Source organism: Oryctolagus cuniculus, chromosome 13 (genome assembly GCF_051225735.1).
Source record: "Oryctolagus cuniculus isolate XC-2025 breed Fujian yellow rabbit chromosome 13, ASM5122573v1, whole genome shotgun sequence".
NCBI classification, from domain to species: domain Eukaryota; kingdom Metazoa; phylum Chordata; class Mammalia; order Lagomorpha; family Leporidae; genus Oryctolagus; species Oryctolagus cuniculus.
The window spans coordinates 88,448,302-88,520,390 of record NC_142879.1 but is presented as its reverse complement, the minus strand read 5'-3'; the positions used below and the strand labels follow the sequence as shown (position 1 = coordinate 88,520,390).

General features: G+C 41.1%; 1 long non-coding RNA gene and 1 pseudogene across 2 annotated transcripts; one reads left to right on the top strand and one right to left on the bottom strand.

Moving 5' to 3' along the window:
* Positions 1-15,996: 15,996 nt before the first annotated feature.
* Positions 15,997-42,141, top strand: LOC149122718 (uncharacterized). Of its 2 annotated transcripts, XR_016219816.1 has the most exons (4): positions 15,997-16,134; positions 16,619-16,751; positions 38,558-38,693; positions 41,745-42,141. It is a non-coding gene; the product is annotated as an uncharacterized LOC149122718 (long non-coding RNA). The 2 variants fall into 2 exon arrangements; XR_016219815.1 differs by lacking the exons at positions 38,558-38,693; positions 41,745-42,141 and adding an exon at positions 21,662-21,889.
* Positions 41,452-41,519, bottom strand: LOC149122719 (U6 spliceosomal RNA; annotated as a pseudogene).
* Positions 42,142-72,089: the final 29,948 nt, after the last annotated feature.

The window sequence follows — 72,089 nt, the reverse complement described above, 5'->3', positions numbered from 1 at the left end:
CAGAAGCATTTTCTAGAACATTCTGGAACATTCTAGAACATTATGGAATTTTTCTGGAACACTCTGGATGCTTCCCTAGGGCCTGCTAGAGTCTACTGGGACTGTCTGTAACATTCCGGAATGTTCTGTAATATTCTGGGGGAGAGATTCTAGAACATTCCAGAACATCCTAGAATTGTTAGAAACAAAATTGGATAGATTCTGGAACATTCTAGAACATTGTGGAATTGTCTGGATGTGTTCTAGAACATCCTGGAATATTCTGGAACATTCCAGTTGCTCCCGTAGGGCCTGCTAGAGAGTCTATTGCAATCATCTGGAACATTCTGGAACATTCTAGGACATTATGGAACATTGCACAAATGATGCGAGTGATTGATACCTGGGCACAGGCCACGCCCACCACAAGGGCAAGAATGAGAGCCTTCATCATCGTCTTTTCGTCGTCTGGAACCGGCTGCTACCAGGCATCTCTTTATAGCCAGGGCTTGGGAGAAGTGGGCAGGGCTGAGGTTGTGCAAACATCCAGGTTGGCACTGGGATGGGATGAGGTCCCGGGGCATTCCAGAATGTTCCAGGAGCTTCCAGGAGCTTCCATTATGGATTCTCTGGGGCTAGGGATTTTCCAGAATTTTCTAGAATGTTTCAAGGACACTAGGCGAGTGTTTCTCAGGTCTTAGAATATTCTAGAATTTTATGGAGTTTTTTTTTAGAACTTTCTAGAATGTTCTTAGAACTTTTTCTAGAATACCTGCTGAGTGTCTTCAGGGGTCATAGAATTTACTAAAACGTTCTAGAATACACTCAGAATTTTCAAGAATGCTCTCAGAAATTTTTCCAGAATGTTTCCAGAATGTTCTTGGAATTTTTCCTGAACACCAGGTAGGCATCATTGGGGTTTTAGAAATGTTCTAGAAACAATGGTGAATATTCTCAGAATTTTCTAGAATGTTCCCAGAACATGCAGTGAAAGTCTTTGGGGGTCCTGGAATTTTTTAGAATGTTCTCAGTATTTCTAGATTTTTGTAGAATGTCCTAGAACATTCCCGATTGCCCGGTGACCATCTTGGGGGGCCGAGGACCTCTTCTGATGGGCTGGAAATTACTACGGCCCCCAGAGATCAGCACAGGATGTCCTGGAGTGGCCACACCCCATTGACTCTCCTCCCATGTGTGCAGGTGCTTAGGCTATGTGTGCTGTGTAAATGTCAGCCGGGCTGGGCACAGCACCAGGACACCCGCCGCACCTGGCTGGGGAATTTCCACTCAGACCTGCATCCCAGAATAACCCTAGGATCACTAGGTGGCATTTTGGAACATTCTGGAACATCCTACAAAATCTCTAGGACATTCTGGGAAAATTCTAGAATATTCTAGAATGCTCCAGAAGATTCCAGAATCTGGATTTTTTTTTTCCAACTTTTTCCCTGCCAGGTGTCCAGGCATGGTCTTGTGAGCTCCGGGGAGGTCATTCTGGGTCTCTGTCTCTCAGTGAAAAAACTGGCTTGGAGCAGTTTTTCAGCATGAAATCCTTTAATCCCATTTCCTACTCCAATGACCCCAGGGTTCTGGCTGGCTCCAGCCAAAACAAACTGCCCAGGGGAACCACAGGAGTTTGTGGGGGCCCCCCTGAGAACAGGCAGTGCCGAATCTGGAAGATGCTATGGTGTTCTGGCTTGTACTCTCTTGTACAAAAGTGGTTAAAAGACATCCTCATACTTAAGAATGAGGTATGCCTCCTAAGTAGTGGTTTACCCTGCTGCACCACAATGCTCATCCTTGGCATTTTATCTGATGTTTCCCTGGCATTTGGACTTGATTACCTAAGTTCATTTGTTGGAGCCAGTGTTGTGATGCATTAGGATAATCTGTTGCCACTGATGCTGGCATCCCATATGGCCACTGTTTGTGTCTCAGCTGCTGTACTTCCCATCCAGCTCTCTGCCAATGCATCTGAGAAAGCAGCAGACAACCCAAGTTCTTGAGTCCCTGCCACCCATGAGGGAGACTTGGGTGGAGTTCCAGATCCTGGCTTTGATCTGACCCAGTCCCAGCCATTGTGAGTATTTGGTGGGTTGACCTGCAGATGGAAGATCTCTCTCTCCCCCTCCCTGTCTCTCCTTCTTTATAACTCCGTCTTCCAGATAAATAAATCCTTTTCACATATTTGCTTTTCAACATTTTTTCTCCTTACTTGCTAGTATAGCATTCTCCCTTGGTGCTGCTGCTCTCTGTGGACTTGTCCTCCTCAGCCTCTGACTAGAGCACAGCCACCTCTCCAATGCTGACATCCTCTGACACATGTTTCACTCTTCTGTTCTCTCTAAACTGCAGACTCTTGGGCAACCTAAGTAACTCTCATGCATAAACTTGCATAGACACACACACTTGAGGACTACTTAGTCTTGGATTTCAGGTTGTAATTAACTTTAATTTTCAGAGGACTGGTGAAAAAACAAGTCTGGAAGCCAGGGTGCAGCCTTATGGTTCAGATGTCTGTGTCCCACATTGGAGTTTTTGGGTTTGATTCCCTGACTCCAACTTTCAGATAATGTAGACCCTGGTAGCTAGCAAGTGATGGTTCAGATTATTAGGTTCCCTGCTCCTGGGCCAGCCCTGACTGCTGTGGACATTTCAGCAGTGAACTAGAGGGTGAATACCACTTCTCTGTCTCCTTGTTCATTTCTTTGCATCTCCAATTAAAAAACAAAACAAGTATGTTTGCATGATCCATTAAAATAACTTCCTCAATGGAAAAAAGTAGTGTCATTGTTATTTTTGGGGAAAAATAATGCTTCTTGGTTGTAAATGATATTTGAATAATGCATAAGTGTACATCAAACTTCCATTGTGGACAAGGAAGAGAAAGATGGAAGCAATAATTTTTACTTCTGGCTTTGGTACTTGTCATGTAACCTTGAAAAATTCATTTAAACTCATGGGGCCTGAGCGTCCTTAAAATTACAGGCTCATCTAGTTGAGGCAGGTGGTGTAAGGGGAGGTGGCAGGAAGCTGAGAGCTTTCCTTGTTTCTGTGCCAACAGAGCTAAGTGACATTAGCAAGTCATTTGACCCCTCTGGATCTTCCTCCCTTGTGAGATAAGATTGTCTTTGTAGTTAAAGGATTTATTCTACACAGTCCTATCTTATGGTAAGGTTCACATGACTGTGAAGTGTTTTATAAACTGGCAGTGTAAAAATCAAGTTGGCACCGAAGATGAAATGTTAAACAGCATAGAACTTCTAAGGCTTGTAGTTCTATGAGGAGCTACACAGAAACATTCAAGTTCAGGGGCATTTTTAAATTTAAAAACAGAAACATTGAATCACTGTTCAGAATCAGTATAGTTGCTAAAATTCTTATTTATAATCACTGAGATTGGTAGTGTAATTACTGATAGCATACTCCTAGTGTTGTATATTTTAGTTTATACAATACTTAGACTATATAAAATATAGGTAGCATGGGAAGTGCGATACACAGCAGTCTTGTAGAATGGCAGATGTCCTAAACAGCACTCTGGCCTCAGAATCAGCCCTTAAGGCACTCAGATCTGGCTGAAGAGCCCATGAGAGTATTTTACGTATGGAAAGCTGTGGGGAGCAACTCGGACTATACTGTTACTGGAATTAAGACTTATTCTATGCATCTGCTCTCCCACAATGTGGTGCTGGGAGAGGAGCGTACAGCTTCTACCCAGCTGCCCCTTACCAACTTGATAAGCTGCAAGAGCAGCTCCTGATTGGAGGAGAGTGGCGCGCTCGGCATGTGAGTAGCAGAGCACGGATTGGTGGAGAGGACTATATAGGAGGAGAGAGACGGCATGGTGGTGTGGGTTGGTTGGAGAGTGCGTTGGAGAGTTCGCAGGGAAGTTCGTTACTTCATTCTTTCTCACTTCTCTCTACTCATTCTTGCTTTGGGAGTTTGCTGTTTACTTATTCTTACTTTACTATAGAAAGGACTTGTAAAAAAAGGGAACAACAAGCGTCCAGTCCGGTGCGGCTCCTCCGTGTGCGGAGGAGCAGCAAATGGTGCCGTGACTCAGATAGGAAACCTAGGAGGGAAAAAACGGGAAGAAGTGGGAAATTACCGGAGAGAGAGACTAGCAAAGAGCCTAGGGGAAGGCCGGACGGAAAGAGTGCCGGTGAAAAGCTAGTTAGAACCCAGGAAAAAAGCCATGGGGGAAGAAAATTAGAAGCTAGGAAAGAGGTATTAACTGGGAACGTCTGGGAGACTCAGTCTTCCATTACGCCCACCGCTCCAACATGTCACAGACGGTACAGACAATGGAGTTCTTTGGCTACTCTTTGCCCACTGGCTACCTCTTCCTCCTGCTAGGCACCATTCTCTATTTCTCCCTAAAGATCATCCATTGTGGGCTGAATGTGGTTTCTCTCTCTTCCTACTCCCCACCTCCTCGCAGCTTTTCTTCTAAGCGAGGGAAACGAGGGGGCAGGAAAATTCATGCATTCGTAAGAGCAGTCGTGGAGACGTCCCCCTGGTTTCTACAGCAGTGGAGGCAGGTGGGACGGAAATTACGTGAGGCTGGGGAATCGATAGAAGTGCTGAAGCTGTGGCAACTCGTTGATCAGGTGCTTCAGGACCCCACGGAAGGGATCGAGTTGTTGCTTAATGAGGGGAGTGAATTGCAGGAAGAATTATGGCAGGGCAGCCAGGCGAGTAGCTATTGTAACAAACAGGTGAGAAGAAAATCAAAGAAGGATTTAGAGAGCCAGGAAGCTTACGTGGGGGAGAAGGAAGCTGAAGAGGGAACCTTGCCCCCGAGAGAGATGCCAAGAATATATCCTGGCCCTACAAGGCTGGCAAATTCAACCATAAAGGATGAATCACCACCCCGGTATCGCCCATTAGTACTACCAAAGTTTCCTCCTGTAAAGAAAAGCCCCTTTTTTCCACATGAGATTGAAGAAGAGTGGGAGGAGGAAAAAGGAGTGATGGAGGGAGTAGGTATGCAGGAGGAGATAGAAAGGCCGAGAACCGAAAGCAAGCAAAGGGGAGCTGTTTATAGAAAACCTGCTTGGGAGCAGTACCAGGAACCAGGCCAGGTGTTTCCTGTAATTCAGGATCAACAGGGAAACAGGGGTTGGACGCCTCTTGACCATAAATTACTTAAAGAGTTGCAACAATCAGTACAATTGTATGGGCCCCATGCAAGTTACACTCAGGCAATCCTTGATAACATTGGGCAGCAAGGCCTAATACCCGAGGATTGGAGAAACTTAGTAAAGGCGGTGTTGGGTGGGGGTGACTTCCTCTTATGGTTAGCTGCTTATAAAGAATTCACGCGAGAATATTCAAAGCAGAACTATCAAGCAGGGAATCAAGCATGGGATGAGGAAATGTTAAATGGAGAAGGGCGATTTGCCAATCCCGATGAGCAGGCCCGATTACCAACAGCTGTCCTCTTACAAGTGAGAGAGATAGCAAGAAGAGCCTGGAAGGTGATACCCAGAAAAGGAGAAATAAGACACAGCCTAACTAAGATAGTACAGGGCCCTACTGAACCTTATGCGACTTCGTGAACAGATTAATGGAAGCAGCAGGAAACATTTTTGAAACTGTGGAAGAAGCAATGCCCTTAGTCAGAAGATTGGCGTATGAACAGGCCAATAAAACATGTCGTGAAGCTCTTAGAAAATGGCAGCATAAAGACATCCCTACCTTTTTGAAAATCTGTAGGGATGTCATGGATGATGTAGCTTCTGGATCACATGCTGCAGTAGCTGTAACCCGACAATTTAGACAGAAAATGAGGGGACGAAAATGCTTTAGATGTGGTCGAGAAGGGCATCTAATGAGGGAATGTAGGGCGAAATTTCCAGCCCGAGATCGGCAGGGCATAGAGAACTCGAGAAGACCAGGCCTTTGCCCACGCTGTAGAAGAGGGAATCATTGGGTCAGTGAATGTTACTTTAAAATGAATAGCGCAGGCAATCCCCTGAAGATGCCAAATGAGCCGGGCCCCATAAGAAGATCATGTGTATATGGACAACAGCAAAAAAATGGAATGTGGGCCCCTGCACCCTGGGGCCAAAACAATCGGTGGGTGCCACGGTCCCAACAATACAAAAACCAAATATTTACTGCGCAGAGTTACGAGCCACCGAATATTCGGTACTAACACCTCAAATGGGGCCACAAGCCATAGAGGTGAGGGCAGAAACAATTTCAGCGGAGCATAAGGGACTTGGAATAATCATAGGAAAAGAAACAAATGCTTTAAGAGGCCTAATGGTCATTACCGGAGTCATTCAATTACCTTTTGATAAGTTAAAAGTGCTAATACAATCTACAAAGGGTATTATTCAAATCAAGCCAGAAGAACCTGTGGCTCAAATGCTGATCATGATTGGAGCACAGGATGTTCATGGACCCCAAGGGGAGAAATTTGCAGCCTTGTCCTTATCTTTAGCAGATCGACCTCTGTGGACCTTAACCATTAGAGGAAAGTCGATTCAGGGCCTGCTAGATACAGGTGCAGATGTAAGTATAATTTCAGAAAATGATTGGCCGAAGTCATGGCCCCTTCAGCCAGGAGATAATACTTTAGTAGGCCTAGGTGCGGCCATGACACCATCAAGAAGTGCTCAGGTGCTTCATTGGCAGGATCAAGAAGGGAACAAGGGAAATGTGCAACCTTATGTTAGTGCACTCCCCATCACATTATGGGGAAGAGACATTTTAGAACAATTGGGACTGACATTAACAAATGAGGACCAATTGGAGAGTTCTACAGGATGGCGTATTATGTATAAAAAGGGATATCAGGAGAGAGGATTAGGCTCCAGAGAAGGCAGAAGGGACCTAGCCCAGCCCAAAGGCGATTTTAAAGGATAGAACACGGGTTTTTCGTGGGGGCCACTGAGATGCAGCCGCTGCCATTGTCATGGCTGGACAACAAGCCAAAGTGGATACCACAGTGGCCCCTTACCCAGGAAAAGTTGGCTGCGGTAAATGATATAGTGTTACAACAATTAGAGGCAGGCCATTTGCAACCATCAACCTCCCCATGGAATACGCCAATATTCGTGATAAAGAAAAAATCGGGGAAATACCGGTTGTTGCATGATTTACGGGCTGTTAATCAGCAGATGCAACCCATGGGGGCATTACAACCCGGACTCCCGGTTCCTACTATGATCCCAAAGCATTGGCCATTAATAGTACTCGATCTGAAGGACTGCTTTTTTAGCATACCTCTACATGAACAAGACATTCAGAGGTTTGCTTTCACCGTACCTTCCATTAATCATCAAGGTCCCGACAAAAGATATGAATGGAAGGTGCTTCCCCAAGGAATGACTAACAGTCCTGCCATATGCCAGCTATATGTTGACCAGGCAGTAGAGCCGGTTCGACAACAGTGCCCAAAAGTACAAATTTTACACTACATGGATGATTTGTTAATAACGGCTGAAAGTGAAAGTCACCTTATGGAAGCATATAAGCTGCTGCTATTATATTTGGAAAAAGTTGGGTTACAAGTAGCGCCAGAGAAGATACAAAAAGGGGAAGTAGTACAGTACTTAGGGCTTTAAGTAACTTCTGAAAAGGTGACCCCATTAGAATTTGAAATTGCAATAGATGGGTTGCAGAACCTTAATGACTTCCAAAAATTATGTGGCAATTTAAATTGGTTGAGGCCCTATTGTAAATTAACCACCGAAGATATGATGCCATTATTCAATATTTTAGAAGGAGATGCCCAGCTTGATTCCCCTCGTAGATTGACAAAAGAAGCCCGCTTGGCGTTACAGAAAATCGAAAAACAAATTAAAGCAATGCAGATTGAAAGATGTGATCCACAACAAGCCCTAGAAACATTAATTTTTATGGAACAGCTGTATCCCTTCGCAGTCATTTGGCAAGGAGGACCCTTGTTGTTTGTATACCCACATTCACATGCACCGCGTGTACTATACACCCAAGGCATAGTGGTGGCTGATTTGATATTAACAGCAATAAAAAAGGTGACAGAAATGGTGGGGAAGACTCCAAAGCGATGTGTAGTTCCCTTTGCTCAAGAGGCAGTAGAAGCCTTTACAAGGGAATGCTGGCAATGGGCATACATAGTTCTCATTCTACAAATAGAGATTGACAATCACTACCCTCGCCATCCATTTGTTAACTTCTGCACACAGGTTTCAATAAAACGGGCGCAGAAGGTGCGAAGGGATCCAATTCAAGGGGCAGTTACCATATTTACGGATGGAGCTAAAGGCGGAACAGGAGCAGCTATATTTAACAATCAACGATATTTTGTCTTAACAGCATCCCCTTCTCCACAACATGCAGAATTAGCTATTATCGCAACAGTATTACGCAGAGAGAGCGCACCCATGAATATTTTGTCTGATAGTGCATATGTGGTGAATGCAGTTCAGATGCTTGCTACACAGTGCCTTATTCTTAAATCCTCCTCAGTCTATTCTTATTTAAGTGAAAATCAGGGGTTATTAAATCAAAGAGAGCATGCTATTTACATAGGCCACATAAGAGCTCATTCTAATTTACCTGGCCCACTTACTCAAGGAAACATGATGGCAGATCATTATTCAAGATTCTTGCTTGCATGCACCGCTTTGGAACAAGCTAAAGAATATCACTCTAAATGGCATGTTAACACCCACACTTTAAGTTTTAAATTTAATATTCCCCGCAAGCAAGCAGAAGATATTATTAGATCCTGTGAAAAGTGCGTTGTTACCATAGTTCCAAAGATTCCTGCGGGAGTCAATCCCCGTGGCCTTAAACCAGGACATATCTGGCAGATGGACGTTACACATATCCCCTCTTTTGGGCGACAAAGCTGTGTTCACGTCACTGTAGATACATATTCAGGTGTAGTTATGGCCACAGCCATGAATAAAGAAGGAGTACACAAGTAATCCAACACTGCTTGCAGGCTTTTGCAGCCTGGGGAGTTCCTCATGTGATCAAAATGGATAACGGACCAGCATATACATCAACTCGTTTTGCTGCATTTTTGAAAGAATTCGGAATCTCCCATATTACCGGTATTCCATACAATCCACAAGGGCAAGCTGTGGTAGAACGCACTCACTTATATTTAAAAAATTTAATAATTAAACAAAAAGGGGGAATAGGGGAAATGGCCACATCCAACAAGGATGCCTTGGCCCTAGCTCTTTATACAATTAATTTTTTGAACAAGAAAAAGAACGGTAAAACACCTGCAGAAATGCATGCTCAATCAGCTGATAAGGAATCAATACAGTGGGTAATGTGGAAGGATTTACAGGACAACCAATGGAAAGGCCCATTCCCCTTACTCAGAAGAATACGAGGCGCCGTTTGTTTTTTTCCACAGGTGCGGCACAACCAATATGGACCCCTGAGAGAAGAATTCGGTTGGTAAACCTACCAGCAGAAGAGCTAGAAGAAAAAAACTCTATTTGAGGAAGAAAAACAATGAATAACCAATCCCTGGGATCTTGAATATGGGACATTTTCCAACGAACTCTGAAGTAGCACGACAAACAAGACAGTCAATAGCATGAAGATCACGCTGAACTTTACACAGGCGCGTATCAACGCCAAAAAAATAAAAAGAAAGGGGGATCTGTGGGGAGCAACTCAGACTATACTGTTACTGGAATTAAGACTTATTCTATGCATCTTCTCTCCCACAATGTGGTGCTGGGAGAGGAGCGTACAGCTTCTACCCAGCTGCCCCTTACCAACTTGATAAGCTGCAATAGCCGCTCCTGATTGGAGGAGAGCGGCGCGCTTGGCGTGTGGGTAGCAGAGCACGGATTGGTGGAGAGGACTATATAGGAGGAGAGAGACAGCATGGTGGTGTGGGTTGGTTGGAGAGTGCGTTGGAGAGTCGTGGGGAAGTTCGTTACTTTGTTCTTTCTCACTTCTCTCTACTCATTCTTGCTTTGGGAGTTTGCTGTTTACTTATTCTTACTTTACTATAGAAAGGACTTGTAAAAAAAGGGAACAACAAGCATCCGGTCCGGTGTGGCTCCTCTGCGTGCGGAGGAGCAGCAGAAAGCCACTCTGGCAAAAAAGAAAAAAAAAGGACCTAAATAAAAGATCTCTGTGAGTGAGATCCCAGTAGAAAGAACAGGCCATCAAAGAAGGAGGTACCTTTCTCTGAAGGGAGGAGAGAACTTCCACTTTGACTATGACCTTGTCTAAGTAAGATCGAACTCAGTGAACTCAAGAGGCTTCCATAGCCTTGGCAACTCATGACTAGAGCCCAGGGAGATTTCTGATGCCATAAACAAGAGTGTCAGATTGTTAAGTCAACAACAGGAATAACTGTGTGCTTACTCCTTATGTGGGATCTCTGTCCTTAATGTGTTGTCCAATGTGAAGTAATGCTATAACTAGTACTCAAACAGTATTTTACACTTTATGTTCTGTGTGCTGCAAACTGATGAAATCTTAACTTAATATAAACTAAATCGATCTTCTGTGTATAAAGATAATTGAAAATTAATCTTGATATGAATGGAATGGGAGAGGGAGTGGGAAATGGGAGGGGTGCTGGTGGGAGGGAAGTTATGGGGGGGAAGCCTTTGTAATCCATAAACTGTACTTTGGAAAATTATATTTACTAAATAAAAGTTTAAAAAATTAAAAAAAATAAAAAATAAATAAAAATATAGGTAGCAATATTTAATGCTTCTCTTACTGTTCCTGGATTGGATTATAGTATATGTTAATAAACCCTTTTTAAAGATTTATTTATTAATTTGAAAGACAGAATTATAGAGAGAGACACAGAAATAGACAGAGATGTTCTGTCTGCTGTTTTACTCCCCACATGGCTGCAAGCAGCTGGAGCTGGGCTAATCCAAAGCCAGGTGCTTCTTCCAGTTCTCCCACATGGATTCAGGCACCCAAGTATTTGGGCCATCTCCTGCTGCTTTCCCCGGCACATTAGCAGGGAGCTAGATTAGAAGCAGAGCAGCTGGGACATGAACCAGTGCCCATAGGGGATGCCAGCACTGCAGGTGGTGGCTTCACCTTATATGCCACAGCACCAGCTACAGCCTATTCATTTTAAATTAATAACTAAAGATTATCTGCTGTTCAGCCTCCAGGCTTTGGCTTGGCCCAGCCTCTGCTGTTGTGGACATTTGGGGAGTGAACCAGAGGTTGAAAGATCTCTTTTCTTATGTCTCTCCCTCTCTAACCTTGCCTTTCAAATAAATAAATGAGTCTTTGAAATAAAAATACATACACACACACACACACACACACACAGTACCAACACAGTGGGTAAAGCCATGGCCTGCTGTGCCAGCATCCCATATGGGTGCTGATTCAAGTCCCAGCTGCTCCACTTCCAATCTAGCTCCCTGCTAATGTGCCTGGGAAAGCATCAGAAGGTGGCCCAAGTGCTTGAACTACTGCATTCATGTGGGAGGCCTGGAAGAAGCACCTGGCTTTAGATTGGCTCAGCTGAGGCCAATTTGGGAAGTGAACCAGCAGATGGAAGATCTGTCTCTACCACTTCTCTGTAACTCTGCATTTCAAATAAATAATAGATTTTTAAAATGGGGGAAAAGGGCAGTTTTGTTGCCTTCCCTTTCCTTAGAGTAACATAATCAAAATCTGTTACGCAAATGAATAAGGGAAATTCTGAGATCATGTATTGACCACAGAAGAGAATGGATTCCTTGTGCATTTTCTGCAAGCCCATGCTAGTTAGAACCAAGGGAAGCATAACAAAAAAGGGGAGGCCTATATCCCTCTTATTTGTCTTCTTTGTTCATTGGAGCAGTGGAGAGTTGAGTAATGTAATATTGGTGTTTGTCTCCATACAGTTCACTTCTATTTAGCTGGTTCTTTTTATTTTTGCATTTCTTTTTTATTTATTTTAAGAGATTTATTTGAAAGGCATAGAGACAGGGGTCTTCCATCTGCTGGTTTGATCCCCCAATGTTTGGGTGAGGTTGAAGGCCGATGAGCCCCCTCCCATCTCCCATGTGGTGTGGGGTCCAAGCACCTGTCCATCACCACTGCACCTGTTGGCTGGAGTGGGACAGGAATTTGGGCGGCAAGGACTTCAATCAGCAACTGTGATGCAGGCCCTGCAGTTCTGGTTGCACCCCCAAACCATGGTGCCAGCCTTGATAAACTTTTCTTTAAAGTGGAATTAGGGGTAAAAACGATCTGAGGTGCATGTGCGGTTCCATTGTGAGAGGGGCTGAGGCCCCACGGGTGACCAGGGGCCAATAGGAACACCTGCAGCCTTGGCCCACAGGTCCCAGGCATCTCCCCTCTCCTTCTGCCCCACTGACAGCAGCCCGGCCCAGGCCCAGTCGTGCCTTAGGGATTTCCACCCCAAACTGGTCAATTCAGGTCACTTTGTGATCCCTGAACAGATTCAGTAATGCATGCTTCTTCTCTACTACAAAGATCTTATGTTGGTCATATTTCCAGTTACCAAAATCAAATCAACTCACACCTGGACTCTGAGTATTCAATGACATTAGTTATCAAAATAAATGTATTCAAATATTCAAAGACCACTTCAAAGCTTAACTGCCTTCAAGAGTTTTTGGCACTGGAACAGCCACTGTGGTTTTCTACACATGAGCACTCACTATTTTATATACCATTTAACAATTCAAACATCACTTCAGCTTCAGCAATACACAACAATAGAATGGATGATTCTACATAATAAACATGTTACATTAGTTTGGACTTAAAACCTAGAATTAAAACCATGTGGTAATGTGGATGGATTTAAGGAAAGATGTAGAGCTAGGTAGCTAAGGCCACAGAATCCCAGACCTATTGATTTTAAGTGAGTCTAGAACAACAGCATTCCATTGCATTATCTTCCATCTCAGAGTCCTGCTTTTCCAGTGAGACCCACCCCAAATAGACCACGTATTTCCTGCCTATGTCTTCACGGTGGTGGAAGCTGTTCTGATACAGGCATCTCCTGGACAGTCACCAGCTTCCTGATTTACTACCTGAACTGGAATCAACAGTTGTGAGGGATGTTTCCCAAACACCCAGGCTGAACTGAATGTTTGTCTCTGGCAGTCAAAAACTTCTGCCTTAGGAAACAGAACATGTCCTCTACTCTGGGGCTCCTTTTTCTTCTCATGGGGTTCTGTGGTGATCTCTGGTTTTCAACACAAGTCCTGGGAGCATTCTGACTCAAAAGAAAGACCAGGGATAAGAGTTCTTTCTGGGGGCTGGTGTTGTGGCATAGCAAGTTACACTGCTGCCTGCAGCACTAACATCCCACATGGATGCCAGTTTGACTCCCAGCTGCTCTGCTTCTTCCCTAGCTCCTTGCTGGGTAAAGCAGCAGAGAATGGCCCAAGCACTTGGTCCTCTGCCCCCACATGGGAGACCTGGAGGAAGCTGCTGGCTTCAGCCTGGCCCAGCCCTGGCCATTGTGGCCATTTAGGGAGTGAGTCAGCAGATGGACCTCTGTCTTTCCCTCTCTTTTTCTCTCTGTAACTATGCCTTGCAAATAAATACAACTTCAGAAAGTTATTCTCCATCAAGCAATACACCCTTTTCCAGGCAGTTGTAAAGCTGGGAGTCATAGCTTCTCTTATATTTTGGATAATAAGAGTTTTGGTTTGAAAGCATGTTCATCTGAGACAAAGATCACTCATTATCCTTTGTTAGAGAAGGGGGCTCTGCTCTTTGAAAGTGAAAATTAGAAGCGGTAATGTGTGATGAGCTCCACCTGCCAGGTCTGGGGAGACTTATTTGAAAGACAGGACACCAGGAGAGGAAGCTTTTCAGATTCCCTGGCCCTTGCTTTAGTCTTATGTCTTTACTTCTTTTGCTGCATCTTGATGTCAAGAGTGTACTCTTTATGCTGAAATGAGGAATTGTGTCTTACCTCTTTTGGGCCTTTTTCTAAGAAGAGTGTATATATTTTTCTTGCATATAAGGATGGTTCTGGGGTGGGTGGATCATTTTTGGAAGTTTTCACAAGCCAGCCAGTAGCCTATATTTTCTTCACAGAATTCAGTTTTTAGAAAAGCCTCCAATACAGCCAGACCATCTGTATGTAGGGAAGAGAAGGTAGAAAAATAAAAAGAAACATGAGGAATATGAGGAAGCTAATGATCAAATAATCCCTTGTGCTTTTCTAGTACTAGGATTAGCTATTCTCTAGTTTTTACTCAACCCTGTAATCCTGCGGATTTAGCTCTTTAAAGACAAAGATGCCTGTAGGTAAAATACTTCAGTTGGTTCCATAGTACTAAAACAGAAATACTTCAGTTTGTTTTAATGCCAAAAATGTATTTACAGGAGAGGCATAAATCCTCAGGGAACTAAGTCTCTTGCAAACACTGCATGCAATGAAAAGCATCCTCAGCCTCAACCAAGAGCACTGCCATTGCAGAGCTGAAGGCTGATTTATCTTCCCCACCTGGTGTGAATATGCTGCAAAATAAATGGAGATAAACAGACCTTCTAGGTTAAGTCAAATTCTCCTTGGTGAGCTGCTGATTTGAGGACACAGCCTTTCTGCACTCTTGTGATACCTGCAATGGATTCAATTCAAGCCTAATTCACAATTGCTGGCCAGCAGCTCCTGGAATGCTTCTGACCACAACAGTGCTTCCTTCGGGGAAGGTCTGCAAGAGCAGTTCTCTAATGAGTTGTGCTCAGAGCAGTTCCCCTCCCAGCTCAGCAGTGAGCTCTTCAGATTGCAAACACAGGAATCTCAACTTACTTGATGAAAGCTTGCTACCTGCTTTTCTTGCCAATTGTGGCCTTCCCAGGAATGGTGGAGTTTTGCCATAGGTAGCTCAACCTGGTCTTCAATACTCTTATTCTTAAAAAAAAGACAATTCACTAAGTGGTTATCCTTGAATACACTACTGAGCCTGAATGTATTTTTACCAAATAAAGTTGCCCAGTAGCTATAAACCAAAAGCCAACAACAGGCTTGCCCATCTAATATTACACTCAGCCCCGAAGTACTGAGCAGTTTCTTCAGTTCCTCAGAATGTAACTACGCTCTGAGGACTAAAGATAGGACTGCCCAAATTTTAATTATCAATACACTGCACAGCTAATAAAGCAGATGCTGTCTCTGGCCCACAAAAGGAGACAATTTCCCTGCAAGGTTAACCGCAATCGGGAGACAATTTGCACCTGATGGAACCCACAGCAGAACTGCCTTGAGCCGGCTCCTCTCCTTTCCTTTCCACCTTCGGTCCTGGATGGGCCAGAGACCATGCACAGGAGGTGCCATTGGTCACCCGTTGCCCCCTGTCTACCTGCAATGCTCCTGGTAGGAAGATGCTGCAGAACAGTGATTTGTCCCATGATTGTCACTGTGTGAGATCAGCCCATCATGAGAAAATGAACATGGATTCCAATCAGATATGAACCGCAGAAGCACTTCCCCCAGCATCAGTGCAGGAGGGTGGATGATGGAAGGCACAGCATGGCCAGGACTCTAGGGACCCTGCAGGACTCTGCTGCCCTGGATGCCTATAGCAGGCAGCTGCATGCGGCCCAGTGTGCCAACAGCGCCCTCCTACGAAACCTTTCCCCCTGTCTGCCCATGCAGACCACACAGATGCTGTGTCAGTGAGTAAATCAGCACCGCACACTTGGTTTTCCTGATGAGACTTGGCCTTCATTACTTCCCCAAGTGCAGCACGTGCTGCAAGCCTCAGCCAGCAGGGCCGGTGGGAGAGGTGGGCGGTCGCACTCACCAGGTCTGTCTCTTCTTCTTCTGACCCTCCTGACTCTGGGGCCTCCACCTGCATTCTAGCCCCAAGGTACAAAACAGCCAAGAAGTTAAACGACCCACATCACCGGCCTACACCGCAACTACCAGCTGCCCAACAATGACCACCGCCTTTATAGCCAGGCTACATGGGGCGGGTCTGGCAGCACTGGTCCTGCCCCAGGGCAGGAAGGATTGGCCTGAGGTTCCCCCGCTGGGCGGAGCCTGAGCTGTCCTGCAGCAGATTCTGGAAGCAAGAGAGCTGCTGATGGCTGAGGCCCTGGCTCAGAGCACACTTAGTGAGACCCCATGCCCGGCAAGGGCGCTGGGGCCCTGGACTTTCCCAGGCTGCAGTCCTAGGGTGGAGGCTGACTCGGCCTTTCCTTCCTCAGCCCTGCCCACAGGTGGAGCGGGGTTCCCATGGGGCATCTTCCTTCATGGGAGCATGAGTGAACCCCAAATGCCGCGACTCCCAGTTCTGAGTGCTGGCCCGCAGCCTTCCGGGAGGGAGTAGGATACAGAGACTTTGTGGGGAGGTGACACTTGAGCTGGGCCTGTATTTTGGGTTTGCTCTGGATGCACAACCCAGTGCGCCTGGACCTGCAGGTCTGCTGCAGGCCTCCTGGAGGCTCTGGGAGCCGGGCGTCCTGGTGGCAAGGGCAGGAGGGTGGGAGGTCGAGGTGCTGAGCTCCCGCTGGGTGCACCAGGCACTTTGGAGCTGTTCAGAGTAAGGAGTTGAGGTCACCTCCTGAACCACTGCTGGTCCCAAACTCCTGGTTTGGGATTTGCCAGAACCCTGAAGTAGGGGTGTGGTGGGGGTGGTAGTGGTTGGCTTCAATGCACTGTATTTGTGAATTCTTCAAACACAGCTTCTCCCTACTCCTGCAGGCTATCAGGTGATTGACGAGGACAGAGTCCCTCCGCTGCAAAGTGACTGAAGTTTGGAAACTACGTCCAGAACATCACAGTGTGTATTCAGCTGATCATCCTTCAGGCCTGCAGGTGGACAGCAAGAGCAACAGTAAGATATTAACTACTGTAGATACTCTCCTTTCTTTCCGGTAGACCCACCAAAAGAGAATGGGAGATGAGTACTTGAACATTGGAACCAGTCAGCATGCTAGGGTGAGCTGCCAGTACTTGGAGCTCAGGAGTGGACATGGAGAGCAAAACATGCATTGTTACTAAAGAGGACAGTTAGGCATTTTACTGTGAAAAGGGAAATCATTTAGATGTGAACAAGACACCTTAAGTAAATGTCTGTATATTTATTTTTGTTTATTTGCAAGGCAGAGAGAGCCCTTCCATTTACTGCTCATTCCTCAAATGTCTGCACCAACCAGAGCTGGGTCAGGCTGAAGCCAGGAACTCAGTGTGGGTCTCCCACACAGGTGGCAGGGACTCAAGTACTTGAGCCATCAGCTGCTGCCTCCCAGGGTTCTGTTAGCAGGAAGCCAGAAGCAGAAGCAGGGCTAGGGCTTGAGGCCTGGGCATTCTGACTGGGATGTGGAAGGCTTTACCACTATGCCAAACACATGCTCCAGTAAGGTGATTCAACATGTTTGCAAAATGTAAGAATGTGGTTTTAAATATATGCTCTTCATCTTAAAAATTTGCATAATCTTATATTCAGTTTCATCATTCAATACTTATTATTAAATCAAGTAACATTTAGATACATGCTTTACTCACCAATACAAACCTCAGTAACTTTTTCACTTAGAACTTTGAATAATAGCATTCATTCAGACTGAAGTTCACTCATAAGCTGGGAATTCTGACAAAGAGACAGTAGGGAAAAAAATCTAGATGTGTATCTGATACCTAAGAAGGTTCTGAACCTGATTGACAGAATCTGAATAACTGTTCGGAGAGTCACTTCATACCTCTCCCCTCTGTAATGAGAAGACTGTGTCCTTTGGCCACTTTCACATGATGTTATGTAAATCTAACCTGAAAAGCCTTTTATAAATTCTGAAGTACCATACAGAAGCATATTATGCATTTCCATATGTGTGAAAAAAGGCAATGTCAAAGGCATAGCTATTCCAGAGAGAAGTTAGGAGGATTAGCTCAGTTTTTAAGTGTGTAAGTACCATTAAATATCAACATATTTAAAATAGATTTATATATAGAGTGTGGAGTTCATGATAGATATTGAATAAATGCACTCTGGATAATAAGCAAATATCAGAAATAATGCCACACCCATCAGTGTTTAAACTCTTCAGACAGCTCCGTGCCAGGGAAGTGCAGTGATCCCTGTAAATTAACAAAAATCAATCTGTGTATACCCATGGAAGCCACTGGTTTATATGCAGCCTATACTAGAGGTTTTTGTGTTTAGTTAAATTACTTGATTTTTTAATGAATGCTTTCAGACTGATACCTGATGCTGAGTGGCAGACAATTTTTTCTGAAAAGTATGTGGTTGAGAAATATAAATATAAATCAGTTTATAATTTTTGTGTCTGAATATTTTTATGCATTGAGACAGTACCTGCAATAATCAGAAGACTTTTCCTCAAAAGGTTGCTACATTTATGCATCTTCATTTATGTATGTAATGTATGTTTAGGTAAAAGGAAGAGAGAGAGAGAGAGAGAGAGAGAGAGAGAGATCTATCTTTCATCTGATGGCTCACTTCCAGATGGCCACAATAGCTGGGGTGAGCCAGGCCAAAGCCAGGACCCTGGAACTCTGTCCCAGTCCCCCATGTGGGTGCAGGAACCCAAACTCTTGGGCAATCTTTGCTGCTTTCCCAAGCAAAGAGCTGGACGAGAAGTGAAGGAGGTGAGTCTCAAAGCAGTGCCATAAGGCATCCTGCTGTTGCAGTTGGCAACTTACTCCTTTGTGCCACAATGCTGTCCCTGGATTGATGACGTATTGAAGTGCTGCCACTGGCTTTTGGCTAAATAGGATGACTTAACATGTTTTCCACTCTGTGGAAGAGGAACAAATAAGGCAGTTGGTTGTAAAAGTTGCCCATGGAAACCACAGCCTGAGAAAGATGAATCAACTCACCTTGCATTTTCCACCTTGCATCTACACCACCCTTTTCTGGACAAACATCTGATTGTATGCCCTTGTGATGGAGGTTCTCAGGGTGCTGGAACTTTTTGTAATTTTTTTAAAAATATAGATTAAGAAGAAGGCAAATAAACAAAAAATTACAAACTGCTGCCAATACCAAGAAGAGATTATTGAGAGTAAAAGGTCACCTGTTGGAGCCAGCACTGTGGCACATCAGGTTAAAGCCCTGGCCTGAAATACAGGCATCCCATATGAGTGCTGGTAGAGTCCCAGCTGCTCCACTTCCAGTCCAGCCTCCTGCTAATGCACCTGGGAAAACAGTAGAGGATGGCCCAAGTCCTTGGGCCCTTTTGCTCATGTGGGTGACCCAGAAAAAGCTCCTGGCTCCTGGCTTCTGATCAGCTCACTCTCTACCTCTCCATATAACTTTTTCAAATGAATAAAATATTTTTTTAAAAAAGGTATCCTGCCATACTTCTTTCTTCCCTGTTAATTCCTAGGAATTAAAAATTGTTACGGGGCAAGCACTGTGGCAAAATGGGTTATAGCAACACCTGCAGCACTGGCATCCTCTATGGGCCCCATTGCATGTTCTACTTCTGATGCAGGTCTCTGAAAACATACTGAGAAAGCAGTAGAATATGGTAGAAATCCTTGAGTCTTGCACCCAAGTGAGAGACCTGGATGAAATTTCCCTGACCCCTGGCTTTTTTTTTAAAGATTTGTTTATTTATTTGAAAGAGTTACAAACACCCACCCACAGAGAGAGAGAGAGAGAGAGAGAGAGAGAGAGAGAGGTCTTCCATCTGATGGTTTACTCCCCAGCTGGTTGCAATGGCTGGAGCTGCCCTGATCTGAAGCCAGGAGCTAAGAGCTTCAAGTTCTCCCATGCATGTGCATGGGCCCAAGCACTTGGGCCATTTTCTACTGCTTTCCCAGGACATAGCCAGGAGCTAGATCAGAAGTGGAGCAGCAAGGACTCCAACCAGTGCCCATATGGGATGGCCATAATGTTTTCTTTAATTGGAGAAATGTTCCTTTGATAGAATGAGCGTATGACCCCACAATATTCTCTACTTACTCATAATAGGGTCTGAGATGTAAAAGTCATGATTAATTTCTTAGAAGAAAATTTACATACCCAGAAGCAAAGAGTGAAAATTAACCTTTTGCTTTTCTCATGAATGAATCAGAGTTTCAAAACTAATACTTAACTTGTATTTTAGAGGAGTTAATGACTTAACCATCTCTTCTATTAGAAATACTACGTTGTGGCCAGTGCTGTGGCACAGCAGGTTAAAGCACTGGCCTGAAGTGCCAGCATCCCATATGGGCTCCGGTTCTAGTCCCAGCTGCTCCTCTTCTGATCCAGCTCTCTGCTATGGCCTGGGAAAGCAATAGATGGCCCACATCTTTGGGCTGTTCTGAAGCTCTTAGCATAGTGAACATATATTAGATTCTCATTATTGAAATCTTTAGAAATGTCAGAAAGCATGTAACTTTCTTTAATGATCTGAAACAGAGATGAGATCCATAAGGGCAGAACTGCTCAGCAGCCACACTGCAGGAATATGTATCTTTCTGACGATATCTTCATCTGCTTCTTGCAGTTGCAGATAGTCTTTGAGCTCTTGGTCTGTTTTCTGCCCTTGGGAGGGCCTAGGGTGCTCTATATTGTCTGTAAGGATTCAAAATTTGTTGTATATTAGTGTCTAATCATAAAATTTCCAAAGTGAAAAGCTGGATGTAATAAACTATTCCAGACTGCAAAAACAAAAAAAACAACAACAAAAAAAAAAAAACAAGAAAATACAAACATAGTGTACTGTCTATAAAGTACAGCGGTAAATCTCTATTATAGAGATACACATGTCTACACAATTCTCTCTTTCTTTCACTCTGAAAGTCTACATTCAGCTCTCGATAGTACGATTACTTAGGAATAGATTTCATATACTTAGTTTCATAGTCAGTGAACTCGGAATTATTATTGTAGTATTGAGGATTGTACTGACTAAAACACTATGTTTATTCCTTGTTAAATAACATCATCGTATCTTTGGATTCCATTTATCCTGCTACTGATGTATTCACAGGAGAGGGGAGGTGGGAGGAAAACCCAAGATCCATCAGGGTGGAGGAGGAATGTCAGAGGCTGTGGTTCTATTGTACTGCAGCTTGGGTTCTGGAAGAACACATTAATGGACCCAGATGGTGTGAAGCTAACTGAAGGGCTATGTTCTGTACAATTGTCTGTGGTACTGCATTTTCATTTATGTAAAATTTATTTCCTTCAAGTAATATATTAATTTGGATGAAAATGAAGTTGTTAAGGAATTTTCAGAATGGGTCTGTTTAACCCTCATTGGCTTTGTTTTTAGGCACTTAACTCAGAAAAGAAAAGATAGAAAAATACATTTTGGGTTCTCTTCATCTGTACCATGGAACTCTTTGGTTAAGATTTGTCATTTTGTCATATTTGATTCTCTAGACTCCCTGAAAAATCCCCTACTTCATTAGATGGAGTCCGTGTCTCACCATGGCAGTGAAAAGTTTAAAATGTTCCAGCTTTGCATTTAGCTAGGCCGTGGACACATGCCATGGCACTTGCCAGCCAATTGTGTCAGGGGCATCATCTGAATCAGAATTACTTGCATGAAAACAAGGAGTTGCAGATTCTTCCAGTGAAAGTGGAGAGGAGCAAGAGCTGCAGAACATTGCCAGGGTTGAATGTGCCATGGGATGCTATGTGGTGGCTGGTGTCTGGGGTGCTGGTTCTGCAGAAGATAGGGCTTATGGGGGCTGGTGCTGTGGTGTAGCAGGTAAGGCTGCCTCCTGCAGTGCCAGCATCCCATATGGTCACCGGTTGGAGTACAGCCTGCTCCACTTCCAATCCAGGTGTGCTGTGGCCTGAGAAAGCAGTAGAAGATTGCCCACATCCTTGGACTCCTGAACCCACATGGGAGACCTGGAAGAAGCTCCTAGCTCCTGGCTTTGGATCAGCTCAGCTCTGGCCATTGCATCCAATTGGGGAGTAAACCAGCAGATGGAAGATTCTCTCTCTCTCTCTCTCTCTCTCTCTGCCTCTCCTCTCTCTGTAATTCTGACTTTCAAATAAATAAATCTTTTTTTTAAAAAAGCTTATGCTTAAGGGTAGTGTTCATGGAAAATGTGTGGGACATTTGGCAGCAAGATTTTAGATGAATTTTCCAACCCCTGAACCTCCTAGAGATTAGAATAGACTTCTAATGCACAACTTCCACTTATGCTTAATTAGGTTTTTGTTTTGAATTGTTTTTGATGAAACAGCAAGGAATTCTGAGTTATAGACTTCCTATTTCAGAGACAGGAGAACAGTGATGCCTGCATTTTAATTAAATAATGCCTATCACCCTTTCTTAAGCAACAAATGATCACAGATTCTCTCTTTGCTGCTAAGTAATGAGCATGGTGATTCTTCCCACCATAACCACCTTCCCACCTACACTCTCTCCCCTCTTCCTCCTTCCTCTCCTATTGACATGGAATGCCTTACATAGCTAGGCTGAACTTTTAATCCACTTGGCCCTAGGTGTTCATACACTTCAACTCTGTGTGATTATTCATATGCCCTTTTTATGACAAGGCTTATGTCAGAATGACAAATTATATATTCACCTAATACTGAGAGTCATCAAATTGATTTCTATTTTCTTCTCTCTTAGGCAGTTCTTGAGGGGCAGAAATATTTATTTTGTATATCATGTATTTATTCAACTAAAAGACTGACTGTCAAGATGCTGAGTTTTAGTGTCAAAGCAAATATGTTTCTAGACCCCATGAAGTTTACAGTCTGGCAAGAAAGAGCCATCTACCCAAAGAATATTGTTTAACATAGTAAATGCTGGTGTGAAGTCAGTGGATAAAGATTGAAGCATTGTTAATCTAGCACTAACTCTAATCCCATGATCTCTAATTGAGAGAAGTAATCAGAAACACAGAACTCCATGTTACCCAGTTATCTCTTTGAATTTCTGATTAAAAAATAAAACATATCAAACAACACACAAATACCTAGGAGTGCATAATATTTATATACTATCTTGATATTAAAAATAAGAAAAAATAACCATGAAATAATAGCAACTTTGAATCTCCTTTGTTTTCTAGACAAGTTATAATCCTATGTGGTTCTTTATAGTAAAATATTACAGTAAATTACAGTACATCATTACAGTAAATTATTACAGTAAATAATTACAGTAAATTATTTTTGTAGGTACTCTTCATCTCACTCACATTTTTTCCTTTTGATAAATCAGATTTTAAAAACTGAGACCCAAGAGAAAAGATTTTTAAGCTAGTGTTATATGTTCATTGGCTCTCTAAAAAAGATTTATTTATTTATTTTAAAGTCAGAGTTACACAGAGTAGAAGGCGAGAGAGAGACAGAGAGACATCTTCCATCTTTTGGTTCACCCACCAATTGGTCACAATGGCTCGAGCTGTACTGATCTGATGCCAGCAGCCAGGAGCTTCTTCTGGGTCTCCCACACAGATGCAGCTGCCCAAGGACTTGGGCCATCTTCCACCACTTTCCCTGGCCATAGCAGAGAGTTGGATCGAAAGCAGAGTAGCCGGGTTCAACCTCCACCCATATGGAATGTCAATGCTTTACATGCTATGCCACAGTGCTGGCCCCTTGATTGGCCCTTAACTTAGACTTTTTTATGATATTAAAAAACACCATGCTTTTCTAAGCTCTTTCCATTCAGTTTCTATTTTGTAAACTCCAGATAATACTGTCCCCAGAATTAATCTAAGGTATAAATGCTATGATATAAGGCATTTAACCCCTTAACCTGTCTCTGAATACGCAGCTATGTTAGCTCTGTGTCCATTCTTCTGTCTCTGTACTAGATGAATAAAAAGACAGTTTAAAATGATTTGAAAAGAACTATAAGGGGTCGGTGCTGTGCTGCTGCTGCCAATTGGGGAGTGAACCAGCAGATGGTAAACCTCTCTCTCTCTCTGTCTCTGCCTCTCCTTCTCTGTAACTCTGACTTCCAAATAAATAAATAAATCTTAAAAGAACTATAAACATCAATAAAACACAAATGAAAATTGTATTCTCAAAACTGGATATTAAACCATGCCTTCTACACCTCTGTTAAAAGCTACATTCTATCATAGTCATTTATGATTTCTAGGGCCAAAGTAGTAAATAAGATTTTTCTGGAAGAGACAGAGGTTATGAGGGAGCCAGGATTTGGGGTCAGTTAGCAGCAGTGAGTGTCACTCTTTCAGATTTGATTCAGGAAAGGAAGAAAGCAACTGATCCCTGAGATTTTGGTGGGGGGAAGGAAAGGAAGGAGGGACTGAATAAAAGCAAAGGCCCTCTGGTTGTGGGCACCCAGCCCTGACTACAGCCTTTGGGAGGGTCAGCTGGTGTCTCTAGGGATGCTGCGGCCTGTACTCCATTTCCCAGAGTTCCCAGGAGCTCGGATGTATTATGCCTTCTGAATGCCTGTGCACATGCGTGTGCTGCTGCCATTCCCTGGGGCCTGAGTTGGAACAGAGGGAGTTCATTCCCTGATCAGGGTCAGCCCTGGGGGCTGTGCTTCTCCTTCTCTGGCATTTACTCCATTTCCTGCTCTGCACGTGCGATCCCAGGCAGTTTCCAAGTGCTCACCCTAAGCCTGCCTCCTGCTGCGTCTTCCCTCTTCATCCTCCACCTGTGGGTCCCACTTACCAGGGAGTCTCTTCCCGCCACTCCCCGAATCGCTCCCCGCGTGTCCGGAAGAAAGGGTACCTGCTCCAGGGACTTTCTGCTGCAGGTTTGGCATGCAGGAAGGGGCGGGGACATGTGTGGGAGAAGGGTGGGTGCCAGGATGCCATCGATCATGGCAGCTTCCCCCGAGGTCAGGACTGGGACCCAGGCTGTTCTGTCTCCCACCTCCACTTCCCAGGCTCCCAGTGCCTGGAATCTCTCCTGCAGGACCTCACCCAAACTGTCCCTAATGTGCTTTATTTAGTGGTTACAGGAGATAGGGGGCAGCATTCTGGGAACATGCACACGCAGGGAAAGAAGGCAGAAAGACTCCGGCTCTCCACAGTTAAATAAGCTGGGTTCCCACTGTGGGTGGTCTCAGAATGCAGTCTGGCCAGGCCTCTTGATGTTTCCTGGGCTGGTTCCTGCAGGGTGGGGCTGGGTGGCCTTCAGCAGGGAGCCTGGGGCAGCAGAGGGGTGGGAAGGAGGGTCTGACTAGGATCTGCCCCACTGCTCTCATCTTGCACCTCATCTTCCTGGTGGGGAGCAGTGTGAAGTGTGCATTGATCCCTCTCATATTAATTATCAGATATTTCCAATGTGGAATTTGAAGCTGTTCCAGAAACCTGGGGTGGGAAAACTCCCTTCTTTCAAACAGGCACAGAGACAGTGGAGGATCCAAGGAGTTTCTATTAATGGCCCTAGGCTCAGCTGGAATGATTTCCTGAGAACTGAGCATCAAATTCAAGTTTCTTAGCTGTTACAGCATTGGTGGGTTTAAATGGCAGCCTTCATGACTTAGGTCCACATTTCCAATGGTCAGGGGGTCCAGTATGTTTGTAAAAGAGATGCCAGGGACAGATTTATTAGGATAGCTTTATGACTGGAGTTTACAGAAGCAGAACTTAGGACATCTTCCCTCCCTAGATAAGATTTCAGTGGGCAGCTGTTTCACTCATTAATTGTGAGCATCCACTTTTAAAGGTTTGTGTTGGATGGGGTCCACTTCTCTTTCTTTGATGATGTATTTGGCTGCTTTTCATATTCTGTCTTCAGCTATTTCTTCTCCTGTTAGCAAGGCTGTCAACTGTTTTGACCTGCCACTGATCCCTTTGCAAAATAAGAAGAGAACTAAAATTAATGCAAGTCTACTGTGTTGTCAATAACTGGAGCTACTTTTTTAAAGATTTATTTATTCATTTGAAAGAGTTACACAGAGAGAGGAGAGAGAGAGAAAGAGAGAGAGACGTCTTCTGTCCGATGGTTCACTCCCCAATTGGCAGCAACAGCTGGAGCTGTGCCAGTCTGAAGCCAGGAGCTTCTTCTGGGATGAAGCTGGTTTTTAAAATAATTATTTATTTATTTGAAAGGCAGAGTTACAGAGTGGTAGAAGCAGAGATGGATGGCTGGAGCTGTTTGGATCCAAAACCAGAAGCCAGGAGCTTTGTCCAGGTCTCATAGGTGGGTGCAGGAGATGAGGGATTTGGGCCATCTTCTACTGTTTTCCCAGGCCACAGCAGAGAGCTGGATGGTAAGTGCAGCAGCCAGGATCCCAACCGGCACCCAGATAGGATGCTGACACTGCAGGCAGTAGCTTTACCCACTATGCAACAGTGTTGCCCACTAACTGGAGCCCTTTTAATCTGAGTTTGCATAAAGTGGAGAATTACAACATCATAAATACAGATAAGTAACATCTTTTTCTCTGCCCAGTACTTTACAGTTACCCAGTGATCCACTGAGAATCTTACATTCCACACTGTGTAATTAAGAAGGCCAGTTACTTGTCTTATTTTGGGTTCTGTGGTTAAACCCATGACATTTTTGAAATGGGAGGATATTAGTTCTACAATTTCATAAAGACTGCTCTGTGGAAGCATCAATAGAAGTTATAACTGTGAGAGTGGTAAGAAAGAAGAATGGAAGAAATAAGTACCCCTTACGCCACACAGAGATGTCCACAAATGGAGTAGAAGATGTGCCCTTGAAAACTATGGCTGACTTTCTGGGACAAACTGTGTTTGAGTGCTTCACATGTTCTGATAGAAAGGTGTTGCCACCAGGTTATTAGTATATTTATTTAGTTAGTTTTTAAAGATTTATTTATTTATTTGAAAATCAGAGCTACACAGAGAGAGAAGGAGAGACAGAGAGAGAGAGAGAGAGAGAGAGAGAGAGATGTCTTCCATCAGGTTCATTTCCCCAATGGCTACATCATTGTGAACTTTGCTCAGTTCCTGACCTATACCTTTCCTTTAACCTAGTACTTTGCCATGTAGTAGCCCATGAAAACTGCAGACTGCATAAATGAATGAATATTTGGAGGGTTGTGATTTCTTAGAGGAACATCATGAGACAGAAGGAATAAAACAAAACAAAAGTATCCTCCGTATATAGAAGATATACTGTTTTTGCAAGCTATAGAGAAGAGGAAGAAGTAAAGTAGTGAGACTGGAAAGGTTGTGGCAAAGGTAATAGGCACTAGTCAAGAATTCAACAAGCCCATTAGGAAAGTATTAAGGATTCTTTACTTCCATGTAGACTCTGCCCTCTAATGGTGAACAGGGTCCTCTAAACCCACTTGTTGCACAAATGAAAACCCAAGCATTGTCTTCTCCCACAGATGGAGTCTGCTATTGGTTTTGATTTACATTTCCCTAATGGCTAGTGATATTGGGCATGTTCATCTATGTCTTGACCATTGAGATTTCTTCTTCTGAGAAACATCTATTCTGATCATTGCCCATTTCTTACGTGTACATTTTGCTTCTTGTTTGGAGTTTTTCCAGTTCTATATATGTATGTTCTGGCTATCAATGTTTTGTCATAGTCAGAGTTTTCAATGTTTCCTGCCATTCTGTCCATTGTATCTTCACTCTGTTGATTACTTTGTTATGAAGATGTATCTTAATTTGATATGCTCAAATTTGTATATTTTATTTTGTTACTTGTGCTTTTGGAATCTGACCCAAAACTGTTGTCTATGCTAATGTTTTACAGTTTCTCATAGGTTTACTTAGGTTTTGGGTTTTTTTTAACATACATAATTTTATTACAAATTTTTTTTAAAAAAAACAACACAGAATGCAACATCCTAACAAAAAATCCAAATTTACAAATGATACTAATTCCTACAACTTTGCTGTGCTACCATACACAAGTCAAGAAATTAAAGAAACCATTAAATATTTAGGAACATTCAACATCAGAAGCTTTAAAATCTAACTGTATGTAGTAGCCCCTCAAAAAGCTACAACCTGCATTTTTTAAAAAAAGTATTTTCTCTACAAAGAATCTTATCAGCTATACAAAAATCTGTACAGTTTTTTTTATACTGAAGCTAATATTGAGCTGCACTTGAATTCACATTCTTAGCAAAACAACTGCCTGAGCACACACGCACACTCCACACTCATCATTACAGGATAGCCATTTATTCTTCATCTTCATCCTCTTCCTCATCATCTTCATCTTCTTCCTCTTCCTCTTCTTCCTCCTCATCTTCAGGTTCATTCTTCTTCTTTGAGCCTGTGGGCCTACCAGGGCCCTTCTTTCCCGCTTCACTTTTGCCCTTGGCACGGTATGCAGCAATATCCTTTTCATATTTCTCCTTTAGCTTAGCTGCTTTCTGTTCATATGGTTGTTTATCTTTGGCTGACTGTTCAGACCACATCTCACCCAATTTTTTTGCAGTGTCCCCAATGGACAGGCCAGGGTGTTCACTTTTGATCTCTGGGCGATGTTCAGAGCAAAAGAGAAAGAAGGCAGATGGTGGTCTTTTAGGAGCATTAGGATCCTTTTTCTTTCCCTTCTTATCACCCTTGGGAGGAACGTAATTTTTCATCTCCCTGTCATAACGAGCTTTATCACTTTTTGCCATATTTTCAAACTTGGACTTTTCCTTTGCAGACATGGTCTTCCATCTCTCCGAGCATTTCTTAGAGAATTCTGTGAAACTGACCGAAGAGTCAGGGTGTTTCTTCTTGTGCTCTTCCCGGCACGTCTGCACGAAGAAGGCATAGGAGGACATTTTGTCCCTCGGCTTGTTGGGGTCTCCTTTACCCATGACAACGGAACGGCGGCCACCTGGTGCGAGTTGTTCCTCAGACTCCCGCAGAGCGGCCAGATCTGACGGCATTGCTTCCTTCCCTCAGCTCCGGCATGAACTCAGGATGTGAGGGCGATCTGGCTGCGACATCTGTCACCCCATTGATCGCCAGGGTTGCTTCGGCTGATCTGGCTGGCTAGGCGGGTGTCCCCTTCCTCCCTCACCAATCCACGTGCGTCCCTCCCAAAGCTGTGTGCTCGGTCGAAGAGGACGACCTTCCCCGCTAGAGGAGGACCGGTCTTCGGTCAAGGGTATACGAGTAGCTGCGCTCCTCTGCTAGAACCTCAAAACAAGCTCTCAAGGTTTTGGTTTTATATTTAGACTTTTAATTTACCTTGAGTTGCTTTTACATAGTGTATGAGGTGTTGGGGTATCTTTTCAGGCTTCTACATATGGATAATCACTTTCCTTTAAACCATTTGCTAAAGGGATTCTTCTTTCTCCTGTTTGTTTTATTTCCTTTATTAAATAGGGGTTGGCTGTAGAAAAGTCAGTTTATTTCAGCTGCCTATTTTTTCCATTGAACTATGTGTCTGTTTTTCCAACAGTGCTAACACTGCTTCTATTTTTTTAAGATTTCTTTATTTGAAAGGCCAGATGCTTCTTCCAAGTCTCTCATGTGGGTGCCAGCACCCAAGAACATGGTCCATCTTCCACCAATTTCCCAGGTGCATTAGTAGGGAGCTGGATTGGAAGTGGAGAACCTGGTCTTCTAGCAACAACATATGGGATGCATGCACAGCAGGACAAGGCATTAACCTACTACACCACAGCATCAAACCCTTCCTTATTTACTTCTGCTGTGATCTTTCATTATTCACTTTTCTACTGCCCCACAACTTGACTCATTCCTGTTTTTTTTTTTTTTTTCTGGGTCCTGGAGGATGGTAGTAGGTTGCTTCTGGGATATCTTTTTTATGTTAGTAGATACTTGGTAATCTAAAATCATAGTTTTTACTTTCTATATTTCTCTGCTGATCACAAGGACCTTCTAGATGACAGCAGAAAATGCTAGCAGAAATGAGGATATATTAATTTGCTAAGAAAATACCACAGAGAATATGATTTAAATCATGGAATTTTACTTCTCAGAGTTGTAGAGTTTGAAAATATCAGATCAAGATGCTAATAGGCTCGATTTTTCCAGAAGCCCTTCTCTGATGTGACAGACACATCTATCATTTGATCTGCTTAAAAGCACTTTCTTCAGGTAGAGTTATGTTGGTGGTTAGCACTTCAGTGTTTGAGTTTTAGGGAGGCACATTTCAGTCCACAACAGCAAAGGGGCCCTGTGGTCTACTTCAATGACAGCCATCTCTGCGGAGGACAGAAAGTTTGAAATCAGCATTAGGAGTTCTCACAGTATTACTGTCAGTGCTATCTCCATCAAATGTGCATTCATGTACACACAAACAAAACTACCTGTACACATAAACACATTCAACAGTGGAAATGCCTGATGGTTGTGTACAGGTAACATCAATATAATAATCCATAAGATGGCCTATTAGCAGACATTAAAAGAGAATTAGAAAGAATGACAACAAAATCTGCAGTTACCTATATTTATGTTTATATGTATGATATTCAGGATTTATAGTTGCTAAAAGATGAATACTGATGTGTGGAAATAAAAGCTAAACCTTACCTTGCAATATTGCAGCCTAGTCTACATGAAAGATGTCTTCCTAAAACCTTTCCCTGGGCCCACTCTGTGGCATAGTAGATTAAGCATCCACCTGCAGCACCAGCATCCCACATGGGCACCAGTTTGAGTCCCTGCTCCTGCATTTCCAATTCAGCTCTTTGCTAATGGCCTAGGAATGCAGTGGAATATGCCCTGAGTGCTTGGGCCCCTGCACCCATGTGAGAGACCTGGAGGAAGCTGCTGACTCCTGGCTTCTGGCACCTGGCTTCAGATCGGCCCAGCTCCAGCCATTCTGGCCATTTAGGGGTGAACCAGTGGATAGCAGACCTCTCTTTCTCTTCCTCTCTATATCTGTCACTCTGCCTCACAATAAAGAAATACATTTTTTAAAAACCTTTCACATTTTAAATTTCTTAATTGTTTTAAAGATTTATTTATTTATTTATTTACAAGTCGAGTTACAGACAGAGAGGAGAGCCAGAGAGAAAGAGAGAGGTCTTCCATCTGATGTTCACTCCCTAATTGATTGCAACTGCCAGAGCTGTGCTGATCTGAAGCCAGGAGCCAGGAGCTAGTTCCAGGTCTCCCAGATCGGTACAGGGGCCCAAGGACTTGGGCCATCTTCTACTACTTTGCCAGGCCATAGCAGAGAGCAGGATCAGAAGTGGAGCAGCTGAGTATTGAACTGGCCCCCATATGGGATGCTGGAGCTTCAGGCCAGGGTGTTAACCTGCTCCACCACAGCACCAGTCCAACATTTTAAATTTCTGATACTCTAAAGTAGCAAAGGACTGCATTACATCTAGGAAAGATGTATTTAAAAATTATAAATCTAGTGCATTTTAGCAGAAGTCCTAACAAATACTTCTGATTTTCTCAACATTATGTATAAATAAATGATAGAATCAGTCATTGTCAGATTAATAGAAGGAGTTTGAGAGGATTGTCTCTCTTTCAATTGTGTTGAATAGTTTGAGAAGCATTAGTTCTTTAAAACACTTGTAGAATTCAATAGTGAGGCTGTCTGATCCTGGACTTTTCTTTCTTGGGAGGGTCTTTATTACTCATCCAATCTCTGTCTTGGTTTTTGATTTGTTTAGCTTTTCTATGTGTCTTCATGACTCAATTTTGGTATATTGTGTATGTCCAGGAATCTGTTGATTTTTCCTCTAGGTTTTCCAATTTGTTAGCCATCACAACAGGTGCCCGCATCATATATTGCAGTGCTAATCTGAGTTTTGGGTACTCCACTTCCAAATCAGTTTCATGTTAATATCCCTGGGAAGAAATGGATAATAGCTCAAAATCTTTCCTTCTTGTCATCTAATTTGGAGAACTGTAACCTCAATGGGGACTTGAAACCTGGTCTTGCACAGTTGTAGCCATATAGAAAGTGAACCAGCAGATGGGAGATCTCTCTGCTTCTCTTTCCTTCTCTCTTTGTCTCTGTGTCTCTCTGCCATTTTTTATCATATTAAAATATTTAATTACTTATTTGAAAGAGTTACAGAGAGAGGGAGAGACAGAAATCTTCCACCACCTAATTCATTTTTGAGATGACTTTAATAGCCAGAGTGTGGCCAGGTTGAAGCCAGGAGCTTTTCCTCCGATGTGCGTGGCAGCATCCCAGCACTTGGGCCATCTTTCCCTGCTTTTTCAGTCCATTGGTAAGGAGCTGGATCAGAAATGGAATAGCTGGTACTTGAACTGGTGCACATACAGGATGCCAATGTAACAGATAGCAACTTTGTCCACTGCACCACAACCACCAGCTCCTCTTTCTGGCTTTCCAATAAATAAATCTTTTGAAAAAGAACTTAAGGTAGTAAAAGTCATCATGACTGAGCAATGGCAAATTTATTGAAGTGATCGACTTTCTTAAAGGTCTATTTATGAATTTGAAAGGCAGCACTAGAAAGAGAGAGTGGGAGAGATGGATCTTCCTCCTGGTTTGTTCACTCCTCAAATGGCTGCAATGACTGTGGCTAGGACAGACTGATATCAGGAGCCAGGGGCTTCTTCCAGGTCTCTCACATGGGTGCAGGAGCCCCAATATTTGAGTCACCCTGTGCTGCTTTTCCAGACACATTAGCAGGGAACTGGATCCGTTTGGAGCATTAATGTCTATGATACTCTCCTTGCAGTTGAAGGATTTAGAATCCATTTTGATTATGGGTGGGCTAAGTACAACAGCTCCCAATTGTCCAAGGTTTGGATTAGATGGGTTCTGAGAAATTTTGTTAAAATAGTTATTAATCATAACTCTCAGTTTAAGCTTTTCTTACCAAATTTTCATGTTTGCTGATGTTTATATCTATGGGAAAATTGGGTCTCTGGATTGCAACCAATGAAAGCATCCAGACTAACAGTAATAAGGTCAACAGTCAGCAGAATGATGTCCAGCTGAACTGAAATAGCTTTTCTTATTTGGTAGAGGGGTTACCTCCTGCAATATACTGACATACTGACATAGACAGTAGATATTGGAGCCTGTCTCTTCTGCCAAATGGAGAATGCCGCATTTTGATCCATCGTATATATATTTATATATTATAATATATATTATATATTTCTATACATAATATGGAATTACATATAATTATCATAAATATATAATATATAATTATATATAAATATTATATATGAATTTATTTATATATAAATATATAATTATTTCTGATCCAGCTCCATACCAATGGATTGAAAAAGCAGTGAAAGATGGTCCAAGTGCCTGGGTTGCTGCCACACACATTGGAGGAGGAGCTCCTGGCTTCAACCTGGCCACACTCTGGCTATTGAAGTCATCTCAATAATATATATATATATATAATATATATAATAGTTATAGTAAATTATATAATATTATCTGTTTATAATTATTATATATTATATAATATATTATATGATAAAGCATAATATATTTTATATATGAATATATTTATATACATAAATATATATAAATAAATGTAAATATATATATATAGAATTTATTTACGTATTTGACAGGTGTACTTACAGACAGTGAGAGGAAGAGACAGAGAGAAAGGTCTTCCATATGCTCATTTACTCCCCTAATGACTGCAATGTCTGCAGCTGGGCCAATCTGAGCTAGGAGCTTCCAGGACTCCCACATTTTGGCAGGGACCAAAGCACTTGGAACAGCTTCTACTGCTTTCCCAGGCTATTGCAGAGAGCTGGATGGGAAAAGGAGAAATGGGGACTAGAACTGGTGCTCATATGGGGTGCCAGCACTGCAGGTAAAGGATTACACCACTGCACCACAGTGCTGGCCCCAGTCTATCCTTTATTAAGGAGATCTCAGTAATCATGTTCAGGTATTGCTGTCCTATATTCATGGCCAAAGTCCTAGCAGGCAACATGGTTTGGAGAATCGTAAGCACAAGGTGTGTAGGAGACTTCATTTCTCATACAGCACAGTTAATAACAAGGTTCCAAGAGGGGAAATTACTTGCATCATAGTCTTTGAGAACTAATGGACATCACAGGTGATCTAAAGAATTTAGAAGGTTTGTGAGCCCCTAGAGTGAAAAAGTCACTGGGAGCACAAGGACAGTGCCTAGAGTTTATTTTGATGGATTTTAGCCCCTTTCATTGGAGGGAGGCGCGAAGAAGCTGGACTGATTAGTAAACCTCAGAAGTGTCTTTTCAATGTGAAGGCAAACTGAGACTGAGGGGTTTTTGGAAAAACGTTGAACAAAAGACATTTCCCACACTTGGTTAAAACACATCATTTATCTACTGATTTTCATCAAATCTGTTAACATTAGGTATAAGGTACAGTGGACATGGTGGATGGCATATAGCAATATGATTTTAGTAATATATCATGAGGTGCTTTTTTTAAATGGATTTAGCAGGTAAAATTGGGCTACCTAATGGGATGTAGCTGGAATAATCACCTTTTTGTTAAATAAATCTGAGGTAATAAATGTTAGTGTATGAAGACATTGAGTTTTCTGTTATTGGGCCTTCTTGGTTATTTTAATCTGGGATCTGCGAATTCTCATTTTCTTTATTTTATTCCTCATCATGTCGGACCAACTCTGCTGCTTTGGGGATTTTTTTAGTACATCTGACATTTGGAAATTTAGACAATAGTATAGTTAAAATGAGATGTACCAAGTAAAGTATTTTTATTCTGATACATATTTTGGAATTCTTCTAAAATTCCTATTGAGTATCCTTGTTAAATTTAGTTGCATCCCAGGTTAAGACTTATTGGAGGCAGGCGCCATGGCTCAATAAGCTAATCCTCCACCTGCGGTGCAGGCACACCAAGTTCTAGTCCTGCTGGGAGAGCCAGATTCTGTCCCAGTTGCTCCTCTTCCAGTCCAGCTCTCTGCTATGGCCCAGGAGTGCAATGGAGGATGGCCAAAGTGCTTGGGCCCCGTACCTGCATGGGAGACCAGAAGGAAGCACTTGGCTCCTGGCTTTGGATCAGCGCCATGTGCCAGCCGCAGCACACTGGCGGCAGCGGTCACTAGGGGGTAAACCAACAGAAAAAGGAAGACCTTTCTCTCTGTCTCTCTCACTGTCCACTCTGCCTGTCAAAATAAAAAATAATTTTTATAAAAAGACTTATTGCAGCCACTTTAGTGATTATACCCATGAAACTTTGTTAATAAATGCAAATAGAACCTGGGAAAATCGATGTATATCTTATGCTGTAGAGACTTAAGATTGAACATCTTTTTTAATCTTTTTTAATTATATAATTTAAAAACAAATTTGAGATTTTTTTTTTACTTTACTAAGTCACAGCTCTGGCCCCATTAATATGACTTAACAATGTTTTTTCCTCTCAGACTTATCTCTATTGTTTCAGTTAACTGCATGCCTTTTCTTTACATTCAGATTCCCTCAGCTCTCAAAGCTTATTCATCTTAATTCTGTTGTTCCTATTTCCCTCCCTTTTATTCTGTCCCTAGGCTAATTGAGGTCATGATTCTCCATTCCTTCTGTGTGGTGTCACAGTAGGCTTGAAGTGTTCTTTTTCTCTTCTGATTTCTAAAGAAAGAAATTATGTATTCCCCCAGTTTAGATATTTTAATAATGCACTCTAAAACAAAGGTTAAATGTTCTTAATTTGACAAGAATTTTCAAGGCCAGTGGTGTGGCATAGTGGGTAGAGCCACCACTTGCAGTGCTGGCAGCTCATATGGATCCAGATCTCTGCTAAAGCCTGGGAAAGCAGTAGAAGATGGCCCAAGTCCTGGGCCCCTGCACCCATGTGGGAGACCTGGAAGAAGCTCCTTGCTCCTGGCTTTGGATTGGCACAACTCTGGCCATTGCAGCCAACTGGGGAGAGAACCAGTGGATGGAAGACCCCTCTCTCTTCTCTGCCTCTCTCTGTGCAACTCTGACTTTAAAATAAATAAATAAATCTTTAAAAAAAGAATTTTTTCTAATTTTAGATTTGTTCTACTTCATTGTCACTTCAGGGTGTGTGTAAGGAGTGCATATCCAGTTTTTCTATTTTGGAATTTTGGGATTTTGTATTAGCTCTGCTGTGTATTCATTTTTCTTGAGCATTGGTGATATCTTCTCCTTAGTTGTATTAAGAGAGAGAGCAATAGCCCTCATGTCTTTTTAGGTAAGTAAGACATATTAAAAACAGAGCATTCAGTATACATTCATAGTAGTTTGACTTGTTCAATTGATTTTCCTGAACTCCCTTGGATATTTGGTCTCTGCTGTACAACTTTCTATACTCATTAATTCTTTGATATTCCCAAATCCAGAAAATGAATGACTCAACAGCTGTGTTCCTGTATTTGCTGGGACTCAGGGTAAGAAGCAAAGTGGAGGTGTTCAGGAATCTAAAGGTACATGCTACATAGCAAAGCACATCATTTCCTATACAAAGTGACTGGGAAATCCAGAATCTTTTGCACACATATTGGATCCTGAACTATTACTGGACTATTCAGTAAGATTTTAATGTATTTATTTTCTGTGTGTGTGTTTGTATTTCTAAATAAACTCTGCTGGGCTACTTAACATTAACATGTATTGCAGAATTCTTTCATCAGTTTTTACTTTTAAAAAGTTTCTTTTTCAGTTTTATGGGAGAGGGTAGAAGTTTTCTGCTATGTAACTGAAAATTTATTCATTCATTAAACTTAAAAATATTTGTTGGAAATGGGTGGAATACTATTAATTCTTGTGTGATTTTCATGAAACTAAATACATTCTCTATTTTGTTTTGCTTAAAATTTCTGCATGTGTGGACTTCTTTTTTCCTTCTTGCCCCAAATCCCTTTGTGTATTGGGATGGCAAATGGGTTTTACACTGGACAAAACATGTTATTTTGGCAAAGAAGTACTTAGCGTTCCTGCTTCAAGTATTCAAATATTGCATTGGAAATCAGTATATTTGTTTACTGTACAAATGTCCTTCATACAATTTTGTAATCTTCTGGGATGGGAGAGGAAGCAGGAAATAGGAGGATTATGGGTGGGAGGGATGTTTTGGGGAGGGGAAGCCACTGTAATCCAAAAGCTGTACTTTGGAAATTTATATTTATTAAAAAAATTAAACAATTTTGTAATCTTCATCTTCCTTTTTATTTCATCCTTTTTAAAAAAAGATTCATTTATTTTACTTGAAAGTCAGAGTTACACAGAGAAGGAGAGAGAGAGAGGGAGCAGTCTTCCAACCACTAGTTCACTCCCCATTTGGCCACAATGGCTGGAGCTGTGCCAATCCATAGCCAGGAGCTAGCAGCATCTTTTGGGTCTCCTATGCAGGTGCAGGAGCCCAAGGGCCTGGGCCATCCTCTACTGCTGGATAGTAAGTCTTACTTGCATAAAAAGATGGATAGTAATTTGAGTAGCCAGGACTTGAACTGGCACCCATGTGGGATGTCAGCACTGCAAGCCACAGCTTTACTTGCTACACCACAGCATTGGATCCTTTATTCTTATGACTATTGCTACACTATTGGAATTTATAATTGATAATGCTGAACAATTGAAACTGTCTTATTTACAATTGTAGGACTGGATATGGCAGTTTTACTTGAAGTACAGTATGTAGCCTGCTTATTGTATGATTTTCGGAAAAGCATGTATTTATATATAACAGCAGATCTGTTAATCATTTAAAAGTGAATTGTCATGATTACCCAGATGTAAAGAATGCAATATGTGCTAATGAGTTAGCAGTCACAGACATTTAGAATTAGAGGGATTTTAGAACTTTTTCAATACTGCAGTTTTTATGAAAAACTAATAATTTTTTTATTTGACAGGTAGAGTTATATACAGTGAGAAATCAGAAAGGTCTTCCTTCCATTGGTTCAGTCCCCAAATGGCTGCCACAGTTGGAGCTGTGCCCATCCAAAGCCAGGAGTCAGGTGCTTTCTCCTGGTCTCCCATCCGGGTGCAGGGCCCAAGCACTTGGGCCATCCTCCACTGCCTTCCTGGGCCATAGCAGAAAGCTGGACTGAAACAGGAGCAACCAGGACTAGAACACTTTGCCCATAAGGGATACCAGCACCACAGGTGGAGAACTAACCAAGTGAGCCACGGCGCTGGCCCCCGATAAATTTACTCTTAACAAAATATCAAAATATCTTATTTAGTATAAAGTTAGTAGTGAAAAGAGACTACCTTGTTGAACACAGAAATTTGAGATTATATTTCTTGGTATTAATTTGCATCTTAAGGCTTATTGCCTACTTTATTTCAACATTTCAATCTAATATTACTAATAATATCTTGTACTTAGTGGTTCACTGTGTGCCAGACAATATTCTTTTGATTTTTTAAAAGATTTATTTATTTATTTATTTGGAAGTCAGAGTTACACAGATATTGAACAAGAGGAAGAGAGAGAGAGAGAGAGGTCCTCCATCTGCTGGTTCACTCCCCAGATGGCCTAAAAGGTCAGAGATATGCCAATCTGAAACCAGGAGCCAGGACCTCTTCAGGGTCTCCCATGCAGATTCAGGGGCCCAAGGACTTGGGCCAACTTCCTACTGCTCTCCCAGGCTATAGCAGACAGCTGAATGGAAAGTGGAGCAGCCTGGACTTGAACCGGCCTCCATATGGGATGCCCACACTGCATGCAGTGGCTTTACTGGCTACACCACAGCACTGGCCTCAAGACAATGCTCTAAAATGATGCATTAATTATTCCCAAATATTGAAAAGTGGCATGGTACACATTTGAATGTGTTGTTTTGTACTAGTTGTAGAGACAGTTTAAAATATATTTATGTTTAAAAATGTAAGCTTTGATCTAAAGGTTTACTTTCCCTTAAGGTGCCTGTTTGGAAACTGAGAGATCATTGAAGTCTCAAGATAGAGTACAACTGATCTTATCCAAGCCTCCTTTATCACATGAGGATGCTAAATGCCAAGCCCAGAGAAGTTAAGTGAACTGTTCAAGGTCACATAGGTAAGTTGTGGCAGGGATAATTCTGTATTAGCATTAGGTATCCTGATACATAGGCCACTGTTCTGTCAATTTTGTAGTCCATCTGGAGTTAAAGATTCTAAGTTGTGGAAAATTGAATTTGGAAATTTAGTGGTTGCTATGTTGTTATGGTGAGAAATTTCTGTGTATAGCTATGAGTTGCTTAAATTTTATTCAATATATTTTTCTAGTATGTTTGCTATTTATTTGAAATGTATAACAAGTAGCTTCATCTATTTGCCAAAAGAATTTTTTGAAGATTTATTTATATTATTTGAAAGTCAGAATTACACAGAGAGAGAAGGATAGGCAGAGAGAGTGGTCTTCCATTCACTGGTTCACTCCACAGTTGGCCTCCATGGCTGGAGCTGTGCTGACTGGAAGGCAGGAGCCAGGAGCCTCTTCCTGGTCTCCTATGCAGGTGCAGGGGCCCAAGCACTTGGACCATTTTATAATGCTTTCCCAGGCCATAGGAGAGAGCTGGATAGGAAGTGGAGCATCCAGGTCTTGAACTGATGCCCCTATGGGCATGTGCTGATGCCACCAGCACTGCAGGTGGCAGCCTCACCCACTATGGCACAGTGCCAGCCCTTGCCAAAAGAATTTATAGAAGCTATTCCATATATACACTTAACAATTATTTAGTTACTTGACACGAACTATCCCTGCATATTTGAAAATTTTGAATGGTATCACTTGGGTTTTAAGAATGTTATATTTTAGGTCTCTTAATATTTTTAGTGATGATGTTTTAAAGGCCCTTTCTGTTTTATGAAAAATGATAAGGATTTTGTTTTACAATGGCCATAGTATTACTACTTAAAGCAATAGATTAAATAACACTTTTAAACAAAGTCATTTAATACTGAATTCTAACACACTGGTATATTTTAAAGTGAGAAACTGGATTTCTTTCAGATATTCTAAAGAAGAATGATAATCAAAATTGAAGACATCTACAGTTTTTAATCACTTGTTTTAAATATTGGTCATAATGGTCCAATTTTGAGTTTAATTTTAATTAGCTTTTAAATGATTCAATATGTTTTATAGAAAAAATTCGGAGAACATAATTATATACTCAACCTCCCTCCCTTCTTTTTCCTTCTTTGTCATTTTTTTTAGCTTATGAAATGACATTTTCAGTTTACATTACATTAAAAAGGGTTGTTGAGTCAAGGGACAAGTTTAACAGGCAAAAAGCAAAAAGATCCTAATTTAGAGGGAATACAGACAATGGCTCTAAACAATATTTGAATATCACATCTAAACAATATTTGAATAAATTGATAAATATTTTAATTTCTCCTACTAAAATGCTCAAAGTCTTTAATGATTTATCAAATATTAGTGCAAAATTATGGATTTAAATGATCCCAAAAAGTGATGAATTTTTGTGTAATAAAGTCCAATTTTTGTCAAGGCTTTTTGACAGTCTCACAGAAAACTTATGTTTGTGAATGGGAAGAATAATACCAAAATATCCATACTACCAAAAGCAATTTGCAAATTCAATGCAATCCCAATCAACATACCAACGATGTTCTCAGAGCTAGAAAAAATGATGCTAAAATTCACATAGAAACATGAGAGATGCTTAACATCTAAAGCAATATTATAAAGCAAAAAAAAAAGCTGGAGACATCACACCATATTTTAAGACATATTACAGGGGTCAGCACTATGACAAAGCAGGTAAAGTCACTGTCTGCAGTGCCGGCATCTCATATGGGTGCCAGTATGTTTCCCAGCTGCTCCACTTCTTATACCCCTCTCTGGTATAGCCTGAGAAAAAAGTAGAAAATGGCCAAAGTCTTTGGGCCCCTGCACCTGCATAGAGACCTGGAAGAAGCTCCTGACACTTGGATTCAGATCAACAGAGCTCCGGCCATTGTGGCCATTTGGGGAGTAAACCAGTGGATGGAAGACCTCTCTCTCTCTCTGCCTCTACCTCTCTGTAACTCTGCCTTTCAAATAAATAAACTGCAAAAAAAAAAAAAAGAAGAAGTGTTAGCACTGATATAATAACAGACACATAGTTCAATGGAAAAGACTTGGTAGCATAGAAATAAACCCAAATTTCTACCAGCAACTCATATTTAACAAAGGAACTAAAATGAACTGGAGAAAGAAGAATCTCTTTCACAAGTGGTGCAGAGGAACTTGATTATCCATATGTAGAAGCCTGAAAAGAGACTCCAACATCTCTTACACTATGTGAAAGTGAACTCATAGTGAATTAAAATGTAATCATAAGACCCAAACCCAAGTAAACATAGGGGAACTCTAAATATTGTCAACACACAATAGCTTTTGGGTAAGATTCCAATAGCAATAGTCACAAAAATAAAAACAGAGACATTTGAGTATATCCAACTAAGATACTTCTTCACAACAAAGTAAACATCAGAGTGTAGATACAATGAACAGATGGCAGGAAAAATTAAAACTCTGAATGTTTACAGATTTCCAGAACATTTACATGAATTGGAAAAACTCCAAAAAATACAGTGAAGAAACATCTGAATAGACATTTCTCAGAAGAAATGTAAATGGTCAAAACATGTGAATATGCCCGATGTCACTAGCCATTATGTAAATATAAATCAGAGCACCATATCAGTCTCCAACACCTGTGGGAGAATACAACCCTCAGGTGTTTGTGTGTGCAGCAAGTGGGTTTAGAGGACCCTGTTCACCTCTGGAGAGCAGAGTCTACAGGGAGGTAAAGAAACCTTACTGCGCAGGGGCATGCTAATCTTCTCTGTATCGTTCCAATTTTAGTATATGTGCTGCCGAAGCGAGCACATGTGCTGCCGAAGCGAGAAAGAGATGAAAAGAATTTATCTCAGCTAGCAAGTAATATTCAAGAAACAAGGTCTTCAGGAAAGCCAACTCAACTGACATTTTCATGTCATTGTTAAATAAAGGAAAAATTATCTAGGTTCAGCAATACGTAGTTTATAAGAGAAAGACTACAGAGTAATTTCCTTGGCATAGAAATAACTTTGTCTTTTTTTTTTTATCTATGAGGGCTTGCTATCACCACCACACACCCACATCCCATATACAAATGCCTGGCTTGAGTGGTAGCTTCTCTGCTTTGAGGCAAGTTTCTGCTAGTGTGCACCCTGGGAGGAGACGGAGGATGGCAGAAGTGCTTGGGTCCTTGCACCCAAATGGGACATCCAGAATGAATTCCCAGTTCCTGGTTTTGGCTTGGTCAAGCTTTGGCTATTGCAAGTGTCTGGGGAGTGAAACAGTGGTTCCCTCTTCCTGTCACTCTGCCTTTCAAATCAATAACTGTTGTTGGTAATGACTAATAATGATATTCACTGATTGTCAAATTTTGAATCTATTAATTATAGACAATTTCTCTTTGTAATTTTAAACTTTCATAATGTTCTGTTGCCAATTTCATCACTAGAAATAAAAACTTTTCCTCAAAAAAAAAGAAACCTTACTGCTTTCCTAATGTGCTTATTAAGTTCTTGACCAGCGCCTGTTAGTCTTGCTACAAACTTTCTAGTCTTACTACTTTCCGTCTTCTTCCTCTTCTCTGTGACTTGTAAAATAGTATACATTCTATATACTGTGGATACTTTTGATTTATTTTATTCCTTCAGTCTCCTATGAAGTTCCTCCACAAAAGCACAGCCCTTAAGATATTCATTCATTTATGCAGTCTGCAGATTTCATGAGCTACTAAATTCCAAGTAGTATGTTAAAGGCAAGATCTGGGCCTAAGAGAAAAGTGGTCTAAATTCTGTGCCTAGAAGAGGATTTGGGACATAGTAGAACTTCAGTGAAGTGCTATGTGAATGACATGCACTCATTAAATGAGTAATCTAAAGCATACACTTCATTTAAGCAACACAGCAGCCCTACTCACCTCAGGTAGAGCAATTGAGAGGAATAATGTGAACAAAAATAAGACATCAATAAGTTGAATAATAACAGAGAAAAAACAAAATGAGATAGATGCCAACATTACTGAGCTATTTTTGAGGAATTAAATTGATAGAGGGGCTGGCATTGTGGCCAAGTGGGGAAAGCTGCAATCTGTGAGGCCAGCATATCATGTGAGTTCCACTTTGAGTTTAGGAATCTCCACTTCCAATTTAGCTCACTGCTAAACACCTGGGAAACCAGCAGAAGATGGACGAAGGACTTGGGTCCTTGCCACTGATGTGGGAGACTTGGATGAAGCTCCTGACTCCAGCATGCCCCAGGCTCAACTGTTGAAACTCTCTGGGGTGTGAGCCAGCAGATGAAAGCTATCTATGTCTTTCCCTCTCTCTCTAAATCCACCTTTCAAATAATAAAGATTTAATAAACAAATTAACTGATTTCAAAATACACAAAAACGTGAACAATACTATATCATTTTTATGCCAAACTGATAAAAAATAACAAATGCTAGAGAGCACATGGGAAAAGAAAACCGTCATATATGGTGGGTGAAAACACAAGTTAGTACAGATGTTATGCAGAACAGTATGGTCATTCCTTAAAAAGGATAAAAATTGGGCCGGCGCTGTTGTGCAGTGAGTTAAAGCCCTGGCCTGAAGGGCCAGCATCCCATTTGGGTGCCAGTTCTAGTTCCAGCTGCTCTTCTTCCAATACAGCTCTCTGCTATCTCCTGGGATAGCAGTAGAAGATGGCCCAAGTCCTTGGGCCCATGCACCCATGTGGGAGACCCAGAGGAAGCTCCTGTCTCCAGGTTTCAGAATGGCATAACTCTGGCCTTTGTAGTCATCTGTAGAGTGAACCAGCTGATGGAGGACCTCTCTGTGTCTCTACCTCTATTGTAACTCTTTCAAATAAATAACAAAAATTTCAAATAAGATAAAAATTGACCTACCATGTGAGAGTTATCTTGCTCTTGGCTATATATAATAAGGAAATTTTATTAGAAGGAAAGGAGGAGAGCATATAAAAGATACAGCAATTTTCCCATAACACAGCCACTATAACACAGTTCACTGCAGCCAGGATTTCAAACCAATCTAGCTGTCCATCAGTGAAAAACAATGGACAGGGCAACCTCTTTTAGATACAAAAAAAGAACAAAATATTATTAAATTAATTGAAATAAGCCAGAAGCAGGAACACAAATGTCACCTGGTCCTTGTCACATGTGGAAGTGAAAGAAAATAATGGATCTGAACACAGAACTGTGATTACTAGAGGCTGAGAAGGGAAGCAGCTAGGGATAGAGGGGGATTGGATAATAGGTATCAAAAATCAAAGAGGCAGAAAGAACTTCTGGTGTCCCATAATATAATGAGATGACTACATTCAACCATATTAGGTTCTGTGTAAAGAACTGAAGGAGAGGAGCTGGTAGTCTCAAATCATGGAGAAGAATTAGAAACTGTAGTTGCTTGGGGGCCAGCATTGTGGCACAGTGGGCTAACACCCTGGCCTGAAGCACCAGCATCCCATGTGGGTACCAGTTCTAGTCCTGGCTGCTCCTCTTCTGATCCAACTCTCTGCTATGGCCTGGGAAAGCAGTAGAAGATGGCCCAAGTCCTTGGGTCCCTGCACCCAAGTGGGAGATCTGGAAGAAGCTCCTGGTTCCTGGCATCAGATTGGCAGAGCTCCGGCCATTGCGGCCATCTGGGGAGTGAACCAGCAGAGGAAGACCTCTCTCTCTCTCTGCTGCTACTTCTCTCTGTAACTCTGTCTTTCAAATAAATAACTCTTTAAAAACTTAATAAAACTGTAGTTGCTTAGCTTGATCACTTTTTACTGCATAAATGTGTGCAAATATTGCACTACACCCTGTAATAATGCATGACTAGGACACATTAATCACAAATTATTTCAATGAAATTTTAAAAATTAGAAGCATTTCTTTATATTAACAATGAACTATTTGAAAATGAAATTAGAGAAACATTTCCATGCATAGCAGCATAAGAACCAGGAACCAATGTCTTCAATGTTATCAGTGATGAATCAGATTCACAGACCCCAGCACTCAGTTTTTGCCATATACCTTACCATGGCAATTGTGGGCATATAGTAGTAAATCAATGGACAGGAATCCTTTGTCTCTAAATCTGCTAAATAAATAAACATGGAATTCATCAAAGAAAAAGAGATATCAATTTGGATGCCAGGCACAAAAACACATGCACTTGAGCTATCCTCCAGTTTGTGATGCCAACAAATCTTTCAGACATGTTACATTTTCAGAGACTTTTCTGTAATCTTGCTAAGCTTTCTGGAAATCTGCCTTATAGCAAAGGGTTTCCCAATTCCATTACACTCATGATTTTTCTTTTGTGTGATATATTAGTTTACCATCTAGAGATAATTTATGGTACAAAACTTTTCTATGCATGCATGTTTTCTCATTTGTGAGTCTATTCATGGGAATTGAAGACTGATATATAACAGAAATACATTTTCCAAATTCATTGCATAGACTTTTGTTCCTTATGAATTCTCTGAAGTCTGTTGATGTCTAATTTCTGGCTAAAGGTTTTATTGTATTTACAGCATGCAAAGACTATCACCTTTTGTGAATTCTGTATCTATACAAGCCTGAAATAAAGAAAATGTTTTTGCACAATCAGTATACGCCTAAGAAACCACCTGTGTCAATTCTCTGATGTACCATTGACTTCTGACTCTAATAATATTTATAAGCTTTCTCCTTTACATGAGTCTCTGTTGGATAGGATGTGATTTCCAGCAAAAGGTTTTGTCACAATACTTACATGAATTTTGGAGAAAAGCTCTTCCACATTCATTATATTGTTAAGGTCTCTCCCTTGTTCAAATTCCATGATGGATTATGAGGCATTACCTATGTGAAATGACTTTCTCACATTTATTTCATTCATTAGATATATATGTTGTGCATTCTGATATAAGGAGATATTTGGGCAGAGCTTTCCAACACTCATTACACCCATAAGGTTTCTCTCCCACGTGAATTCCCTGTTGTCGTATGAGGTATGGCTTCTAATTAAAGGGATTTTACTTTCAAAGGAGTTTTTCCCTATATGAATTTGATGATGTACAATGAGGGCTGAATTATGGTAAAAGGCTCTGAGTCATTACATTCATAAAATTGCTCCCCATGAGAATTCTTTTATGTTTGATGAGGTCTGATTTGCACCACAAAGGCTATTCACATGTATTACATTCATGCATTTCTCCCCTTGGTGAATTCTCTAATATTTCATGAGATATAACTTGCACAAAAATGTCAAGTAGAAAATTCCCTGTGTGGATACTCTGATATCTTATGAGTTATGAAGTACAGCAAAGAGGCTTTCCACCATCCTTCCATCCATAAAACCTACCTAAATTGAGCAACAAAGATATAGAAAACGTAAACAAACACATAACAGGATGGAAATGATATCAGTAATAAAGACCCTCGCCGCCAAGAAAACCCCAGGACTGGATGGCTTCACTGCTGAATTCTAACAGACATTTAAAGCACTAACTGCAATTCTTCTCAAGTTATTCAAAACAATTGAGAGAGAGGCGATTCTCCCAAATTCTTTCTATGAAGCCAACATCACCTTCATTCCTAAACTTGAAAAAAGTGCAACAAAGAAAGTAATTATAGACCAATTTCCCTGATGAACATACATGCAAAGATCTGCAACAGAATTCTGGCCAATTGAATCCAACAATGCATCAGAAAGATCATCCACCCAGACCAAGTGGGATTTATCCTTGGTATGCAAGGATGGAACCAAAGGCTTTTCCACAGTCATTTCATTTATAAGCTTTCTCCATGGTGTGAAGGCTCTGATACTTTCTGAGGTTTGACTTCTCAGCAAAGGTTTTTCCACAGTCGTTGCAATCATAAGGTTTCCCCCAGTACAAATTGTCTGATGCTTTGTGAGCTTTGATTTCTCAGCAAAGGCTTTTCCACAATGATTGCATTCATAAGGTTTCTCCCCTCTGTGAATTCTCTGATGATTTATGAGGTTTGCCTTCTGGCCAAAGGATTTTCCATAGTCATTGCATTCATAAGGTTTCTCACCTGTGTGAATTCTCTGATGATTTATGAGGTGTTTCTTCTGGCCAAAGAACTTCCCACAGTCATTACATTTGTAAGATTTCAACCCTGTGTGAATTCTCTGATGTCTAATGAGATCTGACTTCTGGTGAGTGGTTTCCACACAATCATTACACACATGAGGGTTTTCCACAATATGAGTGCTGTGATGGAGGGTATGGCAGAATTTAATACTGAATGACTTCCCACAAGGTTTACATGCATAGGATTTCTTCCCTATATTTGGTCTATGATTCAGTCTAACATGTGATTGGTAAATGACAGGTTCCACAGTCCCAATATACTTATAAATGTTCTCTCTTTTCAGGTGAATACAATCAGAATTCCACAGTCAGTCAGCTGGGAGGGGTGGATGAATCCGGAAACAGCTGGTTTCCTTGTACTAAAACAAGCGCCATATCACAAAGGACTCTTACATTTCTTTTTCTTTTTTGCATTTTTCACATTTTCTTATTTATCATGGTTTGTAATAAATTTTCTGATGTGGGTTGTGGTTTTGAGGCTGGCTTAAGGAGTTCAGGGAACCAGAGGAATGGTCTTTTTCAATTAGGGCACAGCTGTTGGCTCTCTCCAATTCTGGCTTTCTGTCATTGCTTTGGGTGCCTCAGCCAATTTTTCGTTTTGAGCAACTTTTTCCTAAATGTTTTGTTGGTCTGAGTTGGTTTTGCCTTTTTGCTTTTCAAATTGTGTATTCTGATGCAATACAAACAAGGGTTTAGAACGAGGATCCATTATGAAATTGAAAAACAGAACATACTGGGTTTTGATGATTAGAAACCATAGGCAACATGACCAAGATGAGTTTTTGGGTTTTGGAAAATGACATAGAACCCTTCCACTGAGGGGCAGATATTAATTTCCTCCAAATCGAGAGTGAGTGCGATTTTCAGGTGAATTCAATCAGAATTCCACAGCCAGTCAGCCAGGAGGGGTGGATGAATCCGGAAACAGCTGGTTTCCTTGTGTCTAAATCCAGCCAAATATCACAAAGGACTCTTGCATTTCTTGGGCTTTTTTCTCATTTTTCTTTTTTTCATGGTTTGTAATGAATTTTCTGATGTGAGCTTTGGTTTTGAGGCTGCAATATAGAGTTCAGGGCACCGGAGGAATGGTCTTTTTGAAACACGGCACAGCTGTTGGCGTACTCCAATTCTGGCTTTTGTCATTGTTTTGGGTGCCTCAGCTAACTTTTGGTTTCTTGAGTGGCAATTTCCTAAATGATTTCTGGGTCTCAGTCGGTTTTGCCTTCTTATTCCCAAATTTTGTATTCTGATGCAATACAAGCAAGATTTTGGACAGAGTAGCCATTATGAAAGAAAAAAAAAAAACACAGCAAATTGCCCTTTCAGGATTAGAAATCTATAGGCAACACGATCAAGATGAGTATCTGTGTTTTGGAAAATGGCATGGAAAGCTTCTGCTGAGGGGACAGATTCTAATTCCCTCCAAATTGAGTGTGAGAGCGATTTTGAGGTGAATTCAATCAGAATTCCAAAGTCAGTCTCTGGAAGGGGGGGATGAATCTGCTAACAGCCAGTTTCCTTGTGTCTAAATCCAGCCAAATATCAAAAAGGACTCTTGCATTTCTTTGGCTTTTTCACATTTCCCTTATTTATCATGCTTTGTAATGAATTTTATGATGTTAGGTTTGGTTTTGTGGCTGCAATATGCAGTTCAGGGCACTGGAGGAATGGTCTTTTTCAAACAGGGCACAGCTGTTGGCTTGCTCCACTTGTGGCTTGCTGTCATTGTTTTGGGTGCCTCAGCTGAAATTTGGTTTCTTGAGTTTCACTACGATTGTCAGGTTAATTCAGTCAGATTTCCACAGGCAGTCAGCTGGAGGGGTGGATGAATCTGGGAACAGCCAGTTTCCTTGTGACTAAATCAAGCCCAATATCATTATGGATTCTTGCATTTCTTTGGCTTTTTCTCTTTTTTCTTATTTATCATGGTTTGTAATGAATTTTCTGATGTGAGCTTTGGTTTTGAGGCTGGCATATTGAGTTCAGGGTACAAGAGGAAGGTTCTTTTTCAATCAGGGCACAGCTGTTGGCTTGCTCCACTTCTGGCTTGCTGTCATTGTTTTGGGTGCCTCAGCTGATTTGTGGTTTCTTGTGTGGCAATTTCCCAAATGTTTTCTGGGTCTGAGTTGGTTTTGCCTTCTTCCTTCCCAATTTTGTATTCTGATGCAATGCTAAGAATAGTTTGGACAGAGTAGCCATTATGAAATAAAAAACAGAGCAAATAGGCATTTGAAGCTTATAAATCTATAGGTAACATGACCAAGGTGAGTTTTTGTGTTTTGGAAAATACAGTGGAACACTTTGGCTGAGGTGACAGATATTAATTGCCTCCAAACTGAGTTTCACTGTGATTTTCAGGTTAATTCAGTCAGAATTCCACAGGCAGTCAGCTGGAGGGGTGGATGAATCCGGGAACAGCTGGTTTCCTTGCGAATAAATGAAGCCCAATATCATTATGGATTCTTGAAATTTTTTGGCTTTTTTCACTTTTTTCTTATTTATCATACTTTGTAATGAATTTTCTGATGTGAGCTTTGGTTTTGAGGCTGGCATATTGAGTTCAGGGCACAAGAGGAAGGTTCTTTTTCAATCAGGGCACAGCTGTTGGCGTGCTCAAATTCTGGCTTGCTGTCATTGTTTTGGGTGCCTCATCTGATTTGTAGTTTCTTGAGCGTCAATTTCCTAAATGTTTTCTGAGTCTGAGTCGGTTTTGCTTCTTATTCCCAAATTTTGTATTCTGATGCAATACAAGCAAGACTTTGGACAGAGTAGCCATTATGAAAGAAAAAAAAAAAACACAGCAAATTGCCCTTTCAGGATTAGAAATCTATAGGCAACACAACCAAGATGATTTTCTGTGTTTTTAAAAACAACATGGAACGCTTCTGCTGAGGTGACAGATTCTAATTCTCTCCATATTGAGTGTGAGTGCGATTTTGAGGTGAATTCAAAAAGAATTCCAAAGTCAGTGTGTGGAAGGGGGGGATGAATCTGGAAACAGCCAGTTTCCTTGTGTCTAAATCCTGCCAAATATCACAAAGGAGTCTTGCATTTCTTTGGCTTTTTCACATTTCCCTTATTTATCATGGTTTGTAATGAATTTTCTGATGTGAGCTTTGGTTTTGAGGCTGCAATATGGAGTTCAGGGCACTGGAGGAATGGTCTTTTTCAAACAGGGTACAGCTGTTGGCTTGCTCCAACAATTCTGGCTTGCTGTCATTCTTTTGGGTGCCTCAGCTGATTTGTGGTTTCTTGTGTGGCAATTTCCTAAATGTGTTCTGGGTCTGGGTTGGCTTTGCCTTCTTCCTTCCCAAATTTTGTATTCTGACGCAATACAAACAAGAGTTTTGACTGAGTAGCCATTATGAAATAAAAAACACAACAAATAAGCGTTTGAAGCTTACAAATCTACAGGTAACATGACCAAGGTGAGTTTTTGTGTTTTGGAAAATAAAATGCAATACTTTGGCTGAGGTGACAGATATTAATTGCCTCCAAACTGAGTTTCACTGCGATTTTCAGGTTAATTCAGTTAATTCAGTTAGGATTCCACAGGCTTGCATTTCTTTGGCTTTTTCACATTTCCCTTATTTATCATGGTTTGTAATGAATTTTCTGATGTGAGCTTTGGTTTTGAGGCTGCAATATGGAGTTCAGGGCACCGGAGGAATGGTGTTTTTCAAACAGGGCACAGCTGTTGGCTTGCTCCAATTCTGGCTTGCTGTCATTGTTTTGGGTGCCTCAGCTGAAATTTGGTTTCTTGAGTTTCACTGCGATTGTCAGGTTAATTCAGTCAGAAATCCACAGGCAGTCAGCTTTAGTGGTGGATGAATCTGGGAACAGCCAGTTACCTTGCAACTAAATGAAGCCCAATATCATTATGGATTCTTGCATTTCTTTGGCTTTTTTCTCTTTTTTCTTTTTTTCATGCTTTGTTATGAATTTTCTGATGTGAGCTTTGGTTTTGAGGCTGGCATATTGGGTTCAGGGCACAAGAGGATGGTTCTTTTTCAATCAGGGTACAGCTGTTGGCTTGCTCCACTTCTGGCTTGCTGTCATTGTTTTGGGTGCCTCAGCTGATTTGTGGTTTCTTGTGTGGCAATTTCCCAAATGTTTTCTGGGTCTGAGTTGGTTTTGCCTTCTTCCTTCCCAATTTTGTATTCTGATGCAATGCTAAGAATAGTTTGGACAGAGTAGCCATTATGAAATAAAAAACAGAGCAAATAGGCATTTGAAGCTTATAAATCTATAGGTAACATGACCAAGGTGAGTTTTTGTGTTTTGGAAAATACAATGGAACACTTTGACTGAGGTGACAGATATTAATTGCCTCCAAACTGAGTTTCACTGCGATTTTCAGGTTAATTCAGTCAGAATTCCACAGGCAGTCAGCTGGAGGGGTGGATGAATCTGGGAACAGCTGGTTTCCTTGTGAATAAATCAAGCCCAATATCATTGTGGATTCTTGAAATTTTTTGGCTTTTTTCACTTTTTCTTATTTATCATGGTTTGTAATGAATTTTCTGATGTGAGCTTTGGTTTTGAGGCTGCAATATGGATTTCAGGGTACAAGACGAAGGTTCTTTTTCAATCAGGGCACAGCTGTTGGCTTGCTCCACTTCTGGCTTGCTGTCATTGTTTTGGGTGTTTCAGCTAACTTTTGGTTTCTTGAGCAGGAATTTCCAAAATGTTTTCTGGGTCTGAGTCGGTTTTGCCTTCTTATTTCCAAATTTTGTATTCTGATGCAATACAAGCAAGATTTTGGACAGAGTAGCCATTATGAAAGAAAAAAAAAAAAAAGACAGCGCATTGCCCTTTCAGGATTAGAAATCCATAGGCAACACAACCAAGATGAGATTCTTTGTTTTGGAAAATGACATGGAACGCTTCTGCTGAGGTGACAGATTCTAATTCCCTCCAAATGGAGTGTGAGAGTGATTTTGAGGTGAATACAATCAGAATTCCAAAGTCAGTCTGTGGAAGGGGGGGGATGAATCTGGAAACAGCCAGTTTCTTTGTGTCTAAATCCAGCCAAATATCACAAAGGACTCTTGCATTTCTTTGGCTTTTTCACATTGCCCTTATTTATCATGGTTTGTAATGAATTTTCTGATGTGAGCTTTGGTTTTGAGGCTGGCATATTGAGTTCAGGGCACAAGAGGATGGTTCTTTTTCAATCAGGGCACAGCTGTTGGCTTGCTCCACTTCTGGCTTGCTGTCATTGTTTTGAGTGCCTCAGCCGATTTGTGGTTTCTTGTGTGGCAATTTCCCAAATGTTTTCTGGGTCTGATTTGGCTTTGCCTTCTTCCTTCCCAAATTTTGTATTCTGATGCAATGCAAAGAAGAGTTTGTACAGAATAGCCATTATGAAATAAAAAACACAACAAATAGGCGTTTGAAGCTTAGAAATCTACAGGTAACATGACCAAGGTGAGTTTTTGTGTTTATGAAAATAAAATGGAACACTTTGGCTGAGGTGACAGATATTAATTGCCTCCAAACTGAGTTTCACTGCGATTTTCAGGTTAATTCAGTCAGAATTCCACAGGCAGTCAGCTGGAGGGGTGGATGAATCCGGGAACAGCTGGTTTCCTTGTGAATAAATCAAGCCCAATATCATTATGGATTCTTGAAATTTTTTGGCTTTTTTCACTTTTTTCTTATTTATCATGGTTTGTAATGAATTTTCTGATGTGAGCTTTGGTTTTGAGGCTGCAATATGGAGTTCAGGGTACAAGACGAAGGTTCTTTTTCAATCAGGGCACAGCTGTTGGCTTGCTCCACTTCTGGCTTGCTGTCATTGTTTTGGGTGTTTCAGCTAACTTTTGGTTTCTTGAGCAGGAATTTCCAAAATGTTTTCTGGGTCTGAGTCGGTTTTGCCTTCTTATTTCCAAATTTTGTATTCTGATGCAATACAAGCAAGATTTTGGACAGAGTAGCCATTATGAAAGAAAAAAAAAAAAAAGACAGCGCATTGCCCTTTCAGGATTAGAAATCCATAGGCAACACAACCAAGATGAGATTCTTTGTTTTGGAAAATGACATGGAACGCTTCTGCTGAGGTGACAGATTCTAATTCCCTCCAAATGGAGTGTGAGAGTGATTTTGAGGTGAATACAATCAGAATTCCAAAGTCAGTCTGTGGAAGGGGGGGGATGAATCTGGAAACAGCCAGTTTCTTTGTGTCTAAATCCAGCCAAATATCACAAAGGACTCTTGCATTTCTTTGGCTTTTTCACATTGCCCTTATTTATCATGGTTTGTAATGAATTTTCTGATGTGAGCTTTGGTTTTGAGGCTGGCATATTGAGTTCAGGGCACAAGAGGATGGTTCTTTTTCAATCAGGGCACAGCTGTTGGCTTGCTCCACTTCTGGCTTGCTGTCATTGTTTTGAGTGCCTCAGCCGATTTGTGGTTTCTTGTGTGGCAATTTCCCAAATGTTTTCTGGGTCTGATTTGGCTTTGCCTTCTTCCTTCCCAAATTTTGTATTCTGATGCAATGCAAAGAAGAGTTTGTACAGAATAGCCATTATGAAATAAAAAACACAACAAATAGGCGTTTGAAGCTTAGAAATCTACAGGTAACATGACCAAGGTGAGTTTTTGTGTTTATGAAAATAAAATGGAACACTTTGGCTGAGGTGACAGATATTAATTGCCTCCAAACTGAGTTTCACTGCGATTTTCAGGTTAATTCAGTCAGAATTCCACAGGCAGTCAGCTGGAGGGGTGGATGAATCCGGGAACAGCTGGTTTCCTTGTGAATAAATCAAGCCCAATATCATTATGGATTCTTGAAATTTTTTGGCTTTTTTCACTTTTTTCTTATTTATCATGGTTTGTAATGAATTTTCTGATGTGAGCTTTGGTTTTGAGGCTGCAATATGGAGTTCAGGGTACAAGACGAAGGTTCTTTTTCAATCAGGGCACAGCTGTTGGCTTGCTCCAATTCTGGCTTGCTGTCATTGTTTTGGGTGTTTCAGCTAACTTTTGGTTTCTTGAGCAGGAATTTCCAAAATGTTTTCTGGGTCTGAGTCGGTTTTGCCTTCTTATTTCCAAATTTTGTATTCTGATGCAATGCAAGCAAGATTTTGGACAGAGTAGCCATTATGAAAGAAAAAAAAAAAAAAAGACAGTGCATTGCCCTTTCAGGATTAGAAATCCATAGGCAACACAACCAAGATGAGATTCTGTGTTTTGGAAAATGACATGGAACGCTTCTGCTGAGGTGACAGATTCTAATTCCCTCCAAATGGAGTGTGAGAGTGATTTTGAGGTGAATACAATCAGAATTCCAAAGTCAGTCTGTGGAAGGGGGGGGATGAATCTGGAAACAGCCAGTTTCTTTGTGTCTAAATCCAGCCAAATATCAAAAAGGACTCTTGCATTTCTTTGGCTTTTTCACATTGCCCTTATTTATCATGGTTTGTAATGAATTTTCTGATGTCAGCTTTGGTTTTGAGGCTGGCATATTGAGTTCAGGGCACAAGAGGATGGTTCTTTTTCAATCAGGGCACAGCTGTTGGCTTGCTCCACTTCTGGCTTGCTGTCATTGTTTTGAGTGCCTCAGCCGATTTGTGGTTTCTTGTGTGGCAATTTCCCAAATGTTTTCTGGGTCTGAGTTGGCTTTGCCTTCTTCCTTCCCAAATTTTGTATTCTGATGCAATGCAAAGAAGAGTTTGTACAGAATAGCCATTATGAAATAAAAAACACAACAAATAGGCGTTTGAAGCTTAGAAATCTACAGGTAACATGACCAAGGTGAGTTTTTGTGTTTATGAAAATAAAATGGAACACTTTGGCTGAGGTGACAGATATTAATTGCCTCCAAACTGAGTTTCACTGCGATTTTCAGGTTAATTCAGTCAGAATTCCACAGGAAGTCAGCTGGAGGGGTGGATGCATCCTGTAACAGCAGGTTTCCTAGCGACTAAATCAAGCCCTATATCATTATGGATTCTTGCATTTTTTTGGTTTTTCTCTTTTTTCTTATTTATCATGGTTTGTAATGAATTTTCTGATGTGAGCTTTGGTTTTGAGGCTGGCATATTGAGTTCAGGGCACTGGAGGAATGGTCTTTTTCAATCAGGGAACAGCTGTTGGCTTGCTCAAATTCTGGCTTGCTGTCATTGTTTTGGGTGCCTCAGCTGATATGTGGTTTCTTGTGTCGCCATTTCCTAAATGTTTTCTGGGTCTGAGTTGGTTTTGCCTTCTTCCTTTCCAAATTTTGTATTCTGATGCAATACAAGCAAGATTTTGGACAGAGTAGCCATTATGAAAGAAAAAAAAAACCAGCAAATTGCCCTTTCAGGATTAGAAATCCATGGGCAACACAACCAAGATGAGATTCTGTGTTTTGGAAAATGACATGGAATGCTTCTGGTGATGTGACAGATTCTAATTCCCTCCAAATGGAGTGTGAGAGAGATTTTGAGGTGAATTCAATCAGAATTCCAAAGTCAGTCTGTGGAAGGGGGGTATGAATCTGGAAACAGCCAGTTTCTTTGTGTCTAAATCCTGCCAAATATCACAAAGGAGTCTTGCATTTCTTTGGCTTTTTCACATTTCCCTTATTTATCATGGTTTGTAATGAATTTTCTGATGTCTGCTTTGGTTTTGAGGCTGCAATATGGAGTTCAGGGCACTGGAGGAATGGTCTTTTTCAATCAGGGCACAGCTGTTGGCTTGCTCCACTTCTGGCTTGCTGTCATTGTTTTGGTTGCCTCAGCCGATTTGTGGTTTCTTGAGTGGCAATTTCCTAAATGTTTTCTGGGTCTGAGTCGGTTTTGCCTTCTTATTCCAAAATTTTGTATTCTGATGCAATACAAGCAAGATTTTGGAGAGTAGCCATTATGAAAGAAAAAAAAAAAAACACAGCGCATTGCCCTTTCAGGATTAGAAATCTACAGGCAACATGACCAAGATGAGTTTCTGTGTTTTGGAAAATGACATAGAACGCTTCTGCTGAGGGGACAGATTCTAATTCCCTCCAAAATGAGTGTGCGTGCGATTTTGAGGTGAATTCAATCAGAATTCCAAAGTCAGTCTGTGGAAGGGGGGGATGAATCTGCTAACAGCCAGTTTCTTTGTGTCTAAATCCAGCCAAATATCAAAAAGGACTCTTGCATTTCTTTGGCTTTTTCACATTTCCCTTATTTATCATGGTTTGTAATGAATTTTCTGATGTGAGCTTTGGTTTTGAGGCTGCAATATAGAGTTCAGGGCACCGGAGGAATGGTGTTTTTCAAACAGGGCACAGCTGTTGGCTTGCTCCAGTTCTGGCTATTGTCTTTGTTTTGGGTGCCTCAGCTGAAATTTCCTTTCTTGAGTTTCACTGCGATTGTCAGGTTAATTCAATCAGAATTCCACTGGCAGTCAGCTTTAGTGGTGGATGAATCTGGGAACAGCTGGTTTCCTTGCAGCTAAATCAAAACCAATATCATTATGGATTCTTGCATTTCTTTGGCTTTTTTCTCATTTTTCTTATTTATCATGGTTTGTAATGAATTTTCTGATGTGAGCTTTGGTTTTGAGGCTGGCATATTGAGTTCAGGGCACAAGAGGATGGTTCTTTTTCAATCAGGGTACAGCTGTTGGCTTGCTCCAACAATTCTGGCTTGCTGTCATTGTTTTGGGTGCCTCAGCCGATTTGTGGTTTCCTGTGTGGCAATTTCCTAAATGTTTTCTGGGTCTGAGTTGGCTTTGCCTTCTTCCTTCCCAAATTTTGTATTCTGATGCAATGCAAAGAAGAGTTTGTACAGAGTAGCCTTTTTGAAATAAAAAACAGAGCAAATAGGCATTTGAAGCTTATAAATCTATAGGTAACATGACCAAGGTGAGTTTTTGTGTTTTGGAAAATACAATGGAACACTTTGACTGAGGTGACAGATATTAATTGCCTCCAAACTGAGTTTCACTGCGATTTTCAGGTTAATTCAGTCAGAATTCCACAGGCAGTCAGCTGGAGGGGTGGATGAATCCGGGAACAGCTGGTTTCCTTGCGAATAAATCAAGCCCAATATCATTATGGATTCTTGAAATTTTTTGGCTTTTTTCTCTTTTTTCTTATTTATCATGGTTTGTAATGAATTCTCTGATGTGAGCTTTGGTTTTGAGGCTGCAATATGGAGTTCAGGGCACAAGAGGAAGGTTCTTTTTCAATCAGGGCACAGCTGTTGGCATGCTCAAATTCTGGCTTGCTGTCATTGTTTTGGGTGCCTCAGCTGATTTGTGGTTTCTTGAGCTGCAATTTCCAAAATGTTTTCTGGGTCTGAGTCGGTTTTGCCTTCTTATTCCCAAATTTTGTATTCTGATGCAATACAAGCAAGATTTTGGACAGAGTAGCCATTATGAAAGAAAAAAAAAAACACAGCGCATTGCCCATTTTGGATTAGAAATCCATAGGCAACACAACCAAGATGAGATTCTGTGTTTTGGAAAATGACATGGAACGCTTCTGCTGAGGTTGACAGATTCTAATTCCCTCCAAATGGAGTGTGAAAGCGATTTTGAGGTGAATACAATCAGAATTCCAAAGTCAGTCTGTGGAAGGGGGGTATGAATCTGGAAACAGCCAGTTTCTTTGTGTCTAAATCCTGCCAAATATCACAAAGGACTCTTGCATTTCTTTGGCTTTTTCACATTTCCCTTATTTAGCATGGTTTGTAATGAATTTTCTGATGTGAGGTTTGGTTTTGTGGCTGCAGTATGGAGTTCAGGATACTGGAAGAACGGTGTTTTTCAAAGAGGGTACAGTTGTTGGCTTGCTCCACTTCTGGCTTGCTGTCATTGTTTTGAGTGCCTCAGCCGATTTTTGGTTTCTTGTGTGGCAATTTCGTAAATGTTCTCTGGTTCTGAGTCGGCTTTGCCTTCTTCCTTCCCAAATTTTGTATTCTGATGCAATACAAGCAAGATTTTGGACAGCGTAGCCATTATGAAATAAAAAACACAACAAATAGGTGTTTGAAGCTTACAAATCTACAGGTAACATGACCAAGGTGAGTTTTTGTGTTTTGGAAAATAAAATGCAATACTTTGGCTGAGGTGACAGATATTAATTGCCTCCAAACTGAGTTTCACTGCGATTTTCAGGTTAATTCAGTTAATTCAGTTAGGATTCCACAGGCTTGCATTTCTTTGGCTTTTTCACATTTCCCTTATTTATCATGGTTTGTAATGAATTTTCTGATGTGAGCTTTGGTTTTGAGGCTGGCATATTGAGTTCAGGGCACAAGAGGATGGTTCTTTTTCAATCAGGGCACAGCTGTTGGCTTGCTCCACTTCTGGCTTGCTGTCATTGTTTTGAGTGCCTCAGCCGATTTGTGGTTTCTTGTGTGGCAATTTCCCAAATGTTTTTTGGGTCTGAGTTGGTTTTGCCTTCTTCCTTCCCAAATTATGTATTCTGATGCAATACAAGCAAGATTTTGGACAGAGTAGCCATTATGAAAGAAAAAAAAAAAAAACACAGCAAATTGCCCTTTCAGGATTAGAAATCCATAGGCAACACAACCAAGATGAGATTCTGTGTTTTGGAAAGTGACATGGAACGCTTCTACTGCGGTGACAGATTCTAATTCCCTCCAAATGGAGTGTGAGATCGATTTTGAGGTGAATTCAATCAGAATTCCAAAGTCAGTCCGTGGAAGGGGGGTATGAATCTGGAAACAGCCAGTTTCTTTGTGTCTAAATCCTTTCAAATATCACAAAGGACTCTTGCATTTCTTTGGCTTTTTCACATTTCCCTTATTTATCATGGTTTGTAATGAATTTTCTGATGTGAGCTTTGGTTTTGAGGCTGCAATATGGAGTTCAGGGCACTGGAGGAATGGTCTTTTTCAATCAGGGCACAGCTGTTGGCTTGCTCCACTTCTGGCTTGCTGTCATTGTTTTGGTTGCCTCAGCCGATTTGTGGTTTCTTGAGTGGCAATTTCCTAAAAGATTTCTGGGTCTGAGTCGGTTTTGCCTTCTTATTCCCAAATTTTGTATTCTGATGCAATACAAGCAAGATTTTGGACAGAGTAGCCATTATGAAAGAAAAAAAAAAAAACACAGCGCATTGCCCTTTCAGGATTAGAAATCTACAGGCAACACGACCAAGATGAGTTTCTGTGTTTTGGAAAATGACATAAAACGCTTCTGCTGAGGGGACAGATTCTAATTCCCTCCAAAATGAGTGTGAGTGCGATTTTGAGGTGAATTCAATCAGAATTCCAAAGTCAGTCTGTGGAAGGGGGGGATGAATCTGCTAACAGCCAGTTTCCTTGTGTCTAAATCCAGCCAAATATCAAAAAGGACTCTTGCATTTCTTTGGCTTTTTCACATTTCCCTTATTTAGCATGGTTTGTAATGAATTTTCTGATGTGAGCTTTGGTTTTGTGGCTGCAGTATGGAGTTCAGGATACTGGAGGAATGGTGTTTTTCAAAGAGGGTACAGTTGTTGGCTTGCTGCAATTCTGGCTTGCTGTCATTGTTTTGGGTGCCTCAGCCGATTTTTGGTTTCTTGTGTGGCAATTTCGTAAATGTTCTCTTGTTCTGAGTCGGCTTTGCCTTCTTCCTTCCCAAATTTTGTATTCTGATGCAATACAAGCAAGATTTTGGACAGAGTAGCCATTATGAAATAAAAAACACAACAAATAGGTGTTTGAGGCTTACAAATCTACAGGTAACATGACCAAGGTGAGTTTTTGTGTTTTGGAAAATAAAATGGAACACTTTGGCTGAGGTGACAGATATTAATTGCCTCCAAACTGAGTTTCACTGCGATTTTCAGGTTAATTCAGTTAATTCAGTTAGGATTCCACAGGCTTACATTTCTTTGGCTTTTTCACATTTCCCTTATTTATCATGGTTTGTAATGAATTTTCTGATGTGAGCTTTTGTTTTGAGGCTGCAATATGGAGTTCAGGATACTGGAGGAATGGTCTTTTTCAAACAGGGCACAGCTGTTGGCTTGCTCCAATTCTGGCTTGCTGTCATTGTTTTGGGTGCCTCAGCTGAAATTTGGTTTCTTGAGTTTCACTACGATTGTCAGGTTAATTCAGTCAGAAATCCACAGGCAGTCAGCTTTAGTGGTGGATGAATCTGGGAACAGCCAGTTTCCTTGCAACTAAATCAAGCCCAATATCATTATGGATTCTTGCATTTCTTTGGCTTTTTTCTCTTTTTTCTTTTTTTCATGGTTTGTTATGAATTTTCTGATGTGAGCTTTGGTTTTGAGGCTGGCATATTGAGTTCAGGGCACAAGAGTATGGTTCTTTTTCAATCAGGGTACAGCTGTTGGCTTGCTCCACTTCTGGCTTGCTGTCATTGTTTTGGGTGCCTCAGCCGATTTGTGGTTTCTTGTGTGGCAATTTCCCAAATGTTTTCTGGGTCTGAGTTGGCTTTGCCTTCTTCCTTCCCAAATTTTGTATTCTGATGCAATGCAAAGAACAGTTTGGACAGAGTAGCCATTATGAAATAAAAAACAGAGCAAATAGGCATTTGAAGCTTATAAATCTATAGGTAACATGACCAAGGTGAGTTTTTGTGTTTTGGAAAATACAATGGAACACTTTGACTGAGGTGACAGATATTAATTGCCTCCAAACTGAGTTTCACTGCGATTTTCAGGTTAATTCAGTCAGAATTCCACAGGCAGTCAGCTGGAGGGGTGGATGAATCCGGGAACAGCTGGTTTCCTTGCGAATAAATCAAGCCCAATATCATTATGGATTCTTGAAATTTTTTGGCTTTTTTCACTTTTTTCTTATTTATCATGGTTTGTAATGAATTTTCTGATGTGAGCTTTGGTTTTGAGGCTGCAATATGGAGTTCAGGGCACAAGAGGATGGTTCTTTTTCAATCAGGGCACAGCTGTTGGCGTGCTCAAATTCTGGCTTGCTGTCATTGTTTTGGGTGTTTCAGCTGACTTTTGGTTTCTTGAGCAGGAATTTCCAAAATGTTTTCTGGGTCTGAGTCGGTTTTGCCTTCTTATTCCCAAATTTTGTATTCTGATGCAATACAAGCAAGATTTTGGACAGAGTAGCCATTTAGAAAGAAAAAAAAAAAACACAGTGCATTGCCCTTTCAGGATTAGAAATCCATAGGCAACACAACCAAGATGAGATTCTGTGTTTTGGAAAATGACATGGAACACTTCTGCTGAGGTGACAGATCCTAATTCCCTCCAAATGGAGTGTGAGAGCGATTTTGAGGTGAATACAATCAGAATTCCAAAGTCAGTCTGTGGAAGGGGGGGATGAATCTGGAAACAGCCAGTTTCTTTGTGTCTAAATCCTTTCAAATATCACAAAGGTCTCTTGCATTTCTTTGGCTTTTTCACATTTCCCTTATTTATCATGGTTTGTAATGAATTTTCTGATGTGAGCTTTGGTTTTGAGGCTGGCATATTGAGTTCAGGGCACAAGAGGAAGGTTCTTTTTCAATCAGGGAACAGCTGTTGGCTTGCTCAAATTCTGGCTTGCTGTCATTGTTTTGGGTGCCTCAGCTGATTTGTGGTTTCTTGTGTGGCAATTTCCTAAATGTTTTCTGGGTCTGAGTTGGTTTTGCCTTCTTCCTTCCCAAATTTTGTATTCTGATGCAATACAAGCAAGATTTTGGACAGAGTAGCCATTATGAAAAAAAAAAAAAACACAGCACATTGCCCTTTCAGGATTAGAAATCCATAGGCAAAACAACCAAGATGACATTCTGTGTTTTGGAAAATGACATGGAACGCTTCTGCTGAGGTGACAGATTCTATTTCCCTCCAAATGGAGTGTGAGAGCGATTTTGAGGTGAATTCAATCAGAATTCCAAAGTCAGTCTGTGGAAGGCGGGGATGAATCTGGAAACAGCCAGTTTCTTTGTGTCTAAATCCTGCCAAATATCACAAAGGACTCTTGCATTTCTTTGGCTTTTTCACATTTCCCTTATTTAGCATGGTTTGTAATGAATTTTCTGATGTGAGCTTTGGTTTTGTGGCTGCAGTATGGAGTTCAGGATACTGGAGGAACGGTGTTTTTCAAAGAGGGTACAGTTATTGGCTTGCTGCAATTCTGGCTTGCTGTCATTGTTTTGGGTGCCTCAGCCGATTTTTGGTTTCTTGTGTGGCAAATTCCTAAATGTTCTCTGGTTCTGAGTCGGCTTTGCCTTCTTCCTTCCCAAATTTTGTATTCTGATGCAATACAAGCAAGATTTTGGACAGCGTAGCCATTATGAAATAAAAAACACAACAAATAGGTGTTTGAAGCTTACAAATCTACAGGTAACATGACCAAGGTGAGTTTTTGTGTTTTGGAAAATAAAATGGAACACTTTGGCTGAGGTGACAGATATTAATTGCCTCCAAACTGAGTTTCACTGCGATTTTCAGGTTAATTCAGTTAATTCAGTTAGGATTCCACAGGCTTGCATTTCTTTGGCTTTTTCACATTTCCCTTATTTATCATGGTTTGTAATGAATTTTCTGATGTGAGCTTTTGTTTTGAGGCTGCAATATGGAGTTCAGGGTACTGGAGGAATGGTCTTTTTCAAACAGGGCACAGCTGTTGGCTTGCTCCAATTCTGGTTTGCTGTCATTGTTTTGGGTGCCTCAGCTGAAATTTGGTTTCTTGAGTTTCACTACGATTGTCAGGTTAATTCAGTCAGAAATCCACAGGCAGTCAGCTTTAGTGGTGGATGAATCTGGGAACAGCCAGTTTCCTTGCAACTAAATCAAGCCCAATATCATTATGGATTCTTGCATTTCTTTGGCTTTTTTCTCTTTTTTCTTTTTTTCATGGTTTGTTATGAATTTTCTGATGTGAGCTTTGGTTTTGAGGCTGGCATATTGAGTTCAGGGCACAAGAGGATGGTTCTTTTTCAATCAGGGTACAGCTGTTGGCTTGCTCCACTTCTGGCTTGCTGTCATTGTTTTGGGTGCCTCAGCCGATTTGTGGTTTCTTGTGTGGCAATTTCCCAAATGTTTTCTGGGTCTGAGTTGGCTTTGCCTTCTTCCTTCCCAAATTTTGTATTCTGATGCAATGCAAAGAACAGTTTGGACAGAGTAGCCATTATGAAATAAAAAACAGAGCAAATAGGCATTTGAAGCTTATAAATCTATAGGTAACATGACCAAGGTGAGTTTTTGTGTTTTGGAAAATACAATGGAACACTTTGACTGAGGTGACAGATATTAATTGCCTCCAAACTGAGTTTCACTGCGATTTTCAGGTTAATTCAGTCAGAATTCCACAGGCAGTCAGCTGGAGGGGTGGATGAATCCGGGAACAGCTGGTTTCCTTGCGAATAAATCAAGCCCAATATCATTATGGATTCTTGAAATTTTTTGGCTTTTTTCACTTTTTTCTTATTTATCATGGTTTGTAATGAATTTTCTGATGTGAGCTTTGGTTTTGAGGCTGCAATATGGAGTTCAGGGCACAAGAGGAAGGTTCTTTTTCAATCAGGGCACAGCTGTTGGCGTGCTCAAATTCTGGCTTGCTGTCATTGTTTTGGGTGTTTCAGCTGACTTTTGGTTTCTTGAGCAGGAATTTCCAAAATGTTTTCTGGGTCTGAGTCGGTTTTGCCTTCTTATTCCCAAATTTTGTATTCTGATGCAATACAAGCAAGATTTTGGACAGAGTAGCCATTTAGAAAGAAAAAAAAAAAAACACAGTGCATTGCCCTTTCAGGATTAGAAATCCATAGGCAACACAACCAAGATGAGATTCTGTGTTTTGGAAAATGACATGGAACACTTCTGCTGAGGTGACAGATCCTAATTCCCTCTAAATGGAGTGTGAGAGCGATTTTGAGGTGAATACAATCAGAATTCCAAAGTCAGTCTGTGGAAGGGGGGGATGAATCTGGAAACAGCCAGTTTCTTTGTGTCTAAATCCTTTCAAATATCACAAAGGTCTCTTGCATTTCTTTGGCTTTTTCACATTTCCCTTATTTATCATGGTTTGTAATGAATTTTCTGATGTGAGCTTTGGTTTTGAGGCTGGCATATTGAGTTCAGGGCACAAGAGGAAGGTTCTTTTTCAATCAGGGCACAGCTGTTGGCTTGCTCCAATTCTGGCTTGCTGTCATTGTTTTGGGTGCCTCACCTGATTTGTGGTTTCTTGAGCGGCAATTTCCCAAATGTTTTCTGGGTCTGAGTTGGTTTTGCCTTCTTCCTTCCCAAATTTTGTATTCTGATGCAATACAAGCAAGATTTTGGACAGAGTAGCCATTATGAAAAAAAAAAAAACACAGCACATTGCCCTTTCAGGATTAGAAATCCATAGGCAAAACAACCAAGATGACATTCTGTGTTTTGGAAAATGACATGGAACGCTTCTGCTGAGGTGACAGATTCTATTTCCCTCCAAATGGAGTGTGAGAGCGATTTTGAGGTGAATTCAATCAGAATTCCAAAGTCAGTCTGTGGAAGGCGGGGATGAATCTGGAAACAGCCAGTTTCTTTGTGTCTAAATCCTGCCAAATATCACAAAGGACTCTTGCATTTCTTTGGCTTTTTCACATTTCCCTTATTTAGCATGGTTTGTAATGAATTTTCTGATGTGAGCTTTGGTTTTGTGGCTGCAGTATGGAGTTCAGGATACTGGAGGAACGGTGTTTTTCAAAGAGGGTACAGTTATTGGCTTGCTGCAATTCTGGCTTGCTGTCATTGTTTTGGGTGCCTCAGCCGATTTTTGGTTTCTTGTGTGGCAATTTCCTAAATGTTCTCTGGTTCTGAGTCGGCTTTGCCTTCTTCCTTCCCAAATTTTGTATTCTGATGCAATACAAGCAAGATTTTGGACAGCGTAGCCATTATGAAATAGAAAACACAACAAATAGGTGTTTGAAGCTTACAAATCTACAGGTAACATGACCAAGGTGAGTTTTTGTGTTTTGGAAAATAAAATGGAACACTTTGGCTGAGGTGACAGATATTAATTGCCTCCAAACTGAGTTTCACTGCGATTTTCAGGTTAATTCAGTCAGAATTCCACAGGCAGTCAGCTGGAGGGGTGGATGAATCCGGGAACAGCTGGTTTCCTTGCGTATAAATCAAGCCCAATATCATTATGGATTCTTGAAATTTTTTGGCTTTTTTCTCTTTTTTCTTATTTATCATGGTTTGTAATGAATTTTCTGATGTGAGCTTTGGTTTTGAGGCTGCAATATGGAGTTCAGGGCACAAGAGGATGGTTCTTTTTCAATCAGGGCACAGCTGTTGGCGTGCTCAAATTCTGGCTTGCTGTCATTGTTTTGGGTGTTTCAGCTGACTTTTGGTTTCTTGAGCAGGGATTTCCAAAATGTTTTCTGGGTCTGAGTCGGTTTTGCCTTCTTATTCCCAAATTTTGTATTCTGATGCAATACAAGCAAGATTTTGGACAGAGTAGCCATTTTGAAAGAAAAAAAAAAAAACACAGCGCATTGCCCTTTCAGGATTAGAAATCCATAGGCAACACAACCAAGATGAGATTCTGTGTTTTGGAAAATAACATGGAACACTTCTGCTGAGGTGACAGATCCTAATTCCCTCCAAATGGAGTGTGAGAGCGATTTTGAGGTGAATACAATCAGAATTCCAAAGTCAGTCTGTGGAAGGGGGGGATGAATCTGGAAACAGCCAGTTTCTTTGTGTCTAAATCCTTTCAAATATCACAAAGGTATCTTGCATTTCTTTGGCTTTTTCACATTTCCCTTATTTATCATGGTTTGTAATGAATTTTCTGATGTGAGCTTTGGTTTTGTGGCTGCAGTATGGAGTTCAGGATACTGGAGGAATGGTGTTTTTCAAACAGGGTACAGTTGTTGGCTTGCTGCAATTCTGGCTTGCTGTCATTGTTTTGGGTGCCTCAGCCGATTTTTGGTTTCTTGTGTGGCAATTTCCTAAATGTTCTCTGGTTCTGAGTCGGCTTTGCCTTCTTCCTTCCCAAATTTTGTATTCTGATGCAATACAAGCAAGATTTTGGACAGAGTAGCCATTATGAAATAAAAAACACAACAAATAGGTGTTTGAAGCTTACAAATCTACAGGTAACATGACCAAGGTGAGTTTTTGTGTTTTGGAAAATAAAATGGAACACTTTGGCTGAGGTGACACATATTAATTGCCTCCAAACTGAGTTTCACTGCGATTTTCAGGTTAATTCAGTTAATTCAGTTAGGATTCCACAGGCTTGCATTTCTTTGGCTTTTTCACATTTCCCTTATTTATCATGGTTTGTAATGAATTTTCTGATGTGAGCTTTTGTTTTGAGGCTGCAATATGGAGTTCAGGATACTGGAGGAATGGTCTTTTTCAAACAGGGCACAGCTGTTGGCTTGCTCCAATTCTGGCTTGCTGTCATTGTTTTGGGTGCCTCAGCTGAAATTTGGTTTCTTGAGTTTCACTACGATTGTCAGGTTAATTCAGTCAGAAATCCACAGGCAGTCAGCTTTAGTGGTGGATGAATCTGGGAACAGCCAGTTTCCTTGCAACTAAATCAAGCCCAATATCATTATGGATTCTTGCATTTCTTTGGCTTTTTTCTCTTTTTTCTTTTTTTCATGGTTTGTTATGAATTTTCTGATGTGAGCTTTGGTTTTGAGGCTGGCATATTGAGTTCAGGGCACAAGAGGATGGTTCTTTTTCAATCAGGGTACAGCTGTTGGCTTGTTCCACTTCTGGCTTGCTGTCATTGTTTTGGGTGCCTCAGCCGATTTGTGGTTTCTTGTGTGGCAATTTCCCAAATGTTTTCTGGGTCTGAGTTGGCTTTGCCTTCTTCCTTCCCAAATTTTGTATTCTGATGCAATACAAGCAAGATTTTGGACAGAGAGCCACTATGAAGGAAAACAAAAAAACACAGCAACTTGCCCTTTCAGGATTAGAAATCCATGGGCAACAGAACCAAGATGAGATTCTGTGTTTTGGAAAATGACATGGAACGCTTCTGCTGAGGTGACAGATTCTAATTCCCTCCAAATGGAGTGTGAGAGCGATTTTGAGGTGAATTCAATCAGAATTCCAAAGTCAGTCTGTGGAAGGGGGTATGAATCTGGAAACAGCCAGTTTCTTTGTGTCTAAATCCAGCCAAATATCACAAAGGACTCGCATTTCTTTTGCTTTTTCCCATTTCCCTTATTTATCATGGTTTGTAATGAATTTTCTGATGTGAGCTTTGGTTTTGAGGCTGGCATATTGAGTTCAGGGCACAAGAGGAAGGTTCTTTTTCAATCAGGGCACAGCTGTTGGCGTGCTCAAATTCTGGCTTGCTGTCATTGTTTTGGGTGCCTCATCTGATTTGTAGTTTCTTGTGTGGCAATTTCCTAAATGTTTTCTGGGTCTGAGTTGGTTTTGCCTTCTTCCTTCCCAAATTTTGTATTCTGATGCAATACAAGCAAGATTTTGGACAGTGTAGCCATTATGAAAGAAAAGAAAAAAAAAAAAACCCAGCGCATTGCCCTTTCAGGATTAGAAATCCATAGGCAACACAACCAAGATGAGTTTCTGTGTTTTGGAAAATGACATAGAACGCTTCTGCTGAGGTGACAGATTCTAATTCCCTCCAAATGGAGTGTGAGAGCGATTTTGAGGAGAATTCAATCAGAATTCCAAAGTCAGTCTGTGGAAGGGGGTATGAATCTGGAAACAGCCAGTTTCTTTGTGTCTAAATCCAGCGAAACATCACAAAGGACTCTTGTATTTCTTTGGCATTTTCACATTTCCCTTATTTATCATGGTTTGTAATGAATTTTCTGATGTGAGCTTTGGTTTTGAGGCTGGCATATTGAGTTCAGGGCACAAGAGGATGGTTCTTTTTCAATCAGGGCACAGCTGTTGGCTTGCTCCACTTCTGGCTTGCTGTCATTGTTTTGGGTGCCTCACCTGATTTGTGGTTTCTTGAGCGGCAATTTCCCAAATGTTTTCTGGGTCTGAGTTGGTTTTGCCTTCTTCCTTCCCAAATTTTGTATTCTGATGCAATACAAGCAAGATTTTGGACAGAGTCGCCATTATGATAGAAAAAAATAAACACAGCAAATTGCCCTTACAGGATTAGAAATCCATAGGCAACACAACCAAGATGACATTCTGTGTTTTGGAAAATGACATGGAACGCTTCTGCTGAGGTGACAGATTCTATTTCCCTCCAAATGGAGTGTGAGAGCGATTTTGAGGTGAATACAATCAGAATTCCAAAGTCAGTCTGTGGAAGGGGGGTATGAATCTGGAAACAGCCAGTTTCTTTGTGTCTAAATCCTTTCAAATATCACAAAGGTCTCTTGCATTTCTTTGGCTTTTTCACATTTCCCTTATTTATCATGGTTTGTAATGAATTTTCTGATGTGAGCTTTGGTTTTGAGGCTGCAATATGGAGTTCAGGGTACTGGAGGAATGGTGTTTTTCAAAGAGGGTACAGTTGTTGGCTTGCTGCAATTCTCGCTTGCTGTCATTGTTTTGGGTTCCTCAGCCGATTTTTGGTTTCCTGTGTGGCAATTTCCTAAATGTTCTCTGGTTCTGAGTTGGCTTTGCCTTCTTCCTTCCCAAATTTTGTATTCTGATGCAATACAAGCAAGATTTTGGACAGCGTAGCCATTATGAAATAAAAAACACAACAAATAGGTGTTTGAAGCTTACAAATCTACAGGTAACATGACCAAGGTGAGTTTTTGTGTTTTGAAAAATAAAATGGAACACTTTGGCTGAGGTGACAGATATTAATTGCCTCCAAACTGAGTTTCACTGCGATTTTCATGTTAATTCAGTTAATTCAGTTAGGATTCCACAGGCTTGCATTTCTTTGGCTTTTTCACATTTCCCTTATTTATCATGGTTTGTAATGAATTTTCTGATGTGAGCTTTGGTTTTGAGGCTGCAATATGGAGTTCAGGATACTGGAGGAATGGTCTTTTTCAAACAGGGCACAGCTGTTGGCTTGCTCCAATTCTGGCTATTGTCTTTGTTTTGGGTGCCTCAGCTGAAATTTGGTTTCTTGAGTTTCACTACGATTGTCAGGTTAATTCAGTCAGAAATCCACAGGCAGTCAGCTTTAGTGGTGGATGAATCTGGGAACAGCCAGTTTCCTTGCAACTAAATCAAGCCCAATATCATTATGGATTCTTGCATTTCTTTGGCTTTTTTCTCTTTTTTCTTTTTTTCATGGTTTGTTATGAATTTTCTGATGTGAGCTTTGGTTTTGAGGCTGGCATATTGAGTTCAGGGCACAAGAGGATGGTTCTTTTTCAATCAGGGTACAGCTGTTGGCTTGCTCCACTTCTGGCTTGCTGTCATTGTTTTGGGTGCCTCAGCCGATTTGTGGTTTCTTGTGTGGCAATTTCCCAAATGTTTTCTGGGTCTGAGTTGGCTTTGCCTTCTTCCTTCCCAAATTTTGTATTCTGATGCAATGCAAAGAACAGTTTGGACAGAGTAGCCATTATGAAATAAAAAACAGAGCAAATAGGCATTTGAAGCTTATAAATCTATAGGTAACATGACCAAGGTGAGTTTTTGTGTTTTGGAAAATACAATGGAACACTTTGACTGAGGTGACAGATATTAATTGCCTCCAAACTGAGTTTCACTGCGATTTTCAGGTTAATTCAGTCAGAATTCCACAGGCAGTCAGCTGGAGGGGTGGATGAATCCGGGAACAGCTGGTTTCCTTGCGAATAAATCAAGCCCAATATCATTATGGATTCTTGAAATTTTTTGGCTTTTTTCACTTTTTTCTTATTTATCATGGTTTGTAATGAATTTTCTGATGTGAGCTTTGGTTTTGAGGCTGCAATATGGAGTTCAGGGCACAAGAGGAAGGTTCTTTTTCAATCAGGGCACAGCTGTTGGCGTGCTCAAATTCTGGCTTGCTGTCATTGTTTTGGGTGTTTCAGCTGACTTTTGGTTTCTTGAGCAGGAATTTCCAAAATGTTTTCTGGGTCTGAGTCGGTTTTGCCTTCTTATTCCCAAATTTTGTATTCTGATGCAATACAAGCAAGATTTTGGACAGAGTAGCCATTTAGAAAGAAAAAAAAAAAAAAACACAGTGCATTGCCCTTTCAGGATTAGAAATCCATAGGCAACACAACCAAGATGAGATTCTGTGTTTTGGAAAATGACATGGAACACTTCTGCTGAGGTGACAGATCCTAATTCCCTCCAAATGGAGTGTGAGAGTGATTTTGAGGTGAATACAATCAGAATTCCAAAGTCAGTCTGTGGACGGGGGGGATGAATCTGGAAACAGCCAGTTTCTTTGTGTCTAAATCCTTTCAAATATCACAAAGGTATCTTGCATTTCTTTGGCTTTTTCACATTTCCCTTATTTATCATGGTTTGTAATGAATTTTCTGATGTGAGCTTTGGTTTTGAGGCTGGCATATTGAGTTCAGGGCACAAGAGGAAGGTTCTTTTTCAATCAGGGCACAGCTGTTGGCTTGCTCCACTTCTGGCTTGCTGTCATTGTTTTGGGTGCCTCACCTGAAATGTGGTTTCTTGAGCGGCAATTTCCCAAATGTTTTCTGGGTCTGAGTTGGTTTTGCCTTCTTCCTTCCCAAATTTTGTATTCTGATGCAATACAAGCAAGATTTTGGACAGAGTAGCCATTATGAAAAAAAAAAAAAACACAGCACATTGCCCTTTCAGGATTAGAAATCCATAGGCAAAACAACCAAGATGACATTCTGTGTTTTGGAAAATGACATGGAACGCTTCTGCTGAGGTGACAGATTCTATTTCCCTCCAAATGGAGTGTGAGAGCGATTTTGAGGTGAATTCAATCAGAATTCCAAAGTCAGTCTGTGGAAGGCGGGGATGAATCTGGAAACAGCCAGTTTCTTTGTGTCTAAATCCTTTCAAATATCACAAAGGACTCTTGCATTTCTTTGGCTTTTTCACATTTCCCTTATTTAGCATGGTTTGTAATGAATTTTCTGATGTGAGCTTTGGTTTTGTGGCTGCAGTATGGAGTTCAGGATACTGGAGGAACGGTGTTTTTCAAAGAGGGTACAGTTATTGGCTTGCTGCAATTCTGGCTTGCTGTCATTGTTTTGGGTGCCTCAGCCGATTTTTGGTTTCTTGTGTGGCAATTTCCTAAATGTTCTCTGGTTCTGAGTCGGCTTTGCCTTCTTCCTTCCCAAATTTTGTATTCTGATGCAATACAAGCAAGATTTTGGACAGCGTAGCCATTATGAAATAAAAAACACAACAAATAGGTGTTTGAAGCTTACAAATCTACAGGTAACATGACCAAGGTGAGTTTTTGTGTTTTGGAAAATAAAATGGAACACTTTGGCTGAGGTGACAGATATTAATTGCCTCCAAACTGAGTTTCACTGCGATTTTCAGGTTAATTCAGTCAGAATTCCACAGGCAGTCAGCTGGAGGGGTGGATGAATCCGGGAACAGCTGGTTTCCTTGCGAATAAATCAAGCCCAATATCATTATGGATTCTTGAAATTTTTTGGCTTTTTTCACTTTTTTCTTATTTATCATGGTTTGTAATGAATTTTCTGATGTGAGCTTTGGTTTTGAGGCTGCAATATGGAGTTCAGGGCACAAGAGGAAGGTTCTTTTTCAATCAGGGCACAGCTGTTGGCGTGCTCAAATTCTGGCTTGCTGTCATTGTTTTGGGTGTTTCAGCTGACTTTTGGTTTCTTGAGCAGGGATTTCCAAAATGTTTTCTGGGTCTGAGTCGGTTTTGCCTTCTTATTCCCAAATTTTGTATTCTGATGCAATACAAGCAAGATTTTGGACAGAGTCGCCATTTTGAAAGAAAAAAAAAAAAACACAGCGCATTGCCCTTTCAGGATTAGAAATCCATAGGCAACACAACCAAGATGAGATTCTGTGTTTTGGAAAATAACATGGAACACTTCTGCTGAGGTGACAGATCCTAATTCCCTCCAAATGGAGTGTGAGAGCGATTTTGAGGTGAATACAATCAGAATTCCAAAGTCAGTCTGTGGAAGGGGGGGATGAATCTGGAAACAGCCAGTTTCTTTGTGTCTAAATCCTTTCAAATATCACAAAGGTATCTTGCATTTCTTTGGCTTTTTCACATTTCCCTTATTTATCATGGTTTGTAATGAATTTTCTGATGTGAGCTTTGGTTTTGTGGCTGCAGTATGGAGTTCAGGATACTGGAGGAATGGTGTTTTTCAAAGAGGGTACAGTTGTTGGCTTGCTGCAATTCTGGCTTGCTGTCATTGTTTTGGGTGCCTCAGCCGATTTTTGGTTTCTTGTGTGGCAATTTCCTAAATGTTCTCTGGTTCTGAGTCGGCTTTGCCTTCTTCCTTCCCAAATTTTGTATTCTGATGCAATACAAGCAAGATTTTGGACAGCGTAGCCATTATGAAATAAAAAACACAACAAAT